At 37.3% G+C, this 72,089-nt stretch overlaps 4 protein-coding genes and 1 long non-coding RNA gene across 7 annotated transcripts in view; 3 read left to right on the plus strand and 2 right to left on the minus strand.

The window, feature by feature from the left end:
- LOC124297780 (uncharacterized) overlaps positions 1 to 1,329 on the minus strand; it is a 3,707-nt gene extending 2,378 nt beyond the window's left edge. Inside the window, exons 1-3 of the mRNA XM_046749093.1 lie at positions 1,085 to 1,329; positions 784 to 881; positions 566 to 692 (exon numbers count right to left, since the gene is read on the minus strand). Coding sequence (XP_046605049.1) covers positions 566 to 692; positions 784 to 881; positions 1,085 to 1,111 — 252 coding nt within the window. The 5' untranslated portion in view covers positions 1,112 to 1,329. The remainder of the gene's footprint in view (positions 1 to 565; positions 693 to 783; positions 882 to 1,084) is intronic.
- Positions 1,330 to 6,809: 5,480 nt separating this feature from the next.
- Positions 6,810 to 18,954, minus strand: LOC124299380 (1-phosphatidylinositol 3-phosphate 5-kinase). Of its 2 annotated transcripts, XM_046752581.1 has the most exons (14): positions 18,392 to 18,942; positions 17,797 to 18,011; positions 17,319 to 17,508; positions 16,491 to 16,728; positions 16,095 to 16,301; positions 15,791 to 16,008; positions 15,367 to 15,709; positions 14,918 to 15,278; positions 13,867 to 14,137; positions 10,863 to 13,611; positions 9,603 to 10,153; positions 8,865 to 9,197; positions 8,472 to 8,633; positions 6,810 to 8,180 (listed from the first exon to the last, which is right to left on the minus strand). In XM_046752581.1, the coding sequence occupies exons 1-14, from the start codon at positions 18,504 to 18,506 to the stop codon at positions 7,981 to 7,983; spliced, it is 6,153 nt and encodes a 2,050-aa protein (XP_046608537.1). In that variant the 5' UTR covers positions 18,507 to 18,942; the 3' UTR covers positions 6,810 to 7,980. The 2 variants fall into 2 exon arrangements, with proteins under 2 accessions (XP_046608537.1, XP_046608538.1); XM_046752582.1 differs by lacking the exons at positions 6,810 to 8,180; positions 8,472 to 8,633; positions 8,865 to 9,197 and having other exon boundaries at positions 9,691 to 9,863; positions 9,944 to 10,153; positions 18,392 to 18,954.
- A 10,251-nt stretch (positions 18,955 to 29,205) lies between these two features.
- Positions 29,206 to 36,404, plus strand: LOC124299383 (chymotrypsin-like elastase family member 2A). Its single transcript, XM_046752585.1, has 5 exons — positions 29,206 to 29,802; positions 30,149 to 30,389; positions 32,595 to 32,740; positions 33,269 to 33,543; positions 35,506 to 36,404. Exons 1-5 carry the CDS (start codon positions 29,709 to 29,711, stop codon positions 35,677 to 35,679), a joined length of 930 nt encoding a protein of 309 aa, XP_046608541.1. The 5' UTR covers positions 29,206 to 29,708; the 3' UTR covers positions 35,680 to 36,404.
- A 7,178-nt stretch (positions 36,405 to 43,582) lies between these two features.
- LOC124299384 (uncharacterized) lies at positions 43,583 to 44,764 on the plus strand. The gene is made up of 2 exons (XR_006906985.1): positions 43,583 to 43,652; positions 43,741 to 44,764. It is a non-coding gene; the product is annotated as an uncharacterized LOC124299384 (long non-coding RNA).
- Positions 44,765 to 45,085: 321 nt separating this feature from the next.
- On the plus strand, positions 45,086 to 53,704 carry LOC124299382 (oocyte zinc finger protein XlCOF6-like). 2 transcript variants are annotated; one of them, XM_046752583.1, is made up of 3 exons: positions 45,086 to 45,403; positions 48,499 to 49,070; positions 50,263 to 53,704. In XM_046752583.1, exons 2-3 carry the CDS (start codon positions 48,513 to 48,515, stop codon positions 50,896 to 50,898), a joined length of 1,194 nt encoding a protein of 397 aa, XP_046608539.1. In that variant the 5' UTR covers positions 45,086 to 45,403; positions 48,499 to 48,512; the 3' UTR covers positions 50,899 to 53,704. The 2 variants fall into 2 exon arrangements, with proteins under 2 accessions (XP_046608539.1, XP_046608540.1); XM_046752584.1 differs by lacking the exon at positions 45,086 to 45,403 and adding an exon at positions 47,495 to 47,934.
- Positions 53,705 to 72,089: the final 18,385 nt, after the last annotated feature.

The raw sequence follows: 72,089 nt of genomic DNA on the forward strand, positions 1-72,089 counted from the left end.
GACTAGCGCTCGTAGAAATAAGATACCAGCTAGATTTAATCAGAATTGCGATTAGCGCGTCGAGTATGATCTAGCTTACGTTTTGTTTAGCGGTTTATAATTAAGTGACGAGTAGCGTCGTAGTTGAGGCCGATCGCGAGCAGCGCTTATTTCTTTTGGATAAAATTTAAACCTTTGTATTTGGAATCGCGAAGGACGACCTGCGCAGTCGTATGATCATTTTTATTTTTATTTTTAATTTTTTTTTGTAATATCGCTGTCGAGAAATATATTATTGGAATTTTATAGTGAATTGGCCAAACCACGCGTTGGCTTACTTGTGTTACATCTCTCTCTACCCAAGAATTACCCCTCCCCTCTCCGCGGTACTGAGCTATCGAGTATATGGTCGCGGTATCTCGCATTACCGATTTCGAGGCGTGTTAATCACGCCAGGCGCCCAACAAATTTCGCGATATTGTTTCAGCTCCAGGATACCTCTCGGACGCCAAATTATTGTGCACGCGGTAAGTTCCCGGTTATTTGCTCCGAGTGACCGAGGCGCAGAAAAATCCACGTCACAATCCATAGGTTCACGTCCACTATTATTGACAACGTTGTTGGGGTCGTTATTAACTTGATTTCCAGTATCACAATTCACTCCGATGTTACGCTTGTGAAGAGTCTTTCTTCGGTTCATGAGTCGATTGTACCTATAATTAATAGATACATAGGTTATTATATAAATATCGATGTATATATTATTCAATTTTATAATTATTTTTTTACTTCTCATACATTTACCTGCTCAAAACAGCTTTTTCATTTACTTGCTTTGCATGATAAACTGGAGGGAATAGATTTGGCGCGTAGCTTGGACTCGCAGGATCATCTGATTTTTTCTTGCCAATCAAATGAGCATTACATATTACATGATGAGTTTTTGAACTCCACTTTGAACCATCAGGACAGTAAAAAACAATAATACTTATGTATTCATATAGTGTTTCATGCAGATAGCATAACAGTTCACCTATTGATATAGTTGGCTTGATTTTAAAAATATAGAAAACTAAGGCATCGAAAGTAAAGTTATGTTACTTACTTTTTTCTTTTCACAGCAGCAATCCATTTTTGCCTTTGAACTATTTTATGTGATGCAGTTGGAAACTTGTAAAATATACAATCACTAGTTTTACCGTTATTTTTGCAGTTAACAACACAACAAGTGTAATTCCACATACCGTCTATTGTTTCTCATACAAAATGCTATCACACATAACACACGCTGGCTCAACTCACTACTCGCCACCCCGCGCGCTGCGATCGTTTCGCAGCTCCCCTCCAAGCGGCGGCTCACAGCGAGCCTGATGGGTGAAACATCCAAAGGCTATATCTCTTAGAATATGACTCGGATCGTTTTAAAATTTTAAAGGAATATTCTCAACATATTCAATTATAAAATGAGCAGAAAAAAAATTCGATTTTGTGAAATTTTGTCACCCACCTAACCCTTTAGGCCGCTTGTTTACTCATACGGACGATGCAATACAGTATCGATGTATGTGATTTAAGTATCAATTACTCGAAATTTATCAAACTTAAAAATATTTTGAATAAGACTATGAATTATTAAAATATCTCATCTGATATTAAGACTACACGCAGAAATTTACTAAATCGATTAATTTTTACCAATTCAATCGAGCCGTGTCCGATTATTTTGTTGAAATAGATAAATCGATACATCGATTATTCTCAGATAAGTGGCCATCACTAGCATTGATCTCAACAATTTCAACGCAATTTCAACGTTACATGCCACTCCAGACCCGCATTGAATCGACGAGGAAATAACTGGGAATTTGAATGTTACCAAATTTTTTTGAGTTGAAGTAATTGAATTTATTCATGTAATTCGACTTCATTTTTCTATTCCAAATAATAATAATTATTTTTCCTCAAATTCAGATGGATTTATTAAATTGAAATTGCTTCATTTGAATTCAGATATTTGGGAATTTTCTTCTTCTTCAGTTAAAATTACTTTCTCATTCGAATTTAATTATTTTTCTCTCTAAACATAAAATTTTGGCACGAATCGAGAGTAATTCAAAGTAACTTGACTTATTACAACTCTTCCTAATTCAGTTATATCTGAAATAATTCTCATGATTTCAGTTACCATTTTTAGTGATTCAGTGAATTCTCATTTATTCAGTTATTTTGTGTTAACTCAGGTGAATCGTAATTGATTTACAAAACTATTGACACGTCAATTCAGCGAGTTATTTTTCCCTCGCATTATTGAAAAATCGGATGTCAATGATGAATTTAAAACTAATAGAAAAATTGTGTTGCAAAGACACAAAAAATGTTCGGAAAGCATAATTCTGAAGATCTCAAGCCAGATTGATTGAATGAGTAATTGTGAACCCTAACGGCATATTAATCATCTAAAATCTCTAGTTTTATGCATACATCAATGATTGGAAGTGTTTTATAACATTAAATCTTAAATCGGCTGATTTATTTGGAGATTTATTTTTATCTTCACTTGTAAATGTGTGTTTCATAGTATTGTGTAGCTGGGCATTCGCTTATGTTTCACACACACGAGTGTGCGTCCGTGGGTGTGCGGCCGGCAGCGTGTGCCGCGGCAACAATACCGAGGTCAGCGCTCGAGATGGGGTACAACAGGGAGAGAGGGGAGGTGTCGATATTTAATTCGTAAACGATTAATAATAATTCACCCAGACGAACAAAACAGCAACATCCGTGGCGGCAAATCCAGATAAAATGGTGCACTCTGATTGGCCTAGCGCTATCGCTTATGGGTGCGTTCAGGGAGTCGCTATCAACACTAAAAACCCAAACGCTACTAATGCTGTTCGGAGAGCCAATTGCGTGTCAGCGATTGCACGCTCCACGAACGCTATTTGCGTTGCGATCGCATTCGGCCATCTTAACACATTTGCGCGGGACTTTGCACCGTGCTTGAGTGAAACATGGAGGATCGTAGTGATTTCTTGCGAATATTAACGATAATAACGCAAGAAATTATCGACGTATCATCTAGTGACAGTGACGACATTGCCGAAGTCTTGACTTCGACGGAATTGTTCATTTTGCTGTCGGAATGCTGGTTGCTCGATGAACGAAGGAGGTTAGGATCACGATGAGTAGAGATAGCGTTCGAGTTCACAGAGTTCGCAAACACTAACGCTGTCATTACACCACCTCGGAAAAAATAGCATTGACAGTGAATTTTTATGACGTCACACGCCACTATTGATGACGTCACGAACCATTTGATAGCACCACCGTCAGGCTCCGTGAACAAATTTTAGCGCTAGATAGCGCGGATAGCGACTCCCTGTGGGGTATAGATACTCTGTCTCTCTCTAAGCGCTAGAGTGGGAGTAGCGGCGAAGTAGGAGAAAGCCAAGAAGGCGAGAGGGGAACATGGTGACTCTCGCGCGGCAGTCACGTGTCGACCCTCAAGCTTTACACAGCTCTTGTACTCTTTATATCTTTAATAAATTCCGTTGTTACTATTAATCAAAGTGTTAATTATTTGAGTACACCTTCTCATTGAACACAGCCGGAGTGGGCCTGCTATCAACTAAGTGGACAACTTCACGACCTTCCAACCCCACATCCCCGAATACACCCTATAACTCTCGAACTATGCGTCGGACGAACTCCCGGTAATGAAGATCCTCGGTTGGATTTCAGTCAGGTATCACGCTGGGTGGTCAGTGTCCCACAATTTAAGGACATCCGGTGTATATATCATTAGCTTGAGCTGAATCGCAGTATTTACCTTAACACCGGCCGAGCATGTTCGTGTCACGGGCAACAGCTTCTGCCAGACTTTACCTAGCGTCACGACGCTGTACTAATCTGTTCCGAGCCTTTTCTCCTAAAAATTTTTTTGTGCGCATGCGTTAGCATCAGCCATCTTTTTCGTACTGCTTTTTGTGAACAATCATGTTAAAGTGCCCGCATATGACAATTAAAAATAAAACATTATTAATTTAAGCATATTTAGTGTAAAATAATTGAAAAAAAAGTAAAGTAATAAGTCACATAATTGGGAAAAAATGTTTTGCCACTCATTATAATTATGTTGTTTGTAAAAAAAGGAACAACGAAACGGTGTTGTTATGGAGTATGTAAAAGTGATACACGGTACAGAGAACCTCACGGTACAAGTCATTTAAAGGCAATAATATTATTTTATAAATTTTCCAAAGCCTTGTCTGGAATATCGCAAAAAGATAATCAAATCCTCAAGCAAATTACACATAAATTCATGTGCAAAATGTGAGAAATATGAATTATGGGTGAAAAAATGCGGCAGAAGTGACCGAGGTTTTAGATCTATTGATGATATTACCAAGGATACTTATATTTGCTCACTATACATTTTCTTGGAGAAAGTGGTCCAACTGAACAAAATCCTGATCCTTTAAGCTGTCAAGAATTTAAAAATAGTGATGAATCAATCAATAAGGTAAGGTATACAATAATTTATACATAAATATCATTTACGGAGTTATAACCTCAAACCTGTTTATAGCTGATTAAAGAAAGAACCAGCTTATTTGAAAAATATGAAAGAGTTGACATGGAAGAAGCAAATGGATCTGATCATACAAAAAAAGATAATATTTTAGCAGCTGCACAGGTAGAGTATGATTAATATAAAATAATAAAAATGTATTAATCTTAATTAAAAATTTAATAACTCTTTCATATACTATCTCGTATTAAAGATATTATGTATAAGAAAGACTACTAAAAATATTCAATTTAGTATAACATTTACATTTGGCTTATTAATTATGCCATGTATAGCCGCAAAATATAAATGACTTATTTTATAAATTATTACCATTAGTAATACTCATCTTAACTACAATGTTTTTTCAACTACAACAAATTAATTGACATTATTAATTAGAATAAAAATGTAAAAATTAATTTTTTTTATAAGTTTTCACATAGTAAACAAATATCGATGCCTAACCTCTCAATCAGCTCACTTTTTTTCCCCTTTTGCGGACGTCCATGACATTTTATCCACCTCAATTGTTCACAATTATGAGCTTCAACTGAATCATAAATAAGTGAAGCACCATCGATGGTTTCTTCCAATAATTTATTTTATTGATGACATAATATTCTATTCCCAGCCATTGTTGATCATAATAGTTGTTGAGTTGTTAATTGTGAAAATACAGGCAGAAATAGTCAGTGTAAATTTTACACATTTCCCAGAGCTAGTTGGAAAGTAGAGCAAAGAAAAAAGTGGATAAACGCAATTAAGAGAATAAAGTAAGTAATGTATAACCTATTTCTGTAGCATCCTCACTCAACTAGTGTGTGTTTCACTCTACAAGTAATAAGTATTTTGTAAATATAAATACATTAAAAAAAAAATATATATATATACACTTATATGTATAAGTCCTGAAAACTGCCCGGACCGTAAAGTATATATATATTTTTATATAATCTTAAATAAATTTTTTTATAGCAGCTTGTTATTTTTTACGCATATCTTGCGACTTTCGAGCATGATTCAATTTAAACATCAGATGTAGCTTGAGTCGCGTTCCTTGCCAATACGGGCACTTACATCAAATATCCTCAGTCAACACTGTACGGGCACTGAATTCTGCTTGCTCACAATATTACGACGCGTACCAAGCGACCGCCAAATTTGTACTTCGTCCGATTCTCGAGCAGCCGCTAGTTCTGAAATTCATTAAATTCTCGAGTATTCGAAATATTTTTGGGTAGTTATTCGAAATTTCCAAAAACTAATGTTTGAAAATTTCTTGATATTCGAAATGCGTGGGAGATACGCGGAAACATTGTTGACCTGATGGACGATTGATTAATTTTAAATATACAGAGAAATCCAAAAATACATTGCTAGAGAAACAACAGGAAATTCTTTTATTACAATGAATGTATGTTGTATGAATGGCAAAACTAGATAATGCGAATAACTAATCCTAGTTCGATTGTTACCAGGGCAAGAGCAAAATTTGACTTTAGAGCGGGATAATGGAAACAAACAATGTGCAGAATTACAGAAACAACAGGAGGAATCACGTAACCAAATACATCAGTTTTGATCACAACAAGAGTTGGTAAATCAAATTGGAAGGTCAAAAAATGAAAAACAACCTCAGATTCTAGAATTTGATCAAGTACGCTGCAGTAAAAAAGTTTGACCAATCGGTTAATATGAAAAAACATTTAATTGGAAGTTTAGTTAACTATGTTCAATGTTTGAAATTGGATATTAAAACTCCAAAAATTAACGACGTGGATAGTTAAAACTTAGTCGAATTTTTAGCTGAATTAGAAAGTTATTTTATTATTAGTAATGTATCTAGGCGCAGCTCTTATTGATTTTAGGTAGTATTTTATCAGATAGACTGATACTAATTATAGAATGTTCAACATGATTGAACTCTGGTACTTTTACTTGTTCCTAATGTTCCGAGCTCATTTTCCTCACCGAATAGATCCTAACTAATTATCTCAAGAATATTTGAGAAATTTCATATTACAGTATAGTGATAACGCATAAATGTAATTCTTTACAAACAACCATTGTAACATTCTTACCTAAATGCATTTCTAATCATTTTGAAAATAACTATTTATTAGTAAAAAAAAAAAATCTTGTAATTTTTGGAGACCTTCGTGTTAAATCAAATAAGTCCAAAAACATTAGAATTGGATTAAAGGAAAAAACACCCAAGTTTGACAATTAGTACGTTCTCATCGTAAAAATGGTCTGTGCAGAATGTTTTTCCAATTTTTGGCATTGTCTTAAGTAATATCTGGATACTTGTGGAACACAATCGAATAAAACCAGGCAAAAACTAATTTTTTATGAAATTTTACTATGACAACAAATTTTAAATGAATCGAAATATTATAGTTTCACTGATGAGATTGATTGCATCACATAATATAGTGTAAAGTCGAATTCATTCTTGGGAACAACGATAACCACAATATAATACAATTTACATCACCTTCCAATTAGAACCACATGATTACAATAAATGTATTTAGAATATGATGCGATTGAGTATGATATCGCTTACTCACTTGAAGTAGATATCAAAATCTAATTTATAATACAACTTATCGATCGTACAAATAATATTATATATATTATTTTTCATAGAAAGTTTGATAACTAATAATTTTATCAATTTATGGATTATCTTGCTGAATAAATATCAAGCTCAAAATAATGACCTCATTTGCCACTGATTCATGTCAAGTATAATTACATACGCATTATATTTATTGGTATCTTATACTAGCTCATTTTCATTAACAATGAAAAAAAAATTGAGCTAAAAATTGATGTGAAGACTAATCTCTCTGCATTACAATTACTAGTGGAACAGTAAAGTCTTGCTTATTCGAGCCCGCTTCATTCGAGTTCTTGTCTGGTTTGCGACAGTAAAAATATCTGCATTTTTAGGACTTCTAATACGTACGTCTATGACAGTTTAACTTTGCTTTTGTAACATCTTTTCGTGAATTAGTGTGTATAATTCTATTTATAATCTTTATAAGTCTGTTTTCTTCATAGTCGAATATACATGTTTTTTACTCGTTATCACTCAAAAATGTATTGTTTTCTTTGTTCCCTGTTATCAACGTTTTTCAATTATGTGAGCCAGGCTGGGTCAACATTCGCTCGGATTAGCAAGGTTATCCTAAATTGTAAAATGATGATAATTCAAATAGGTATATAATTGAGATATTGCGTTTTGTCTTACAAGACTCATTGTATGCCATTTCGCGATATTCTTATGCCGAGAAAACTCTACGAAACTTGATGATAATTGTATAAAACTAAATATTCAGTAGACAATCTCTGAATGATAGCAACATAGATTTTCCATAAAAACGGATTCATGATTATAACTATGTTCTAGGATTACATCTATTTTATGAGAATTCTACTCCGTGACCTAATCCCGTCCACCTGTCTGGCACTGGTAGAAAGTAACGATGCATTGCTGCTATGAATCTGGCTCTGTATTCCTCTGGCGATACTATAGTTGGCAGTTTTCCTTGACCACCCAAGATGCCCGACCTCTTTACAATTGTTTCCAGCTTCTTATCCCATGTAAAAGTACGTATGTAATCTATGGAAAAGTAAACAATGGATCATTTATGTTGTCTCAAATAGGTATTTTCTGGAAGCAGAACTATTTTATTTATTCTACTTATTTTTGCTAAACACCAGCATGGGGCGGGCTAGATGTTTCAGAGAACTATTGTAAATTAATAAAAATATATATACAGTATAAAATCCTCTATCTTGAAGATGTCCTCACTCAAGAATATAGTGAGTTATGTTATTTAGAAATTATATGAATTTATCTATGCCATCACACTAATGCGTCATTTGTTGCCATATTTGCGAACAAACTTACCAATAATCCCTAGTACCAGTTCATCGGTGGTTGGTTCCAAACCTACCAGCAATGAGTAGTCCATCACAGAATTATCAGCTAGAAATTTTGTATCCATTTCTATAGCTTTATTTAGTACTGCCTTGGCATGAGGTCTTATGTATAACGGAGAATCACAGCTCACTGAAATAATACAATGCTTATTCAGTTATTGGATCAAATTCATGAAAACTTCACCAATCGCATAATATTCCACTAAACAAATTAATAGTAACTCATAGTAAAATTATGGTTCAGTGAACTTTATTCAATTTTGAGTATGTTTGAATGATCAAGAAAATGAAAACAGATGCGAACCACTTGTAAGTGAAGAGTGTTACATAACAGTTTCGATGACCTTCACCATTTACTTACTGTTCAACAAGTTTTCATCCAGTAAAACAATTTCTCCTTCGTGATCTGTTTCTTCGGGATTAACTAGTCTATTTCTCACGGAACCCTTTAGGTCGAATTTATCCTTAATAATTCTGTTATAAAACAGGTTCTCCATAACTAACAAACTAGTTCGTAGAGCAGCGTTAGTAGTATTGTTTTTGAACGATACTCTGTATACTCCAATAATTTTTCCAAGTAGCGTCGGCTGCTTCGTTTGCTGACATTTTTCCATGTACGCAAAATAGTTAGGTGCAAAGTCAAGGAATATTTGCATTTCTAACCGAGACATTTCCTTCAAAATAAAACGGTCATCTGAAACATTACCAAAATTCATGAATAATAGGGAGATTTTTTTTAAATAGAAATATAAAACTTCAGAATCACATCAAGAACAAACATTTGTTTTGCAGCTGGGCACCATATGTACTTATCTTTAATGCAAGCTTACCAAATACACAGATAATTGTTTCTTTTGCTCCAATTTCAACTTAGACCACATTGAAATGAAACATCAAGTAAAACTGGCTAATGTTATGCATATTTATTACCAAAAAGGCTCATTGAACACAGCTCTTTACGGATTGATAAGAAATTTCACCGTAGAATTCCAAAAATACCACTATTCCATAATCGAGTTAGAAACCTAGTGTTTTCACTGGTGATTTTTTATATTACCCGTTGTTGAACTTTACAATAGTATACTCGGAAATGATTTACCTCTAGTCTTGCAAAATGCACTGCCGCTCTTTCCACCTTTAGCAACCCACTGAACGCTTCGACTCAAACTCCGGGTGAATCCATCCTCGCCGCAAAGTAAAACATTTTCTCTCAAAGCAGCAAACTGTGAAGCGAAATGAATTCTGCAGAAGAAATTCGTTGTTGTGTCATTAAACTGGACTTCTATATAATTCTGATGTTTAAGTGCTTTTTTGTCTTCTTCACAATCAAGAGTTGCGACGGTAGTTTGTGGCAAATTGTCTGTTGACAGTAAATTTTTTTCAGTTTCAACTGGACTGGCAAGATTGGGACTGCTGCCACGTAAGAAAGAAAGAACTGACGGCCGTTTTGATTCTATTGATTGTGTCAATTCAGATGCGTTTTCCTTGTTATCGGAGAATTTCCGCTTGTAAAGTGGACTCGGATTTAACTCAGAGCCTTTTGTAGATCGTAACAGTTCTTGCAGTTTATGTTTATAGTCAAGAGAATCAAGTGCGTAGGCTATTATGGACGAAGGTTCCGACTCATATACAACGATCGGTACGACTGACCTGCAATTAATAAGTCTACTTAATACAGTAACTTATACTGTAAGTTGTATGTCATATATGTACAAATTTAGTTCTCTATGATATTTTACAAATTTCAGTAGCATTGCTGTTGTACATTAAGATTCAATTAATTTTCATTTATAAATAAAACTTCAACTGATTGCAAATTACAAAGTACTTAATAATGGAATTTAAACCTTGTGAAAAGGAATTCAAAAGTCAAATTTTATTTAATCGCAATGTAGATGCTGCAAATTCTGAATATGCATGAACAAAAGGTACAAAACTGTTATCGATAAATCTCAATTTTTTTACTCGCACAAATTATTTTGTATATGACTGACATATTCTAGTTGATTAGACTTTTCAAATATCATCAATGCACCAAACTGTTGCAAATTATCTCTTCCATTAAAAATTCTAATAACACAGCAATAATGTTGTTTGTCGATGAAATGTATTTTTAATTTTTCTATTTAATCTCTGTGTTCTATTCAAATATCTGTGGATACCATTGCACAAAATCTTCCACATTTAAAGCACACCGTACGTATTTGTACTATGTGACATATGAGAGTGTGTCACATTTTAAATTTTCCAATTTTTTTACAGATGTATGCAAAAAATGCTTGCATCTCGTCTAGAACAAAGCCTCAAAAAGACTAAGCACTGTAGCAAAAGCGCTCTACTATACACATATTGAACCTACCCTAATGAAAGTAAATGATGTTCAAGAGAACCCAACGGACACTGTATAGGGTTGATGATGGGGACCGACGGCAGTAATTGTGATAATATTGTTTTCTTCTTTTTCTTCTTGTCCGGTATATCGTCCGACGCCAATGGCAGCACGTCGGAATACGACCTATGATGAGTTTTAGGGGATTCATGAATCACTACAATGTCCTCGGGATTGCTGTTTTCTACTACCTCATTATCTGAATTATCAACAAAATCGCTTTGCAAATCAGTTTGAACTGCGGTAACTGCATCGACAGCGTTATAGTCAGCTGACATTGGACTCTCAAGTTGTGTCTCAGGTGCTGCATCATCTATAACGAATCCTTCCGATTCAATGAAATTGCTACTCCCAGTCGTCATTGCTCGTTCCGCGAACCTCCTTTGCTTATCATCCTTTTTCTTGGCAGTGATCTCTAGGATCCTGTTATTCCAGCCAAAAACTGCCTCGGATATTAGCCTTTTTAAAATCACAATACCATCTTCAATCCTAAACATCAATGACTGTACAATTTTCTCAGCATTTCTGCCCTCCATTTTCTTATTCTCTAATGTTGGTGATGTTAGCTTCAACTGAATTTCTTCAATTTTATTTTTGAAGTACTGCTGGTCTTTCGATAGCTGCTGTTTCATGGCATTCAAACTTTCAGGGTCGATAGCCAAGGTAACAAGCTTATCCCGAATGCTAGAAAAGACCTCGTCTCCTTTGAGTGCCACATTTTTCATTTCTTCTATGACGTTGCTGTGTTGCTTTGGATCGTAATTGATTGTTATTAGCGGTGGCGGTAAAGATATTTCCCATTGAGATACTCGTGCGTATTTGAATATTGCCAGCATATTATTTCTGCTGAAGTATTGACAATGATCGTGATGAAGTGAATGTTGACAAGAATCACTTCCCCGCCTGATGTAAATGCTTCCATGAAACCTTAGTTCCAAATACTTGGCAAACGACAATGACCATGTGTCATCTGACATGGGAACAACAGGCGACACACTCTTACACTTGTTACATTTACTCCACATTAATATTCTATTGGTGTTTTCCTGGCCAAACGGCTCGTTCCCTAATTTGCTTAAACCGATATGAACACAGCCTCCTTCGTGAGTGAATCTTCGAGCATGCTGAGCTATTTGTGCCCTGCATGCTTGTGCTGGACACATGTATTCGGTTGTTAAACAGTAACGTTCGAGGAAAAGCCCCAAAGCAATGTCGTTTCTACCATACAAATCCATGTTCACTACCCAAGGGTTTACGCAAAATGCTGGAGTAGTGTTGCTGCTGTGAGAAAAACTGCAAAACAGAACGGATAACCTCTGATGTGTCAAGGGATCCAGGCAGTCGAGCCGTTTGGCAATGTGATCATTTCTGTCGTTCGGCACCACAGTTGGTTTCATATCCATTATAACATTATTTGTAGGATATATTCGACTTCCGCATGCTCGGAAGTTAGCCAAAAGTGTTTGAACTTCCCGGCTGTCCGCACTGTTAGTTATATTAGTCCCAACAAAAGCATGAGGCGGTTTCAATCTCAAATTCATCATTTGATTATCTTGATGCCCACATTCCGCAGATATACTGTTTGACCTAACGCCTTCGACTTTATCTGTGAATTGCATGGAATGATATATTTCTTTGGGAAAAAATTGTCTGAGTGTACAATTCCGTCCTGGTTCCGTTTCTAGGTAGGGTATGGAAAATGTTAAATATGGAGATACGCTGAGTATTGTATCGTCTAATGCTTTTTTGAACTTATTGGATAATGGTAAATCAGCAACGCTCAATTGCTGAACGGTTAAGTTAGCTTCATTGAAAACATCGTTCTCTTCATTTAAATACTGATGCAGTGGATCGCTGTGATCACTGACAGATTTACTATAAGTACGTTTTTCTTCGCACGCCGCTTTATCTTTTAATTTGACTTTTTCACTCATTTCATCGTCAGATTTAGGATAATTCATTTCCATTGCAACATCATCAGTTTTATATTCTTTGTTTATCAGATTTATTTCGCTAGCATTATGAGGTTTGGTATTGCTTTTGATCGGCTCTGTAGCTATATTTTGTTCACTTGCTGTGGCAAACTGTTCAGAATCTCTTATAATTTGTTCAATAGAATTGCTTCCATACCTGCTGGAAGTTTCATTATTTTTATCACGAGATGCAACTGATTTCGATTTAGATTTGAATAATTTCAGAGTATCGTATGGATCTGAATCTTGTTTTAGTATTGTGGAACCTTGTTTGAAAGTATCGGGACTAAATAATGGATTGTCAATATCTTGAGTCTCACTTTCATCATTTTTTCTACTGACTTCAAATGGTAGATCTCTGTCTTTATCGAAGACAAAGTCGCCTTTTGAAAATTCGTTTTTGCTAATATCATTTGCAGTAGCATAGTTCTCTGGGAACATGTTTATTTGGATACTGTCAACATTTCTTTCTATACTCAACACATCTTCCGGTTCGTCAGCATTATCGACTGAATTCTTAGGTGAATTTTCGTCCAGAAATGCATCAGCTTTCGGCGATGGAGGTCTGGCAAATTCGTCCATGAGGAATGATTTTTCCATTCGCCACGAGTAAGCAGAAAAGATCATCATCAATGTTACCTTTTTAACTTTTTTCAATTCGTTCTGAGATCCTCCGCGCAATAATATAGTAGACCCTAAATGCGAATTTGCACACCCTTCAAAAAACATTAACGTTTTCACTCCATCTGAAAAAACAGTACAATTTATTGCAAAAATATGTATACCAAGTCAATTAAATTTTTACTGCTTATTCCAAACATTGAATTGGCAAATAGATCATCTCAAAGAAATAAGGATCCCAACATGCACCAATTCAGTTGTTGCCCAAAGACTATTCTTAGAGTACTTTGTCCTAATTAAATTTATTTGAATGGTGTGTGAAATTGTCGTCACAGGGAAATATCTGCAAGTCATCAAATACTGAGACTATATTCACTCACTGTTTTCGTTTGGGAAATTCCTAAGGTAGAACTTTTGGCACGTGCCAAGACGATACCGCCCTGCTATATGGGCATCCACGCTATTAACAATATTTGCTCCGGTACATCGCGCCACTCTCTCAAGGATACTCAGCTTCACGTTCAAGACCAAAGTAACACCACAGTCTTTCAGTCGATCTTGAGCTAATCTAGATACGGATCGATGGACCAACACAATGTCTGGGCCAAGTGCTGTTATTCGTGCAACCGTGTGACCTAGGTATTCATTTTCCTGCAATTTTTACATGAAACTTATAATAGGACCAAGTTGGGCCTGAACGATTTTTCCATCTATTGGAGTCATTTTTCCCTCCAAATGAAGGATATATGTGACGTACAGTTAGCTGGAAAATGTGATGAAACAAAAACATGACGTAACAAAGATTTGAAAAGTGTAACTCAACCACATTGAATTGAATAAAGCCAAAAAAGTTCTTGTGACCTAGAAGCAGATGCTTCAACGCGGAATTTCAACTACAGACACCTTGTTATCAACAACGACAGAGAAATCACATTAGTTTAGCATTTGAAAAATTCATGCACAAAAAATTGTTGAGACTGTTTCTTTCTTTATCTCATCAGTTAGTAAAATAAAAATCCGATATGTACAATTTTGATAATTTACACCTGATAGACTTGTGTTTTGATAATAAATACATTATTGTTACCCAAAGTCTAATTCGAACCATCTATGGAACATGCATTCACGAATATAAGGAACCATTGTACATTAGAATCAGTCAAGCTATGTGTTTTCTTCCATTAAAAATAACAGACCAATGTAATTTCTCTACAGTTGTCAACCGACGACGGTATTTACATGGAAAATTCGCATTTAAAATTTTGAGCCAGGTCATCGTAAATTATTTAGATATAATATATCTAACTAGATTAGCTTTAGTAATGTTTTATGTTTCTTTGTCTTGTTTTTTTTTTCATCACTTTGTTATCCTGACTGTAGTCCCATACATCCTTGAACATCTTGATTGACTTAAAAATTTTCTGTATCCACCTGTAACATAACTGGCTCTAAGCTCAGTAATTTTCCTTCGACACGTTGGTATGTCAAACCACATTGTAGCAGTAGAATTTTCGGATGGGCTATCATCGCGTTCATGCCTCGATGAGCAACATTCTTACTACAAATCAAGCCAGATATGATGCCGCACTCATTTCTGTTGCCACCAGGTACCTTTTTTATTTGAATGTACTGTCTGATATCCATGTCGTCGGCGTCATGGTTGAGATTTGGCCTAACTTGATCAACAATTTGATGCGCTATAGGAAGGATTGTTTCTGACCAGCTTTGAGCCAAGCCTTCTTTGTTCAAAAGTTGTTTGAGTAACGAATCTTCGTGTTGTTTGTAAGCAGTTCTGGAAACAAGTAATGAAAGTTCGTACTGGTTGAATACATCATCCTTCTGAACAGGTTAAAAGTTAAATCGGCACTATTGTTACTTACTCCAATCTATTGTAAGCATTGCTTTCACCGAAAGCAGTTTTCAAGTTATTTGATTTATGCCAACTATTTTTTTCTTTGTAGTCCTGAACATGAAGTGTATCCTTTAATAATTCGTCTGGAACACCGGAGTTACATTCATGTGCTGTAAAATTGACTTCTTTTTTTTCAACCAAGTTGTCAATACTATCAACTGAAAGTACACTTAATTCTTCAGACGTCGGACGTTTCAATGTCACCGTCGAAGCTTCCAGATTTAAATCCAAGTAAAAACTTGAACTGGATGATGGCATACGGCCAATTGTAGAAAACATTGAGTTCGGTTGCTTAGTTTCGCTTTCGGAATCTGTAAGTATAACGATCTCAAATTCTGTGATTGATGTAAATTCAATGCTAGCAGAACGTCAGTAAAAATTTTTATTCGTACCTGTAGTTGAATCGTGTTGAGGAATAGTTTTCACCCAGGCAGGCTCTTGTGCGTCGCAAGTTGTTCGCTTGTCTGCTGAGAAATCTGAATTCGTTTGGACTCTGGCTGGTTTCAATGGTTTGAATATTGTTGGACCATCCGTGAACACATTTTCCGTTAGCACACACTCTATAAATCCTGCTTCTAGCATCGCTTGACCGATCGCTGTTGCCTGGACACTGTGAAATAAGATTGATGGAAACATTACACAAATTTATTATTCAATCACTACGTTTGACAAATCCAAATAAACAGTGGATTTTACCGAGTTGCAGCTTTATTTTGAGCTATCATCCAATCAACTAGCTCGCTACCCAGACAGCAATTAGGGTAACTCCGCAGCCTGAGTCGGTGAGTTTGTAATATGATAGCCTGACTAGAACGGAATATTTCTTCGTAAATCATTCTCAGAGACGCTGAGTTTTGTAAAGCCATAGTTCGTTCTTCGGACGACAAGTATCCTGTTGAAGCGCTAGAAAGTTAAAAAGATTATAATTAACTGTAAAACTTCGATCATCAAAGTGAAAGAGATTTAGCAGAAGAATTTCAACTGGAACATCATATCGAAATGGCATAATAATCATATTGTTAATGGTACTAATGAGAATGGCGATGGTGATAATAATGCAAATTAAAAAAACAATGTGGCATATTCAAGTACCATCCCAAAGCATATTTTTCTTCCATGTATCCAACGCTGGTCTTTCTTCTGACTTGGATCTCAGGGTCTGTATCATCGTTGACATTTCTCTGAGCTGCCTGTGGTATATCATTTCCATACTTAACTTGTAAGTCTTCTTGTAACGCTTTGAGATCTGCTGTCAGGTCAGCACCCATGTCGGAAGATTGTAAATAGGACAAAACAACTTTGCAACAGTAAGTGCATACTCGCAAGTCACCTACAGAAAAAAAAATGTAACATTTATAATTGTAATTCAATAATATATTATGAGATCTAGAAACAATGTGGAAATATAATAAGGGATTTTACCCTATGTCTGGGATTTATATGAGTTCATACGATTTAGAGAAGACTCAGGCAATACGCAGCAATAACAACAACACTAAGATACCTAATATTGAGTTCTATTACTTCAAAACGTGCTCTCAGCAATTAAGTAGTCAGTACTTAACATATTTCAAAGTGATATGCAATTCAATCCAGAGTTGTATAAAAATTTTCAATTAAATATGTGAGACTGAAGTTTCGAAGACTCTTACATTTTCACAAAGCCAGTCTTATTTCACTTATTTGGTTTTTTAAGTCTTGAAATAGTATGGAATCCCTTGTTAAAACCTAACTGCATATATCTTGCAATTCCATAATAAACTTTGACTAACCAAATTAAGTAAAGAAGAATGGCTAAACAGAAAATAAAATCTCACAGAATCTCAAATACATAATCTGTGGAATGATAATCTATGTAGAATGGTTCATTCGTTGGTGCAATTATCCTGTTTAAACAGTAAGTTTATTTCGTTAACTGACCAGTACAACCCATGATCTTTCCAGGAATCACTTCAGAACAACATCTTGAACAAAAGATTTGGCCACATACGCGGCAATGATGTCTTCTACGAAAAGTTGTGAAGCGTTCGCCGCACTCGTAACATTGTTTACTGACGCTATCTGGCATCCAGTAACTCCTGAGTTGCGTATCCTTGTAAGATTGTAAATTCTGTGAAACAATTTTATAATTAATACATCATACGTAATTTCACCTTTATGTACCAAACTCACAATTTTTACCTTATGTAGAATATAAAATATATACATATATAAAAATACTGATTGCTCATACTCTGATTTTCACTGAAGACAAATAAGCGAAAGTTTAGTAAGTTTGGAATAAAAGTGGCATCCATTCTGTAGAGTAACGTAAATGACTTATTTGGAAACATTTGTAGAAAAGTGCAAAGTTGATCTCTGTAGAACAAAAAACATTACTTGATAACAAATTTCATACACTGCTTTTTAGCGCTACAATGTTACTGATACGCTTTAGAACATTAGGCAGGCTACGTCCTTCAATAGTGTCCAGTGGCAAATTCATAACGCTCGAGGTATCTTCATCTGGAGTTTTTTCCACACTATCAGATTGTTTCCATGATTCTGATTCTCCGGAAGAGCTTTGTTCATCATTGTTAGGAGAGGTTGCCGAGCCATCATTGGACAACGACCCTGAGTATTAAAACTAAGCTGAATATTATATGTCATACTTCGTAATTGCTAATATTATGTATATTTCATCAATAATATATTATTATGAGAAATTTCTGATGTTCTTTAGTCAAAATGTAAAATCAGTCAGATTGAAATGAGTAAGAGAAAATTTTTTCTTTAACGCGACTGGCCAGTTATCATATTCACAAACAAGAGAGTTAATCTCTCACAAACGTTCATTTGCAGTTACGAAATGGTAATCTCTTTTGGGAGGCATCGCCTCATGTTACAAATGTAGCTATTAATAAAAGTTTAGTATAAAGCGTGTGATGCGAAGTTGATATTAATTATTCTCCGATGATTGTGAAATACCTTCAAACATTCAAGACGTGACTTACCTTTGGTAAAGTTGAACAACTTAGAGAAGAGAGATGCAACGACTGGCTGATTCTCTTCTGGACTCAGTGGAGCAAATTCCGTCAATTTTGACGGGGAATTCATATTTTTGTTCATTTTACCAATCTACGAAGCTCAGCGTTAGTTATCTTTTGATTATATTCATGGTAACTGTCAGGTTTTCTTCTACACAGCCTATCACAACTTAAAACAGTACAAGTAGTCCTGACCAACGTCTCACGTCCAAGAAGATGTTCGAAGTGATCTTAATTAAGCAATCTCAAGTTTGCATTTGGTTTTGACAGCAATCTGTCTGAAACAGCTGATTCAAGTCACATGTCGCAGCACGGATACATTTTCGGAGTTCTCGACGCCGCTGTAAAAGAGACGCATTCTCATTGGTGTTTGCCACTGTGTCGTGAACTGTGATTGGCCCAGAAAAGTAGGAATAAGTCATTGAAATAACCCAAAGAACCAGTCAAAAAGCAACGAAAACACTGAATCGAAACGTTTTGGTCGAACATTCTCTCCAATTACTTTGCAAGTTACGAAAATCTGAAGAAACTAAACTAATATCTGTCTGATAACTAAAGTTGAGAGTTTCAAACGCGTAGTACAAAAAAAAAAGATAACCGACAAGTATATGATTCCTATATGACAAGTACGTGAAAACAATTTTGACAAATTAAACGATAAATTTTAGCACGCAAACACAACTCTTAATATTTCCGTTTGAATATTTACACGATTGGCCGAAGCATAATCGACCGCCTCGCAGAATGAAAAACTTACCAATAGGTAGCAGCAGTATTCGAAACGCGACAAACTAGCGACTCTAGCGACAAACAAGTCTTCCAAGAAAACTATTCAGATTTAAAACGAAAAATTGAAACATGGGTTAATAAAAGTTGATGCTCAAGCAAGTTGAAGAAGATATCTAAATAATTTTGGAGACCACCCAGTGCCCAATGAAAAAAAATAGAGAAAAAACCTTAAAGAAATGTTTAGCCAGACGAAATGTTGTTCATTCGTAATTTTAATGAAAATTCGTGATTAAAAACTTAAACACCACATATTTCATCTTTACATGCTACCGATGGTATGATATTTACAAAACAATTAATTTAACTGCGATTATTAATTCACCTTTCCAATGAATATACTTCATGCATATCGATTTGAAATCCATTAGACTCTTAAAAAACCCAAGTAAATTTCAACCTACTGTAGTTTGATGTTATTTGAGGATCTGCATGTTGCCAGGATACATAGAAATGATGCACTGTTCCTTCTCTAAATCTAAGAATTTTCCAAGGCACCGGAATTCGAACATCAAGGCTTAACTTCAGTGTTCAACAACTGAATTAGTGTAGATTTGATAATTAAGCATATTGCGCATACGACTAAATTCAGTTTACAAAAGTGCTCGTCTAACCTTAATTCACGATCACTTTGCTTAATTCGACTGTGTAACTAGCTATCTGCTATTCTGTTAGGGCTTTGACTTCACGGGCAAAGATGTTACACTAGAGCAAAACTATTGAGTACTCTTATTCAACGTCAATACGTGTGACGGAACATGAGGACATTTATATTTAGTGAAGCAGTATAAAATCACATATAACAAGTGATTTATTCTATAACTCTTCAGTTTTATAGTATATAGTTAGTTATAGTATCCGAACTTTTTCGGATCAAGCTCGATCACTTTTCTATTTACAATTTCCTATGATCGAAAAACTCTAGTACCAGAAAAATATTTTTGCCGAAATCATTTGACAAGCGCAAAAGTGCTTTCAAAACTTGGCGGTCATTAAAAACGTAATTCCTGAGTTGACAAGACCGATGGATTTGATTTAAAAATGGACCTCGTATTTAGCGTTATTCAAGGGTCTGCAATTTTTTGTTGCAATTGATCGAACTGCAACACAGATGTACATAAATATTAATAGAAATGAGTGTAAGACGTGAGATTGAGAAATTTATCAAAGTATGTTTTATATTTCAAGCAGGAAGTTGCCAGTGATCACATGTGATTAGGTGACGACTATTGCCGAAAGTCATGTGATCAATTAACTATACGTTGCGAGATCTACCAGGAACCTGTTACAGTCTGGAAGTGTAAGCCCGAGAATGTAGGGCGCAACATTGACCACACTTGGGTCTTTTAGCTTCAGTGGCGCTGAGTCGTTTATTAGACGGTCAGACTAGATGGGCGAAGCCATCGATGTTTCTCTATTGAAAGAGTACACTGTTGGTGCACCTGGCAATCACACTTTTGTCAGAACATGAACCTTAGGAGTACACGGATCAAAGGGCATAGCCGGATAAGCAGGTCGAATCGGCCCCCGCTGAATTTTTTGTCGGTACTTCAGGGATCAATTTGGACCCAAATGAAAATAATTCAGTGAAAATTTCAGCTATTAATCTTAAACGGTTTCCGAGTAATTGAAAAAAAACCTATTTTTTAGTATTTATTTTTTTTTAATAGTAAAATTAAAAATTTTTTCTTGCTGATTTTTTTTTAAATACTTACGAGTAAAAGCTGTGAAAAAATTTTTTTTTTATGATTTCTAGACTAATAACCGATTTTTAAACTAAAAAACAAAATTACAATTATTTTTTTTTATGCCTATTTTAAAACATGCAATCACCAAATTTGGACAGAATACGTCTTTTATACCCCTCTGTACTCAGGAATTTTTTCAATTTTTTTGGTTTGGTGCAACGTCATGAAAAAAATTAAAAACCAATTTTTTGTTAATTATTTTATATTTCAACTGCTTAGAACACTACTTACAACTAATTATAAAATGTATTTATTCATAAAAATATTCATCAAAAACGTAAGTGGTCATCAAAATATTTGTTAATATTTTCGTCAATCTTCATCACTGTCTTCATTAATAACTACACAGCGCCCGGTATTATTGAAAATGCGACTTAATTGCATATTTTACTGACAGGATCATACCAGCTTTCTCAAGCAGTGTCATACTTAGCTGAGATGATGGATGAAGATAATAATATAAGCCTTCAGTACGTAAGATCGGCTGAAAACATTCTTAGATTTCAAGTAAGATCTCGGCATATTAATGCAAAAACATATCGCTGCTTCATTGAGTATCATCGTGGCATAAATGGAGTTGACGGAATTTCTCGATATTGCTGTGATTGTGCCAACGGTCGGCGTACAGTTGGTTGTTGTTCGCATGTAGCAGCTATTATTTATTACCTATCACATGCTAGATAATTATCGAGAATTGTAAGACCAGCGGAAATTTTAAGTCGCATTTTCAATAATACCGGGCGCTGTGTAGTTATTAATGAAGACAGTGATGAAGATTGACGAAAATATTAACAAATATTTTGATGACCACTTACGTTTTTGATGAATATTTTTATGAATAAATACATTTTATAATTAGTTGTAAGTAGTCTTCTAAGCAGTTGAAATATAAAATAATTAACAAAAAATTGGTTCTTAATTTTTTTCATGACGTTGCACCAAACCAAAAAAATTGAAAAAATTCCTGAGTACAGAGGGGTATAAAAGACGTATTCTGTCCAAATTTGGTGATTGCATGTTTTAAAATAGGCATAAAAAAAAATAATTGTAATTTTGTTTTTTAGTTTAAAAATCGGCTATTAGTCTAGAAATCATAAAAAAAAAATTTTTCACAGCTTTTACTCGTAAGTATTTAAAAAAAAATCAGCAAAAAAAAAATTTTTAATTTTACTATTAAAAAAAAAATAAATACTAAAAAATAGGTTTTTTTTCAATTACTCGGAAACCGTTTAAGATTAATAGCTGAAATTTTCACTGAATTATTTTCATTTGGGTCCAAATTGATCCCTGAAGTACCGACAAAAAATTCAGCGGGGGCCGATTCGACCTGCTTATCCGGCTATGCCCTTTAACCGAAAATTATTCAAATAACGCACCCAGTTATGTTAAATTATATTAATTTCACCGGTTACCAACTTGTCTCAGAGTCTTGCATATTTGTATTATTGTATTGTATTTATTACTAGTATTTGAATTAACTGATTTACATCACATTTGTTTTCAGACTATTAAAATAGAGTATTTCAATTCTTACACGGGCAAAAAAAGTCGTATAGAAATTCTACCACTAATTTTTAGGTTATGATATTATATGCCTCGAAAGAAAACTTGAACCTCCTCCGATAAAAATGTATATGCAAGAAACCTTTCGGAGAAGATTTTACCCCACCGCTGTAGAAAATTTCTTGCGCATATACTTACATCACAGGAGGCTGAAAGTTTGTTTTAAGGCCGATATTATAATAATCTAAAAGTTTTTATCAGGATATTTTCATTCATCTTCTAGTAACGATTTTTTAAATGTCACCGACATCTCCCCATAATCTTTAATTTTTTTTTACCGAAAATAACATCTTAATTATAAAGTGTTTCGTCCTGAAGCAACTGTTTTGTTGCTCTAATCTGAAAAACGTTTTATATTTAACACAAAGAATCTACGCGAAAAGATATATCTGAAAGTAGATTTTAAAAGGGTGTTCTTGGAATTTGAAGTTTTACCATTTAAATAACATTAGGGATGTATTAATATTTTTTTACAATTGCTACCATGCAACCGTATGACACAGATTTGATCCTGAAAGCATTTGTAGAGAATTCGCTACAAAAGTGTCATTTGAGATATGTTGTAAATTCAAAAGTTTACCCACAATTAAGGGATCGTCTCAGTGTAACCCTTCGACAAATCACTGATTTTCGCGATTTTTTTTTTATGTTGTAATAAACTAATCGGTCTGGTTTTATTTTTATAAATAAATACATTCATGCCGAATACAAAATGATTTTTTTTACGTTCATATATTTAGTATATAATAAATAAAGAAATTGTTGAAATGACATGTTAAAAAAAAAGGTCCTGTACGGTGTCCACGATTGCGGCCGTAATTTTGATCTGAAACAAAAATTTTAAAAAGATTATTAATCTGTAGGAAAGTCGCTATCGCGCTATGGAGGTTTTTTTTCGAAATTTGACAAAATGGCGGCGGTTTGAACAAAAAGTATCGAATTTGGCCCTTTTTTCGACAGTTTTTCGTAAAAAAAAAATTGGAAGATTTCAAAAAAAAAGCTTCCATAGTGCGATAGAGAATGACGTTGAGAATGTTCTCTCAAAATTAGAAATAGATATCTTCAAAACTCTTCCTTTGAGAGTGGACACCGTTTTGAAAAACACCATTCCGAGAAAAACGCGTTTAAAGATTGAAGTTAGAAAATTTTAGATAAATCGTTTACTTACGATCAATCAGCGATGCCAGATCTTGATTTTTTTCTTGGGGGTTTCACTCGTATGTCTATCCGTAGTGGATGTCAAAAACGAAGTGAAATGCTTGGACAGTTTATTCTGCAAGGTTATAGAACCTAAGCACCTTAGTACACGCGCAGGTAGAAAAACCGTTCCCTTTCTACAAGAAACGCTTTAGCGACCGTAATAATTTGAATTTCGATTTAAAAATTTGAGAGAATGTTGGGAACAGTGTATACTATACGATAATCCAAAAAAAAACAAACGATTTTTCGAAAATTTCACCCTGAGACAATCCCTTAAAGACTTTTTGCAATGAATTTTCACATCACATTGATTTGCAAGACTTACAACTTGCGAACCGTTGATACTACAGATTTCGCCACTGACACATTTTTGCAGACAATTGCCTATAAATTTCTAATATGAATTTTGTTGCAAGGTCCATAATTAGTCGCTAAAGATAATTAAACAGGAATTTCTAAATGAAATTAACTTTCCACCCAAGGCTTATGAAGACTTTTTTGAGAGAATTCAACTCTCCACAAAATACGGCCAATTAATGTGGTAGCAATTAAAAAAAAAATTTGACATGTTCCCCATATTATTCACATAGGAAAACATTGAACTCCGAGAACAGCGTTTCAAAATTGGATTCAAGAGATATCGCATCGTCAGGATTTTCGTTTTAGCGGAGTACAACAGTTTATTAGGTGCGAGGAAAAAAATGTTGGTTCGAAATGAAACATCGTGCTATGTTGTTATTTCAATTGTCCTAATCGTAAATTCGTAACTTCCCTGACAATTCGAGGGAAAATTATTTGAACATTGCCTGTTAAAATTAGCCTGGCCATAAAATTTGAATTTTGGCTAAAGTTGCGTATAAAATTTTTTCAATATTTTAAAACAGTTTGCACTCGAACACAGTGATTGAAGAATGGGGAAATTTCAACGACGATGAGATAAGATGAGGATTTGAAAATACTGGACAATAGAAGAATTAGTGAAATACTATACACATGATCAGAGATAAGATTCGAGTGAGTTATTTTTCAATATGCCGCAATTATACAGTTCATGAGAAAATTTCTAAAATTTCAAAGCATACCACAAGATACCGAAAAACAAAACGTGACAAATTATTTTCAGATTATTTGAAGAAAAGTCGGGTTATGCAAATAGATCCAATACATTGCATAAACTACAGGGGGTAACGAATGGAAGCCCGAAGATACAAGAACTTTATCATGATAAGAAGTAGTCTTAGCGTATTCAGTCGGTGTTAATAATATCAGCGTTTCTTGAAGACACGCTGAAGGATATGAACCGCGTCGCTCTTCCTTGTGCAGATTCTTTCTGCACGAGACGTGCGTGTTTTCACTTTCCTGGCAGGTATATAAGTCAGCCGTTGCTCTGGATTCAATACGTGATGCTATCACGTAAACTCTATGACCGTCGCGATTTACGACGCATTTGATCCGTGGCGTGTAATAGTTCTATAAAAAGTGCGAACCAGGTTGAAAGAATTCTAGAAATTAATCGAAAACTTACATATTGAACTACGTGGCACTAAAAATCCATCGCACTTGACCCAGATGCTTATAACATGGTTGCCACAATTTGAAACGATGATTTTTTCAGCCCTCGTCAAATCGATACCAACGTTCCTCACTTTACAATGAGTGAGCTAGCGTGACGCTATCGAGTCGATTCCGCCGTAGAAGAAAGCATCCTCGTAGTCATGAGTATAATCGGTGTAATTATGCATGCTAGACTTTAAACAGTTTCGCAGGCCAAACGGTACCTTAAACTACTATTCACCTTATTCCCATCGCCGATCGAGCCAACTTATACACAGTCATAGGGGGCATGCATAGTCGCTACGAGCCTCTGAATTGCACAAAGAGGGCTTTCTCCTTGGTACAAGGTCAATTTATCTTTGCGCTAACACGATCCTGAACCATTACCGAGTCTCTCTGAGTGCGCATCTCATCCACCATCCATTATAGACGTACATACATAAGTACGTTGAATTCTGAGGAGGAAAAAACCTCAATTCGGTCACTGATTCCAATACAAAGATTTTCGTTGTGTTCCGAGACATCTCAGGTTCAACGATATAATATATCCGGCAATTTCGACACTTTTCAGTCGATGTTGTTTTCGATGCTTAAACGTTGACATATATTATCTGCACTTTTACAAAACGAAGGAAACAAAAATCTGTCGCATCAATAGCGCTATTGGATTTATTATAAAAATATACCGGCTCACCTACTCTCTGAGCGCGGTGAAAAAACAGGAGCAACGCAAATTACTATGCTCCGGTACTAAAAGACGTAAAAGTTACGGATCAAACTAGGCTGCGCAGCAACGCGGTGAAAATTCTCCAGTTCACTCTCCAATAGCGCGTGTAACGAGGGGAAATTAAAAGTATATAAATGTCATTCATTCAAGTCAATTTTAACTTTAAGTTATCGGCGGTGCATCATGACACATGCGTAGATTGTCGTAAAAACACACAGTAATTAATAGCATCATTTCTGATTATCGTCTATCCTATTTTTGTTATCTCGGTATTTGATTTTGGGAAGTCTATAAGGTTGAAAATTGTATTTTTGAAAGAAGGAAATTACACCCTCGGTTGAGACTACTCGGTAGAGACTGACGTCAACAGAAAATGGCGTTAACAACAGTGAATAGGAAATTGAGAGCCTGGATAACTGTGGCACAGTCTATTAATTTCATTACCGTGGAGAGTTGGAATTTTTTTCATACAGCATGGTAATCAACAATTATTCATGCTTATCTTCGGGGTTTCACCAGTCGAAGGCTGCCTAAAAATAAACCTAATCGGCAACTCCCACTATCTTTATTTTCCTGTTATTAATGAGTGCGACTCATTGTAATATACAAATTTTATAAGGTAAAAGGCTTTAAAATAAAATATAAATTAAATCAATTGTCTTTTCTTCATTGTAACATTAATTCCTTGGGGATTTAAATACTAAAATTCTGAAATTTGACGCGCCAATAAAATTGATTCAAAAAGTGTTGAGCAAATTAATCGTGTAATAAAATTGGCAAAGCTGAACATCGCTTTTTTTACTACAATTTCAACCATTAATTTTTAAAGGAATAGCCTTTAGGAGACCTCGAAGGTTCCTAAATAAAGCATTCTTTTCGGAAAATCGTCAATAGTCTCCAAAAATCGTGGAACAGTGACGCCCACTGTCAGCAACGCTTATCAAGTAACAACATTTAGGAACTACAGATAAAAAAAAAAAACACGTATGCGTTGACATTACTGCAATTTTACCTCATCCACTGTTTGGAAATGTACTATACGTGAACTATCTGTATTAAAGTTGTTGAATAGCGTAACAGAAGCTAATGGCAACTTGCCAACATTGAATTTCACTCTGGAAAATACCGTTGCTTGAAGGAAAGACACTAGCAGGTTATTGACTGCTATAAGAATAGCAGAAAAGTATCGTTTTTTTTTTTTAAATAAAGTATACGTTAATAAAAAACATCTAATCACGTCTGAATTTACCACTGTTTTTTTTTTTTTAACCGCGGTCAAATAAAATTTAATAGTATTTAGCTAATGAGATAAGGATACAAAAATTGTCCTCATAAGAAGCGCGATTTCTGTTACTGCCGTCAAAAATATATTTCCATTGTCAATATGAATTCTACTAAAAACTTTCACCTTGATCTTTGCAGATTCAATGCAAAAAAAAAAACGAACCCCGGAACAATCTTATTCGAATTGGCTTTTAGTAAAATCGTCTGGTTTTTTTATATGTTGTACATCTTGGCATTCCCAACAAAAGTCTCCACGGACACGACCCTACCCTATGACTAGTTTCGGCACTAGAAAATTCTTCATCCTATATCCAGTATTCCTTTGTGCAAGACAAACTATTATTTGAAAAAAAAATTTATTTCTAATAAATAAAACTTAAGCACGTAATCGGACATGGTGACTTCAAGTCTGTGGACTCATCCCCTCCTTCAACCTCAATGATTTCACCTGTAGATGACGTTACCTGGTGGGATCTTGTGCAAGCAGGTGCTTTTGGTTCACCGATGGGAAAATTGAGACTAGAGAGAGATATACATATGTGTATACATACGAATGTATGTGTATATAAGGCACTCTCTAATCTTCATTTTCCCATCGGACAACCAAAAACGCCTATTTGCACCAGGTCTCACCAGGTAACCGCATCTACAGGTAAAATCATTGAAATTGGAGGAGGGGATGAGTCCATAAACTTGAAGTGGCCATGTCCGGTTACAGGCCTACGTTTTATTTATTAGCAATAATTTTTTTTTCCGTATAATATTTTGTCTAGCGCAAAGGAATACTGGATATAAGATGAATATTTTTCTAACGCGCAAACTAGTCATAGGGGAGGATAGTGCCCGTGGACACTTTTTTTCGGAATGCCAAGATCTACAACGTATAAAATATCCAGACGATTTCACTAAAATTCAATTCGCATAAGATTATTGTGGGGTTCTTTGTCATTTTCAAAAATATTGTACAGCATTGATAACGTTGCGCGGAATCGTAGGTACAAATTTTTTTTGTCGCAATGATTGATTGAGTAAGTATCTGTAATCAAATTGTGCCGTGTATCTTCCAATATGATATTCAGTATCAATATTTTATCAAGTAAAGTGCAGTGCTTTATTTCACTTACGGAAGAAAAAAAGAAATGATTTGAGCGGATAATTTCACCGACGAACTTGAGAGCCCACCTGAAAAGATATATGTACAATTGCGAAAAATACCAGCTTGTTTCGTTGAAATGTCATACGGATAGCTCAACATAGGGTTACTTCGGCTACATTTATACAATGCGAGGTACATTTTGCCGAAATCTATCTTTTCTCGACTAACCGAAAGTACGTTTTACCGATCGTCATTTGTCTCAGTGTTTACAATTGGCTGACTTCGCAATTTCTCCAATCTTGGGCCACGAGGCATGTGCCGATCGGAAAACTGTAGCCTGAATGATGCCAATTCAGACTGATTTACCTACCTTACGTTTAAAAGCTTATGGCACACTTTCACAAAATAGGCCATGTACCATAGGCCAAAATACATGAGCAAATACTTTTTTTCACAAATTACATGATCCTTATAACAAATTAATGATAGCTAGGTACATTCGTGCCTGAAATTGCACGTCGACACTAAAATTTGAGTGAGAGTTGTCTAATCAAAAACAGAATATTTCTATTTTTCATGTTTGAGATTTATTTCAGAAATCAGAGATTGAAAACGGGCGATGAGAAAAAATTAAAAATTTCTGCGGAGAGTTTTCACGAGTTGTATACTGTCACAGGGAAAATCTTTGGTAAAGGTAAAAAATGTCATGATCAAACCTTTGCTGAGGCACATATTTATAGTTGTGCGGGAGTGAAAGTTAGTCATGACGTTAAGAAATTTTTGCCGGGCAAAAATGCAGGCCCAACGAATGAAGATCCCGCATTCTCAGGGGCGAGATTTCCTAGACAGCGTCCCGTTTCCATTCTCGCAGGCTACAGCTCAAGATGAGTCCCCTCCTTCCTCGGCGGTGTCTGCTCATTGTCAGCGAAGCACTTTCCTCGTGGAGTGCGGGCCTCATAGACCAAAGATACGAACGACGAGGACTACTAGCAGACGAGACCAGAACTGGTCTAGTTCCTTGCCGATCGCTAGCGTCAAAGCGTCGTTGACAACGTCCGCAGATTTTCTGCGAGCAATTGGTCTTGACGCGAGAGAGTCAGTCGTTACACTAAAAATCGAAAGTGTGGTTGGCGTGTGGAGTCTGCTGTCACTTCCAGGTTCTCTTGTGAAGAACGCGACCATCCCGCCCCAGTTAATTGGTCCGAAAATTATATCCCGCCAACGAACCAGTGCTCGTTCTAGCATGCGTGAGACCAGAACCGACCCTTCCAGTCTGTGAGATTGGCTCTGTCTCCAAAAGGTGCCTATCGAACTCCGTCAAGGGCGATGAATTTACGCGCATTTGTAGCGACCGCTCATCTCGTCGCCCTCTTGCATAATGGACTGGGCATGATGAAACTGGATAAGCACGAGCACGAAAGTGAGTACACAGTTATGTAAAATTCTGTTTCTCTTGATTTGACTTTGACTCTCTTCAATTACACGGTTCCCGACTAGATTCCAATGCTTTTCAAATTTTGCACAAGCGTTTGTATACTTGGCACTCTTCATTATTTGAAAAATTAGTATACGTCGGTAGAGATCGAAGCACCCCTGTACCACTTGTGGGTATAACTTATTTCGATCATACGTACTGTCGTCAGTACGGCCAGAATTGGTACATCCATTCTATTCCACGTTCCCTTTTTCCGCGTCAGATTGGAATGAGGGATGAAGCGAATTGCCAATTCATCCAGGGATTAATCAAAACTCTTTGAGTTGCTTAGAATGCGGGCGAGTCGCTCCTACGCAGAGGCAGTCACGGGCTGCGAACGACTCGAGGACGGCTACCGCTACGCCATCCACCACGGGGCGAATCTTCAACGGGAAGCCGAGCAAGAGGGGCGCTTGGCCTTGGCAAGTTTCGCTCCAACTTCTTCACCCGAAAATGGGCTTCATCGGACACTGGTGCGGCGGAGTTCTCGTCGATCCGATGTGGGTGCTGACCGCAGCCCACTGCATCCACAAGTAAGATGAACATGACCCCGGTTCGTTTTGAGTAACATGTGCAAAACACTGGTCGGTTATGAATAAAACTTTGAGGGAATGATTTTGAAGATCAGAATTCGCAGTGAGTTTGGTTGTTTTGATTATCCGATACGAGGAATGAGTTTTGAATCTTTATTATCGGAAAATTCAACGATATTACAGGGTGGTAAACCTGACTTTGTTTGATACGAAATGCAAAGAAATTTCCTTTCGTTATTACTCTGAAAACTTATTTCCGTATTTAATGTCTCTGAAAACGTATAATATGATAGGTCTAAACGATTTCTTGAAAAGTGCAATGTAATGGTGCATGTTTTTTTTATGCATTGTCGCAATTGACAATTTGTGCAAATTCTATGAAATTGCCAAAAGTTACGAATATTCATGGAAAAAACTTCTCTGACAGACTACAACGACTATAAAATTGACCTACAAACTTATGTTGTACACAGTTGATTTACTTATATGTGATTTTTTTAAATCGCTGAAAACTTTCTGCGTACGTTGTTCGAGACACAGAATTCGTTAATGGTCACCTTGGAGCGCTTTGTCGGATCAGAAAATTCACGTCGAATTCACGAATTGGTAAAAGGGTCAACTCGATGCGAAATTTCAATTAAATCGCGAAATGCTCGGCAGGCTTTAGTTGCCGCTTCGTTTGTCGCGTCGACAGCTATTTCCTCGCGCTGTTTCCAAGGAATTGGAAGCAGCTCATAGAGGAGTGAAAAGTTTCTGAACTGCGACTTTGGTATTCGCTCTTCTTAACTCGATAACAAACGCGAAACTAAGTTCGTCAACGAGTATAAATGATGTGCACATATACGTATACGTATACATATACAAGTTCTCCCCTCGTAGATCGGAATCATATACGCAAAGGCACACCATGCAGACGCATGAAATCAGAGGATTATAAGACATTTTCAATGCTGTTAGTACACTCACTATCTGTTAATTAGGCAGAGAGAACTCTTCGTCTACTTCGATGACTCTCTCCTCGCGATGCCGTCTTGCCATCGGGTTATATTGCAGTTTTTTCCTTCCCACTCGTTCTCGTTCGAGTGAAAATGAAATGAAGAGATATTTCATTCTCTCTACGCGTAAATAGTTCACTCAACAGTCCGTTAACTCACAGCAATCAGCGATAACTAGGACAACACTTTTACCACGAACTAAGCACAGCTCTACGTGATTCACTTGCTGTACAGATTTCTAATAATTTCAATTTATTCGGTCCACAAAACGCTGCAGTCAATTCACGGATGAGCCGGCAGAAGGTAAAAAAAAAGTAGAGTAAAACAATGATATCTTGTGACCACGGAATTTTTCAAGTTACCTACGATTTTAGCAATAACATTGTCACATTCTCACTACAATTAAATACGTGATAAACTGACTCGCAAGTTAGTCAGTGATTAATCCTGCACGTATATTTTTCACAACTGATTAAGTCAAATCAATAATTTCGACATTTTCAAAATCTCGAAATCATTGTGTACTAGAATCATGATTTACAGAAATACAGAAAAACCGTCGTGGCTAAATAGGAATAGTAGCCTTATAATGTAACAACTCTATACAGGCCACTGTAACCATTGCAGGATTTTATGGGTTTGCAAAAAAAACTAAAAAAACCAGATCATAAAATGTGTCACTTGTGTGAATAAATTAAAACTTTTTGCCGTTCCACAATATTAAGCTCTATTAGTGAGAATAACTGAAACTTACGCTCATATTTCATTCTGTAGAAAATAGTAATTTATTTTTTGCGAACAAAATTAAAATTACGACAGATCATCGATGAAAATTCTCTATGTATGTTCTTCACAATATCTGAACCTATCCTGGTTGCATGAGTCAAAAAAAAATTATAATAATATCTGACAATCAGTGCTATGTAAAAAATGTCAACATGTGTTCTTTCGAATCCCCCCGTCTTGATTGGAATCTTAAAATTCAGTGTACCCAGAAGCATACATTACTAGTCTTTTATCTAAGAATTCTGTTAGGGTCCAGAAACTCAGAACTTTGATTATAATGTGTTATAGTTTTTCACAAAAGTATTTTGACAAAGCATCCTATAACCCTTACTGATCTGCATTACGACGACCCACGAGATCTTGTTGTTGGGCATAATACTGATTTATCGATTATCAGTGAAAAAACAATTTTCTTTGATTCCAGCGAACTCTTCAATTTGCCCGTTGGCGCCTTATGGACAGCGGTGGTTGGTGAATGGGAGCTGGACTCTAGGCGACGAGGATCTGCTCGGCTTCCGGTGGAAAGGGTCATCCAACACGAACGTTTCAACAACTACGTCCACGATATAGGTAAGTAAATAATCAGCCATGAGCCCATCACCTATAATTATACCATCCGTGTGCACAGTGAGAGAAATTCCTATAGTTGTGATTACGCTACAGTCCTTGACTATTTTCATTTTTAACCACTAATCCTGGGTAAAAAATAAAAATGAGTTTTGTAGCTGGAATCAGAGAATTCCGTATGCATGTCACTATTTTTGTTGATTTTGGTCACTCGTGGTAGATTTTCTTGTAAATATTGCGATGATTTGATTCTGGTGAACCAATAAATTGATGATAAGACCTTACTTGACTGAAAAGATGTAGTTAACTCAAACACGATAGATTTAATATTGCCACACAATCATAAGATGTGGTACATAGCGACAACTAGAGTCCCACCAAATGGCTGTACCACATATACCACATTTTCTTGTAATTCCAGCAATATGTAAGCCGTCACTGTAACGTGATACCCATTCAGCTATAATTTTATCGTAATGATAACAAATATACATTTTGTGCAATTTTTCTAAATTTACTTTGGTTATACAGCTCTCTTAAAGTTGGTCAGACCAGCCCCACTGTCATCCATGGTGCGGACAATCTGTCTGCCTGACAAGGACGTGAGGCTACAGGAGCAAGCTCACTGCGTTGCATCTGGCTGGGGTCGATCCGGTCCTTCACCAGCTCTTTCTACAGCTCTTCTGGAGGCCAGCGTCCCTCTGCTGGAGCTTGAAGACTGCGAAATAGCCTACGGACAGACCGTGCCAATCCGTGGTGGGCATCTTTGTGCTGGACATACCGATGGTTCGACTGGAAGTTGCGTGGTAATGGGGTTATTACTTACAATTAGCTCAGCTGTAAAAACTTGCCTATCTAAAATGAATAAGATCTTCACGAATTTGTACAGACTTTGAAGATTAGCAACAGTACAGTTGTTCGAATGTATTAAAAGTTAAATCAAACAAAGTGAGTAGCCCACGTAAATTATACGAGCTTGACTCATTAAGAGTTTGGTTCGCATCATGCAGCGTAAACTGACATTCTAGTGTGTCTGAAACTTGCTTTACCAATATTTAAATCCTCAAAGATGTGTAAGGTGTACAATCGAGCCATGGCAATTTCCAAACAAAAGAATTACGAAATGAAGACGGGACAAGTGCAACCGACAATGAGTTTAATCCATGTAAATGAGGTCAGGGTATTGTCTCCTACATACGAGGAAACAACAAAATAACAAATTTAAACGCAAGAGCTCAGTTATCAATACCTTTCAATACCTTTGAACATTCGTTCGAGCATCATCAACCATAGCCTTGATTGAAATTTAAAAAAATTTTTCTTAGCTCTTTGATCGAATGAAAAGACATGAGGATAAAATCAATACAGATGAGACGTAATAAACTAATGCTTCAATTTCGTGATGACAACAATTCATATCACGTGATTCGTATAAAATTAATTTACAAATAAAATGAGCTATTATTAATTGAAATTGAGTAATCTCTATGAATTTGGCACTAACAATAGGAGATCGATAGTTTAACCTGCCTCAGATCATTAGTTACTGTCACCTATTTCGGTCAATATCCACGATTTTCAATTTTTTCCTGCACCAAAGGAATAGTTTTGTAGTCAAACTTCTCAGAACTTCGTTTAATCTTGATTTTAAATATCGATTGTTACTACCTGAATTTGTATAGAACTTTTATTTTACTGAACTCTACACCTGATACATCGTTAATGGCCAATCTCTCAGCAGGATCACAAAGCATTATGTATAGTGATCGATTTATTCGTACATTTATTACTATACAAGCGACTATGCATTGCCTTTACACCCGTGACTGCACTTCCTTCGCTGCACTGAAGGGGAAAGCTATATCGAATCAATTATTTCCGCTAGCGTTGATCAATTACACTTCGGACATGGTTAATCGAATCAGAACAGATTTCCTTTCTGGACGGTCTCTTGTGTTTTCACTCGAATGTTTATGTACACTAAGTTACAACCGACCATAAATATGTTACGAGCAAGTACTAATCGGCAACACGATTTCCTCTGCTACTGAAATCGATAATAGATTCAATATGATTGCCCAGTATACATAGCACACATAAATCGCTGGTATATATGAGGCATTTCACACCAAACCGACCTACGTATGACCCTTACCATTAGCGATTCCTTAAATTTTGAAATATGAGACAGAGTGTACAAGAAAATCATCTTTTACTGAGCTTCAGAATTTTTGGATCACGCCTTCGATTTTTACTGCTCCCAAAAACACAGCAACTCAATTTTCGAATTACTAGCCCGAATCGATTGGCTATAAATTTTTCTCATGAACCCTTTGTTAATAAACGAAAATTTTGAGACTAAGATGAAGGCGGTCAAGCTTTTGGTTTAGAAACTACAGGCGACACAAATAATCGCAAAATGAGAAAGGTCGAATTAAATATAAATTAAAAAAAATACAAATTCATATTTAATTAGACTTTTTTCGCTTTTGGAGTTTTAGTATAGATGCTACAGGTGAACAAAGTAATTGAATATTCGACCGTGCAACTTTTACTTTCAAGGACTTATCTTCGTGAAATACACTCCAAGTATCTGTAGCAGAACTTGAAATGACGCATTAGGCTTTGAAAACATCGTTGTCACTATTTAAATTATAAATTTAAACTGTGAGTTAGCGTTAAGTTATTTACGAGTGCATGCGATAATCAATCACAATATCTCAAAAACCTGTAAAAATCTGACGAGGTATTTATCCGCCATTTTTCAGGGTGATTCAGGAGGTCCGCTACAGTGTCGGCGCGCAAACGGCGACTGGGAATTAGCCGGTGTCACGTCATTTGGCTCGGGGTGTGCGCAGCCTGGTTACCCGGATGTCTACACCCGTGTGAAGCACTATGTAACATGGATTAGAGACACCATTCGAGCTGACAGAAACTCGTGAAATCACGAATAGGTACTGTCGATACATTTCTCAACACAAACGTTCGCACTTCCTTATATGCGCCATTGCAGACGCAATGTTAGAGTTGATTTGTGGCATTGGGGTGGAGTGCAGTGTCAATTGAGGGAATCGAATGGTTCAGTTCCTGATTATGCTTTGGATGGCTTGATTTGATACTTATTAACTTGTACAATCAGTAAAGTAAGGTCGATGAGTTTCGAGGATGGATCGACCCTCTTGCGAAGTAAAAAAAAGACGAATCCTGATCATCATTAGCAACTTAATGATATTTGAGTACCTGAATGCAAGAACACCCAAAGTAGATTAGTAGTTCAATATAGCACCGAAATATTTGTCTAACGGACAATGCGAGTGACTTTCAGATGGACAAAACTATTTCAATGTATCTGTCGATCTTGAACAAACGCTTGAGGTGCGATTGTGTATTTCTTGCACCTACCAGATATGCGGCACTGTTCCACGTGGAACAAATTACCTGCAAGAGTATCTAGTTCAGTTATGATTTCAACTTCGATAAACTAAAGCTTGAGATCAACTACGTTTTCATAAGCAGCGGGTGAAACCTGCACAACAAATTTATCGAGTGAAATCACCGAGCCGCTCATTGTGATAAATAGTTCCTTGTAGATGTAAGAAGCATGCATTGTCCATTAATGAGTATTGTGAAGTTTTTGTAGCGAAATAAAATGAGTAAAAAGCCGCGATGACGGTACTATTTCAAATTGATGGTAATTATATTGCTGGAAATTTATCTCATTACCAATGTATTTTGTGTTAAATGACGAAGTTGTGAATTTGAGAAATGCTCAAATTAATATACTGAAAAAGTTGACCGTCCAAGTCGTGAAAGTATTACCTCCGTCAATATAAAATGTGATGCTATTTTCGCAATCACAATTTACTCCTTCACTAGGTTCTTGTGGCTTAGAGGTGACTGAAAAACAGGAACCAAGACAAAGTTTTATCTGCAGTTTCTCATTCTTGATTTGAAATTTCATTTTTTTTTCTTCTTATCGCAGAGTCAATATGACAATGAACGCTGAAGTCGACTTATACGATAAGTTCAGTTGATTTGTCCTTACACGCAAATCGCAATTAATCTTGCTTGCGGAAATGAAAGCGCATATGTTGACTCGTTCGGGAGGGGGGGGGATCTCTCCGCGTTATTGTGGATCTACTCATTACTTAACCCCGACATTGTATTTCTGTGCAAACAACCACGTGGCCAGAATCCATAAGTGAGAAGATATGTGGGTAAACAATACGAACCGATAACGGAAAGTGATTTGCTTTTGGCACCGAATTCGTCGGAAGATTGGCCAGACTCGATCAAAGGTACATCGTAGACTTTTGCCTTTTGGCCACGGAAGATATATTTGTAGTTCATGGTGCTTGTAGTGTGAAATCTTTCTTTCCAGTAACCAGATATTTGAAATTGAGCTCAGCTTTGCTCTGTTACGTGAGAAAGCTCTGACCCGTGTTTGACGGCATGTTATTGGAGTAACAAAGTTCCATCCATTTCATACTACAAGGCTTCGTCTTACAAGGCCGCGGAGACTCGGTGGCAAAAGGCTCTCGCTCAAATTTTAGCGCCCCGAGTTTCAGGTTTTGTCAAACTGCCAATCACCCCGGTACAGATGGCGAGAAGGGACGCTATCAACTCCTGGGGCAAGGCGAGGTTGTCTCCGATTGCTTATTCATGAAAATTCGAACGGACGGTACGACGTACGACGCTACTTTGAAAGAAAGCCCATTTCCTCGAGCACCTTCGGTCTGACTATAGGTATAACGGCTGTCTCACGGCGCTCTATCAGAATCAATTTCAAAGCCTATCTCAACTCGTATCATTGTACAAATCTGAACATCTGCATGTCTGCATTTGCATAACATGCTCCATTCTACTATACCCACCCTGCTTCTCTCGCCGTTACGCAACGATTCGATGCACGTGGCAAGGCTCTCACGCTGCAAGGGTGGATGTGGCGCGATGCATGCACCGATAAATATGAGCTTGTTATAAATGTATCCAGGCTTCATGGATCCCTTAACTTGACATGTGGTGAAATTATAGAGATATCGATTTCTCATTGCAATTGGCACGCGCACGGAACGCCACGTTGTCTCGCAAGCTTCGATGTACTATGTTATTAATACGTCGTCTCACGGAGAGCCTACGGATGTATTCTCTATGATTACACCATGCAGTAATAGACGCAGTATAGTCAGATCACTTAGACGGGAGAGTCGGCCGTCTCTGGCTTTTACCCGCAACACCTGCACACACTGTATAACACATTAAAGTACGTACTATTAAACTTGTACTACAGGGAGGTGCGTGTTTTTGCTTCAATAAGAATCTCTGGATTCACACAGATCGAATATGCTGAAAAAAGTTTTGGGTAATAAAATATGGTATAATAGGAATGAAAGAGGTGAGAAGGACTTTCTAATTTCCTTCACAAAACTTCTTGCAAAATGCTACTCACGCCCCTTTCCGTAAGACAATAATATTTTCATACGTATACGTACAAACATAAGTGTAGTTTTAGCTTTTCTCTTCACATACATGTGACTACGGGATAAACCTGCGTTGTTTGTGATGGATGGATCTGACCATTATCATTCTAGGGGAAAAGTGGAGTCAGTTTTAGTAAAATTGGACCAGTGAATTCGAGGAAAATAAAGTTTCACTATTGATATTACAGTCATAAACTTCAGCGATCTACGATACTATTTTTAAATTATGCATACAACCGATATCCTTATAATTGGAGCTCCAGTTGCACCAATATAACACGACAAAAAGATAACAGTTTACTGCTGAGCAATAGTTGCGTCGTTATTACCAATATATTACCTTCAAAACCCTCGCTCGCTATAGCTCGCTCGGAGTCGGTATGCCGAGTATGGCTGATTGTTGTACTCATTCGATCGCTACGTTCGCTCACTCGATTGGATTAGCCTTGCTATCAGTGGTTTACCGGATATTCGTAAAATGGTACAATATAACTGTCTACCTGATAATTGTGCTCGGATGGATCGTAGTGTTTTTTTTTTTTTTTTTTTTTGTGGAAACTCTTTAAGGACTACCAAGACGCACCAAAAATTGAAATTAACAAAGTCGTACAGTGAGGATGTAGATTTTCTGAACGTCGATTATCCTAATCGTTAATTATCGAAATGAATGAAATAACATTAATAATTTTTGGCGGTTACACTCGTATGCAATTACCGTAGTAGATCATTTTCTCAATTTTCATCAGGACCAAAAGATCGTATCTACCAGCACATACGACCTTTTACCTTTAGTCGATTAATTTATACTTCAGCCTAGAAGTGAAAAAAATACATTTTTGGCAGATACGACCTTGTGGAATTAGTCGACGTAGGATTTGATGGTTGAATCAGTAGCAGAAGGTCATATCTATCAGTCCAAACGACCTTTGTCTCAGGATTAAACTGTTATTCAACTTCGCCGTTTCTCATCCTTGTTTCACGTTTTGAGCCGACATACGATCAAAAAAAATATACGCACTTTTGCCTTTTTCAACATCAAAACGTGGTAAGATGGCGCTCATGACCTTACGCCAGTAGACATACAATATAGAGTAATACGTAATTATCCATCGCAAATATTATTCGCGTTTATTTTCCGATTGAAGGCTGTTTTTCAGATAAAACAATCGTATAAGTAATCATGAATTGAGCAGAAACTAATGGAAGGAAGAAATTGCTAAAATTATGCAGGAAAATAGACTTATGTGCGCAACCTACGCTGCGCTAGTCCACGACGTCAAAATCCTCGACGTAAAGAACCTGCAGTGTCAAACCTACTGAGCGCTAATCCTGGACGTTCAGAGTACGACGTCGAGGACGCGAAGCGTCGAAACTACGGAGGGTTTAGTCCTCGATATCGAGATACGCCACGTACAGAACCTGGAGCGTGAGTCGTGGACGTGAAGATCCATCGGGTACAGGACCTGGAGTGCCGAACCTACGGAGCGCTAGTTCTGGACATCGAGGTCCACCACGCAGTGGACCTGAAGCGTTAGTCCTGGACGTCGAGATCCACCTTGTAGAGAACCTGAAGTGCCAAAACTTCGAAGCACTTGTGCTGGACGAGTACCTCCAGTAGGATGTAGTAACATAGAGGATCTGAAGCGCTAGTCCTGGAAAATGAGATCCATCAGGTAGAGAACATGGAGCACCAGATCCAAGAGGTTGAGGACCTGGTGCTCGAAATTTGCGCTTCTCTCTACTGTACGTTTATTTCCGGACTGAGGAATTTGGTCAACTGATTTTCATTGTCGATGATTATCGATCGTTGACGTTAGAAGAGGAAAAATTTTCGGTAACGTCAAAATTCAATTTCTGGACCTCCGGACATCCGAAATTTTCGCCTTTGAACATCCGGTGCATTAAATATGTGACATGGCGTTTATTGTAATTATTCCTTTGTTGAATTTGTTATGTACAAATGTTCCAAAAAAGGGGTTGTCCGAACTATTTTGAAAGAAATCCAAAAAATTTCATTTGGTACATTTCCATGCATGAAAATGTGAGGAAATATATGAACACAGTATTACTAAAGCGGCAGTATAATGCCGTCACACAAGCACTGAAAATCTAATAAACAACCTAAATTGGTAAATTCAACCAGGATGTAGGTGATTAGCAGAAATAATTTAATTATCAAAATATTCAACACAAGTGACCACGGGTGCTGACTCTCTCTCTCTCTCTCTCTCTCTCTCTCTCTCTCTCTCTCTCTCTCTCTCTCTCTCTCTCTCTCTCTCTCTCTCTCTCTCTCTCTCTCTCTCTCTCTCTCTCTCTCTCTCTCTCTCTCTCTCTCTCTCTCTCTCTCTCTCTCTCTCTCTCTCTCTCTCTCTCTCTCTCTCTCTCTCTCTCTCTCTCTCTCTATCTATGTATCTCTCGGGTGCCATGCCAACTTCTGATTACTAATTACATTATACGATTAGTCTGCATATCATGATATCACACACCTGTTACCAACCAGGAGCTCGCATAGATATCAACAACAGTACAAATACGGTACAGCTTAAGCTTGTGCGCATAAAAAAGAACGCAGATTAGCCGCTCGCTTACGCTGGGCTATTTTAATCTCGCTTCGTTGGTTGAGTGGATGATAATTCGTTTCAGCTTCATTTAACTGTTATGTTTGCTATTTGAGGAAATGGATCTCATCGTACAAACACCATGGGCGCAAGTAGGTACACAAGCGTTGTCATCCTCCAGAGTGCGGAAGCGCAGTTTGGGCCGTGACATTGCCGATTATTTGAATTTTTACATCAGACTAATGAAAAGTTCAGGGTGCTAAATTTTGTGATGGAACGAAATGAAAACAAGAATTGTTGAAGATGTACTAAATACCTGCAGGGTATGCACCGTTCAAATGGACAAGGCTGTAAGTTTTGCATGAGGCTGGAAGAAAGGTTTACATTTCAAGGAAATGGAATAGGGCTTATGACGGACGCGGGAATTTAAAAACTCGGGACAATAGCGTATGGGTAGGTAGAAAGAAATAAAATAGAATTGAGTTGGTAAACAAATGGGGGGATGAAGAGACAGCTATTAATGACAGCAAAGAAGCCATTGACACTGTCGAAGTCACCATATAAAGTGGTATCGTCGACATTAATACATTAATACTGTTTAATAATGCAATCTCAATGTTCGATCATTGTAAATTTATGCCTCGTACTGCATCTCAAGATTTCTTTTTAAATTTCCAGCCATCTACAGATTTGTGGTGAGAAATCCTTGCTATGAATCATAAACATCGGAGTCCCTGCAGAAACAATCAAGAATTTAATTCAAATTATACGTTGTGCCGGTTTGATGTAAAAAGCAGCGCGGAAAAAAGTTGACACATTATAACATCATTGACTTTGTTGATAATAATGGAGTAATTAGTTTTAAAACAGTAATACATTTACGATAAAATGACACTAATTGAGAATAATATAAGAATTAAAAGGTGACTTTGTGAAAATTCGGAATATTGATTTAAGAGTTGTATGAAATTTTTGAAACAAGCACTCCATGTAACCACGTATTATGGTTAAGAAGTTTCTTTACGCTTTACTTGTTTGTAAACGAATTTTCGAAATAGCTCAAAATAGTAGAAATAATTTTTCTTACACAAAGTGAGTTGACAAAAGTTCATCAGAAATTTCAAATTATTTTGAGCTCAGAAACCAACTCCTGCAACCCCCTTTGTGACAGGAATTTAGTTATTATAAACCGATCTCAAAAATGATAGCCACGCACAGGCATCCAGCCCTAAATGGTATAGTGAAATGCAAACGGGAAAATATTGTGAAACACGTATTTCATTTCAGTAAATGGCATAATTTTTACTACAACGCCATTAATCAGTTCAGTGTTATAATTGTAACGATTTCTGATATCTCAACTATGCCTCGTAATATCTCCGCATGACGATTTTGGAGCTACAAAAATAGGACAGAATTTTGAACATAGTACGGTTGTGCTATATATGTTGTTTTGCATCTAATGCTATCTACAAGACGAAGATCAAAGATTCAATCGCCGCGTACAGTAGTTTGACAAATATACTCACAACAATTTGTAAAGTAGTTTCATAAGTACTTTGCCTTTACATTCTGTACGCTGATATTTGAAGAATTGTATTTCACAGTTTCATGAAATCAATCTCACGCAGTTGCAGTAGTTATTGCATGAAATGCGGCTGACCCGCAAGAATATTGGTTCGGACGTTGCATATACCGCGCATTTCAATTTAATTAGCACTCCGGCGGTACGGCCGTATTTTATTTTAAGCTCTTGGCTAGTATTCGGTGCGTAATCCTCACCATTACTTGATTGAAGAACTCAACCAGCTCCGAGAAATTGAGTAGACCACTCATACATGCATATGGCTCGAAGCCCGGAGGGAGGATTCCTCGCTAGTTGCGTAATCAAATTGTATGTCACTACATTTGTGTTCATGTTTTGCAATTCCAATAATGACGTGTTCGGCATCACTTACCTCGTTTAAGTAAATGCGAATCTCAAGCGATTCTCTTGTTTTCTATTGAACACTTAAAGACGAGAAGTAGGTTTACCCGATTTGACATCCTACTGCTGAAATCAGTCTTAATATGTAACTATATTTAACGTGAAATAACTTTCAAAGATTTGAGAATTCGCCGACATCGAGGAAAATATCGTTTTCCAGATATCGTACGTATTTCGAAAGCTGTTTCAAACTGGCGCAGAATCAATGCGATCATCGTTACATTTCTAATTTTACCATAATTTTTTGACATTTGTTGACAATAAGGTACTATTTTACGTCGAACGGAATGACAGCTAAACAACTGAAGTACGATTCCATCATTGTCATAGCGAATTTCAAAACTGCACGCAGAACAGTGGTCTCTTGATTCTCGGCAGATATTTTGGTTGGAAAAAAAGATAATAACGAAATATATGTCATGGAATAGAAATGAAAATACGATAAGGAGTGTGCATACCGCAACATGTTGTGCGTGAAGTAACTGGCACAATTAATCAACGACACCTGCCAGGTACAGAAACGAAAACATTTACGTATTCGTATAATAATTTCATAAAGATCTCGCTCTTTGCGCATCGTATCAATTACGTGAGTAGAACAGTAGAAAATTTGTAAGTTTTATTATTAGTAGCAGTGTGCGGCAATAATATACGTGTCGTACGGGTGTTTCACCCTTCCAGCGTATCTATTATCCGTACTCATTTAATTAACACGCATTATAGGTAGGTCCAAACGAATCACGCATGTGCACGCCTCCCGACGTAGAGTTGTTCGCCATTTGGCCATCGCTTTTTAGGGCGCCCTAGTGCCGCTAGACTTGCGCATTGAACTCGAAAGGGCGTACAACTATTTGGTTCTTAGCACCTGGGAGCTTCAGTTTCAATTAATTGTAAGTTATAGAATATGCTAAAGCTGCGTAAAATCACATCAATTTTATTTGTTTGAACGTTTAAAAGCGACGTCCGAATTTATTGCAGATAATCCGCACTCCGTGGTCGAAAAAATTTGGTGTTCCAGTCATTGCGATGTCACAGATCGAAATATCTTCGAAAGAAGATCAAAGCGTCGCCAGTGTTTAAAAGTATCCTTACCATTCATTACCTTCAGTTGATAATTGTTCAAACTCGAACAATATTTGTTTCGAGATATTGCTCAAGCAACACTTTCATTCTGCATTCTGCACTGACAAAGGCCATAGGAGACATCCTTTACTGACGATATGTTTTCGTCTCGAAATTTTCAGTGATCAGGCTCTTGTCGAACATGAAATTGTAACTCGTCTAGTTTTGGTAAACGTGGAATACCGCTCAATAAGGGATAAGAGCTATGAAGCCATTGGAAAGCAGAAACATGATATTAAGCGTATGTCAACGGTCATCGTATCGATTTTGTAACACTGTACGAGTTCATGGTGTAGAAATTTCACAGTTTTCAATCTCGATTTCAATCTATAAGCTTTCAACTGATCACCGTTAATTGATGATGAGCTATCGGGTTAGAGAAACAAATAGCCTTTTTCAAATTCATCCACATTATTATTCATCCAGTTTCCGCAGTATAAATAGAAGTGAGAATTAGAATTCTGTCCAAAACCTGAATACATAAGCCCAGATAATCAAGAAAAATGTTGTCATCTTCGGACATCTTCAATACGTCTTGAAGATGTCTTATGCGCCGATCTAGTTCAAAACAACTTCAGGACGTTGATATCTAAATAAAAATGAGGTCGTATATACGCGCATGCTGTGGTAATATCAAGGAACATGGCTTCCAAAAACGAGACAGGAGCTGGATGTTATCCTCAATTCCGACTAATGTCAGCAAACAATATGCTGCATCCTAGTAACAATGATAGTTGTCAAAGTTTTTTCTCTCTTTGATACATTCCTTTTATTAGTTTGAATTTATACCACCAGTAGATAGATTACTCAATGGTCAGAGCAAAACTGGTGCTAATGACTCACCCATCTATAAGTTACTGCCGTACACGTAGCGCAGACTTAAGATCACTGAAAGCTGTCACATAACATGGTGAAGAAATGACGTTATATGAATGTTAAAATAAAAATCTTATACTTCTAGAAACATCTCCTTTGTCTACACTTAACGATTCTCGTCCAATTATTATTATAAAGTATTGGAGACAAAGAATGGATTCAAATTCCTTAAGCCTGCGGTTAATGTGAGGTGATTGTGAGACCCCGGATTTTCCAATCACTTCTGACGGTTTTTTTTCCAACAAAGTAAACATGGGGGGATTTCGAGAGTTGGTCGGGGTTCGGTGCCGAGTGCTCACGGCCCTGGGTAGAGTTTCGGTTCGGACGATCGCCGCCGTTCGAGTTGACTTGTGTGTTGGATACCTAGCGGCACGGCGCAGCGCACAGCGCAGTAGCACACTTTCTTCGGGCGGCAGAAAGTGAGTGACGGGTGGTAGTAGGCAAACGGTAGACTCTCTCCCTCGCCGCCGCATCCCGAGGTCTCCCGTGGTATTCACCCGTGGTCGTTTAACAATCCCCGGAACCGTCCTGTCGCAAAGCTCGTTTACTCCTCGTTTGCACCTGGGGCTGGCCCGGCTGGCCTGCTCCCCTCGATCAGACCGAAACCATCGCAGCTGGCAGCGGGAGCGGCCAGAGAATAACGGTGAGTCACGTAGACTATACATATAGGCGCGCGTCTGGAGGATGCGTTAGACCGTTGACCACGGCTCTTGCGGCTTATGTAGTGAGGCTGTGGATTTCTCCTACTTCTCGCTGCCTACCGTACCACCGATATTCAACTTCTCCTACACTCAGGGTCGTCCGAGTGTTGCGTGCGTACGCGGGCTTCTCCATGTACATACATACATACGTATTAAACATTTCAAGGCCTCCTGAGACACCTCATCCTTTTCGATGATTCGCTGATACTGACAACGATCGCTGATTTGCCACCGTGATGCACGTGTGACCAGAACGTGGTGTACATGGGACTTTATTTGATTTGGAGCGCCCTGCTTTCAGACCTTGCTCTTCCATTTTATGTCGACTACGTCTTCGTCGCGCCTTAAATCTAATATTCAGACTCCCGAAGCGACTTTTGTGTTGGTTTACGATCTTGGGTAAGACAGTTGCGATTGGTTATCATTTTCGTAATGTCAGACGGAGACGTGGTCTTTATAGCTATTTTCGCTGAGCATAGACTGTTTGCTTTATCCAATGGCGCCAAGCACTATTTCACCGTTACGGAGGCAGTTGTACGTATTTAGAACAACTGATCATCCGCTTCCCTGCCTATTGAAATCCGTCATCGAGTGCGATATTGACTAAACTTTAGTGCGGATATTCTACTTATGATACTATATTTTCACTGCAATTCTGTCACCGATTTTACACAGCATAATCCGGTGCCGCTAGAATTCTATCGATATTCCACAGAAACTCGTAGCAAATCATCATCAGACGGTATGTTTAGATTTTAATCGATAATGCTTTCTTTCGCGTGAAATACAACTCGTCATTGAAGTCTTGTGCCACTACATAAACACTTAGTTGCGTCATCTTCCATTTGAAATTGAAATACAACAGCACATACTTGACAGGATTTATATCATAACTTCAGTATTTGTAGAATCCTAATGTTATCTATACAGCACTAAAGTAATATTGTTATGAGTTTGATCATCCATGTTCTGTGATAACAACCTGCGAGATTGACAGTCACATTTAATACATGTAGAGGTACATTTCATCGTTCGCAAATCTTTTTCAAATATTTTCTATTTTCAACATAATCTTGGATATAAGTTTCTTTGTAACGCTTTTCAATAATTATAATGTCAATAGTCTTTTTGTATCACGTAAGCAGGATCTTGCGACCACCTGTAGTTGTATACAGGTGGCGTTACGTAGCTTTTCAAAATAAATTTGACATTCATCTCTCCATGTGTACGAATATCTGTATGCTAGCAAGAACGACTCATCGCCATCATATCGATGCTGTATGAAAATTATATTCTGTCGATGAATCGTATGTTTTAAAAATATTCACACCATTCAACATCCGTCAAGCAAATAAATATTGAATTATCTTTAGAGTGATTTAACTTCCAATTGTTTGACATTTGTTCAAGCGACGATAGTTCATATTGGACTTCATATGTATTTTAGTATTATTTACGAGTAGTCGCGGAAAAAAGACAGTAATTTTTTTAATGAAATTGGAATCCACTACATAAAACTGTTAGTTATGTTATTCGAACTATTATTCCTGATAATTTTTAATTAACTTTTAAATGATGTAGTTCATCACCTAATTCAATGGTCGCTATTTGTCATACCGTATAACATACCAGTTTTTAGCAACCAAGGAAAATTACACGTATTTAGACTCATACACGCTTAAGCATCACTGAAGCAAAGAGCTGTACGTAGCGCCATTCTACATGCAATGTCAAATAAAAATATCCAAAAACTTTATGTTTTACTCAAGAATAATGGCAGAATATTCATTCCAGTGATAAGTGTTATTCAATTACAATAATACATTTCTTGGCTTTATTTTAAACGTCATTTCATGTACAACGGCTCTATTTACAGCTTTTTCGCTTCAGTGATGCGTAAGCGTGAATAATATGGTCAAAATTAGTGAAATTTTACTCGGTCAGTAAAGACTAACTATGACATCCACTTCATGTAGGTTAAAGTTGTGATCCATGCCCATAAAATATGTGAAAATGCGACCTGTATGTTTCTTACCTGCGCAGAAACAAATTTCGTCATGGATAATTCATATACAACTAAAAAACAGGTTTAATAATTAGAAGTCATTGGGGGCGTCGCGTCGCGCCGATGGAAAGTGAGGATCGGGAATTAAGTTACAGAATAGAAGAAGAAAATGGGTAAAGATTTTCTTCTCAGATGTACCCCCTGGTCATAAAGTTTATCTTATATATCTTCGCCGCCTACTTTCGTTTTTATCAACAAATTGCAATGGGTAACCACACGCGCTTCCGAAAGGTGTAGACATGAGTTGCTTTCCAACGAATCTAATTCCACAAGCTGTTGGTAAGCGTTTTTTGCCGATCGGTTAACACGAACCTTAAGAATCTCGATTTAGGACAATATGGACATCATTCGCAGTTCAAATATTACTGGAACAGGACGGCCACTCGTCTAGAAAAATTGGAAAACCGGGTAATGTCAAGAAAACGTTTGCGATGGGAAAGTCAAAAAAATGTATTGGAATTTTAGCTTCATTTTGGCCAGAGAAACAGGGAAAAGTCGAGGAATTATGGAAACCTAATTCAGTTAGGATGGTATAAAACCCAATAACCCATGTTGTTGTTTGAGGGAGTTTTTTGGTTCTCTCCGGCATTCCGAATGTACGACACAATTATCAATGATTTTCATCAATAAACTGATTCTGGTACTCTATACCTCTTTAAGGTATGTTTTGCTGAATATCGAGTAGAAATAGACCAAAATTGGCTATTTTATATAGCACATACCTGTATCAATTGTTTCAATTCCTTTTATGCTACGAGGATGAAATGGTACTCATTAATACGGGTTTTCGTATTACATGTCGATAATGAAAATGTAGTGAGTAAAAATCGATACGGATATTTCTACAGTATCCTTATATTTTACTTGAGTTTTCCCGTTGTTTTTTCTCTTATTGCAAAAAATTGAGTGGGTTAATTGACTCAGGAAAAATTGTGGCCACCCTTCAATTTATCTGCACCATTTATTTTACAGTCGAGAAGAAGAAGATGACGATGAGCGCGACGGATTCGGAGAAGATAAAACTCGGCGGCTCTTCCGCCATCCACGTCGGTCCGATCGTGACGAGTGGATCCAACGAGACGATCTCGATCGTGATTCCGCTGTCGGCTCAGGTCTCGACGTTGGCCAGCCAAGTGACAACGGAGGAGGCGCGTTCCAGTGCCTGCAACGATTGTGGCAAGGATTATCCGGCCACTGCAACTGCCCCAGGACGATCCCGACCAGCCGACAACTCGAAGGGATGCCCTTTTCCCACCTGCAGTCGCTACGGCAGGGCCTTCTCCAGGGCGCACGACCTCAAGCGACACATAGCTCGGCATGAGGCGAAGAAAGAGAGGCTTTCGGACACCGTCAACGTCCGCGTTCATCGCTGTTCCACCTGCGGCGAACATTTTCTCAGCGACGCTGTACTGCAGAAACACTCACAGATCCACGACAGAACGAATCAACGCGAGGAGGAATCGCAGAATTTTCTTTGTCATATTTGCAAGAAGAGATATGGCCACGAAAAGAAACTCAAGGTTCATCTGGCAACGCATGATAAGGTATTGCAATTAAGTGTAGATTCTGGATTAAAAATATGTCTGTTAAAAATATGAGGCTCAACTGAGTCTTTTCATTAGAAACGAAAGCAGGCAGGATATGTATTTTGCAATTGGGCTTGATTAAATTTTAAGAAACGTTCTTTATGTGTCGTTGAACTGTCGGCATCGGTCATGGAATTTTAAAATAATCCAAATGCTTCGTGTCTGCATGATGTCATGATTGAAAATAATCTCTAGTAACATTAGCGTGGTCTTGATTTGCGGATTATACATTTTTCCATTGCGACTTACCAAAACCTATTGCAAGTAATTGAAAACATTTTTCTTTAAAATTAAAATTTGAACTTATATTAGTGGTTAAAACATTTTTCCTCCGGATGGCCGACTTCTGTATTTTACACTGAATACAGAATGTCGCAAGAAATTGAAATGAAAATTACGTTGAATCTGTCGGTCTTAAACACACAAGCTCACAGGAAGATGATTGACGGACGATTTAATATCTGTACATATATTGTCGATATTAACGAGAAATTTAGGTTCAATAATTTCCATAAAGTGATTACAATTCAAATTGTATTACCATTTCATCCACGAGTCGCCTGATACGATTAACACTTTCAACTGATGCCGATTGGATGTGTACTTTGAAACTTGTATATTGATGCAAAGATTTTAAACGCGCATGGGGGCTTTATAAATATCGTGAAGTTTATGTACGATTCGCTTTTAATATCGAAGCTTCATACATCCAGATGGGGTGATGACACACAAAAATAGATTTGATGGATGTACAAGGGATTTATTTGACTGGAAAAAAAAAATTGGTCATGATTCATGTTTCGGAACAATCTTTATTTCGCAATTACAGAATTATATGAAATGCATTAAATTATAATAACGCGAAACATATTCATATTTTAAAAACTTGACTATTTCAAAATCAATGATTTATTCATAATGATGAACCTACAGAATAGTGATTTTCACCCCGCAATGTTTCAAACCACTGATCCACTTGTTTCTATCAGAATATGATACATATTGTCAAATACTCTTTAGGTTAAATTCGAACTTTTAATCTTGACGAAGAACTTACAAAGAAAGTAATTAATAGTTTGTGATTTAAACAACGAGAACATGATTATGGTGGGTATCTAATAAGTGAGAAATGATCATACTTTTATTCTAGAAATCAATTTCCACGATGTGCGCTCTATGCGGTCTGAGGTTTGAAGACGACGGTCAATTGCAGACGCACATGAAGGAGCACACAAGCTGCGGCCTCCTTGGAGCACAGACTTCTTTGGGAAGCATCAGGTCACTACCGCAGATCGATAATACGGAGGAGGAGTTTTTCACAAATGAGGAACACCTTGACAAGGTTCAAGGGAAGACGTTCGCGGCTTCGGAGCAGCCCGCGATCGCGGACGTTGACAAAAACGCGAACAACAACGCACCTGACAAAATCCGTTGCGACTATTGCTGGAAGACGTTCAAGTCAAAATGGACGTTGAACTCGCATGTCGCTGCCCACGAGGGCAGGTTCCAATTCGATTGCGATCAATGCGGCAAAAGGTTTGTCCGTAAGAGCCACTTCGAGGGTCACAGGCGGTCACACGAAGCCGCACGACCGTATGCCTGCGAGATATGCGGGAGCACCTTCAAGCAGGCGAAGCATCGCAGGGAGCACATCAAGAGGAAACATCCTGGAACTCGGAATGCCGTCCAGAATCTCTTGGACAGTATCAGCGCTTGCGTTTCTGAGGAGTCCTCGATCGACCAACCCAAGTTCACTCTTCTCGTTCCTGTAGAGTTCAACCCATGAGTTCTGCAATCTTGTTACACCATTCGTTTGCCAAAAGATTGCCGAAGCGTGTAGTGGAAAATTTATGCCAACATTAATTGTTGATACCATTGTTCCGATTTCGGTATGTGGAGACGTGGTACCATCAATTTTTTGTTAATAGGTCGAGGAATAGTATACAGTGCTACAAATGCGGAAAGTGGGCTATTTTCGTTGAATTTGAGGTCTGCAGCGTGGGCTGAAGGCGTGCTGCTATCGCACGAGTATTGTATGAACGCAGCATGAGCCTAGGTGTGCGCTGCCAGTAATCACACGAATCAGATATCGTCTACCCGTATTCGTGACACACGCTATTTATTGTATATATATAATTTCCGTGAAGGAAAGTTTCATTTGAGAAGCACTGAAGGCGCAACTCACAGCGCGTCAAATTGAGGCTAATTAACTTATGCTCAAGATACAGTGCGGAAAATTCAGTTACTGCAATTACGCATGCGCAAAAACTAGTCTAGTGTGGACAATAGAACATTTCAGCTCTGCGCGCGCGCCAAAGCTGTTTTTCCGAATTGTTTGAGAATGGGGCACTTTACGCACGCTCCTTAGATTTCGAAAATTGAACTTTCCGAGCACGTTTCAAAGTAATATTTATAAGTACAAAACAGTATCTAGACAGGTTGTAATACCTTTTTTTCTACCACCTTGTTTACGATTTTTCAAATCGTTCTCATCATGACTAGATATGGTAGATGTCATAGTGAATAGCAATTTCAATACACTCATTGTAGTACCTACCTACACGGTAATTAAATGTTGTTTTTGTCTACTTTAACCGGTTGCTTACTGGCTCCATTACTCTACTTTAAACATAACAATACACATTGGAAAGGAATATTTAAAACGAACTGACGTGCCTTTAGGATTTTTTTAATCATCGTCTTTCACCTCGGTAGTTGCATATTCTTTCGATGGACGATCACCTTTCCTGCTGCTGCCTGTTATTCTTAGTAGTCAGAGTATAGACAATTCCAAGGAATCTAATTATATGCTAGTTCAGTTTGAAGTTATCTACTTGACAATTGTTTTCAACAAAGGAAATTTAAACAGAAAATAAACAGGAGTATCATATATTACTATTGAAAATGAAAATTGAATATACCTGTAAAACTATAATCGAAAAATGCCTTTAGGACACGATAGTTCTTTATAATATACCATGTGTCAAGATTTTGTACATAACCATATTACAGAAAATTTCTAACGACAGAAGAATGTATGATCAATGCTGTTAATGTTATAAATCAGTTATTCTCGCAGTGTAGAAAATGTATTGTGGTTACAATTTATGCCTATATAAACCAAAAACGTCGGTGATTGTACAATTACTTGAATACAGTAATTAAAAAGATCACAGGTACATGTGGATTGATTATGCTATGAATTATGAAGCATGGTCGTTGATGTTGCACTGAAGGTTTTGGGAATGTGACAATTGTCTGATGTATTGTTCGATTGTGTGTTTTACTGCACATATTTGAGAATTCGTATAGTTAAGGGTTTGCGACATAAATCGAGATACTTGTACTCACAGAGCGAGACAAGTACCGTTTCCAAATGCCGACTACGAGTGAGAGTTACTTGGCAATACCAAGAGATCAGTGAATTCAAGTCGACATTGTGTTGTTTTATCGGCAGAGATAAATTCTATCGTGTTGATCTGTGGAAACTGCGTATCTGTGACAAGGGACGCTAATAATAATAAGGAAGTGTCGATTTGTTGTCTAATGCACTTTTTAGAAAATGATCAAAGGCTTGTATGATCGAAAGTATTTATCATGAATGGGGATATCCCAGTCTGGAAGCACACTTTAAGGGTTAGAATCATGATTCTTTTCATGAATCAACTAGCCGCCGGCTTGTATTTGCGGTCAGCTTTGTTTTTCCAGCTAGTGCAAGCCTGGCAGTAAAAAGGTATGATAACAATAATAAGCACCTTCTTAGAATAATAACAAATAACACTTGTCACACCGCACAGAGTTGGGAAGCCTCTCTTTTTCCATGTTTCGTCGCTGAAAACAATATGACCAATCGGTTCTGCACACTTCTGAGCTGCTGCTGTTGACTTTTTCATGACACAGAATCTTCGCCGCACACCAGATATTTTTATTTGTACTTGAATATGCGGTCTTAGTAATTAATTTAAATGAATCTGATACCACAAAACTTTTTAATACCAGCTAAGCCATGTCCTAACAATTTCAGGATGAAATCAATACGACCGTTTATATCATAAGCGTGACCTCCGATAAGCGGGCTCAAAGGATCTCTTGTGTCGCAGGATTCACAGTTTACAAGAATTTTAAAACGCATCCCACGAATACTCAATGCAAAAAACTCTACGTTGCCATCACAAACTTTGCTCTTTACTTAATCACTGATAGCCGAAAATGCAGCAACAAAATGTAAAATTCTTTATCCGAATTTGGCATTGATTTCTGTTCCTCGATATATTTTTCAGTTTTTCAGTCGATGTGCTCGTGCTCGCTGTTTCCATCGCTTCATATTACTGTATTTACCGGTAGCTACTTTTTTCTAGATTTGCACAGTCTACCGGGACTTATTTTCGAACCTTTGTGATCGACACAAAAACATCTTGGCTTTTTCTTTGTTAGAAAGTGTCCCGACTGACCGTCACGCCGATTCCCCGGATCTCCGAAAAGTCACGACGAGCACCGTTTCCTATAAACAACTGTAATTTCGTCTTATTCTTGAATTTTTTTCTATCATATTGGCTCAAGATGAGCGTGAAGGATTCGACTTCAAAGATATAAAGATATACGAAAAAAATAAATATATGTTTCGAAATTTCCAGACTGAAATACCCCCTTGATTGTTCACTGTTGATTACGTATTATAAAGTGATGAACCTTATTTATTTACATTTGTCCGTTGCTCAGTCAATTCATAGTAAATTAAAAATTATTATTATTACGTACGAATAGGTACATGGGCTCGGACTACAATAAAATATTAGAAAATGAGCAAATTATAGCAAACTATGCGTGGGACGAAAAGCGTTATATGTTTTAGAGTATATAAATCAACGTAATACTTACATGGTAATAAATTGCTTTGTCGTAATTTGCGGCGTTGCCTTGATTTCTTACGTTAACTCCATAGAACAGCACATTGAGTCATTTTTGAGTAGGCGTAACGTACAACATATCGTTTAATTCTTTCTCCAAAAATAGCACGATCGAAGAATTCTGATGTCATTTTTCCGACTAGACGAAACTTGAATGTTACAGTAGAAACTTTAAACTGTAATCTCAAGTTTTTTTCAAATTTTTTCAACCGTATCGCCGTAAACTCATATGCTGCACAATTAGACCTAAGTAGCGCTCAAAAGTATTATGACAAAGATAGTAATTGGGTTAGTTACAAACAAATATAAAATACAAATATAATATAATTGTTGATTGAAAAAATTAGATGTTCTACATGACTGTAGGAAACGAACTCTTGTTTGCTAAAAAATAAAGATAAAATAAAGAAAATAATAGATCAATATAACAACGGATTTCATATCGTTGTAAGACTTTTGAGCGCCACTGTAGTACCGACTTCTCGTTGTAAGAGTTTCGAATCGTCTATTACAAATGTATGTACGTATGTCATATATCTTACCGAAGCGATCTGATGCACATTTTGAATCTTGCCACGGCCATTTCTAGGCAAATGGCCGCCCGAGTTTAACAGCATTAATAGCTGCCCCCCGCCCCTTCATCTTTCTCAAGTCCCTAGATTTAAATGTCACCTGAGTACGTGTTCAGATTCATTTCAAAATCCATAGTGGTCGACCTGTTCTGCGAACCTTCATTATCTTCTAAATTCTAAGTACGAGTTCACTTTGAAATCAGTGGGAATGTAGATTTTAATGGCATTGGAGTCATATTTTTAATTTGAAGCCGATCTCGCCAACCATTTGATAGATATCGAGGCCTCAAGCTACTCTATGCAAAACTGGAGCGGTGAAAGCATAGAAGAAACCGAAAAAAAGATTTAAAAAATTGTGTTTATCATCAATTTTGACAGGTAATATCTTCGGAATCACTCAATAGACTGTAATCAAAGGACCCGGCAGAATCCTTGTAGGAATTGGTTCGCGGTCTAATTGGCTAAAATTTTAGTATGTTGTCGTACATATATTATACTCTCTGGATCAAGAATTCTCACGGGAGCAAGTGTCGAAAATCATTAGTTTCCGAGATACAAGCCTCGGAAGAGGGTCACGAAGACTTTTTGGTATCTCTGGATCACGCGATTTCAACGAATTACAGAGCTTTAATGGGACTTGAAATCAAACAACTGACTTAAAAAACTGCACGGTCGATTCGTGAGGATAGGCAGAAAGAAATTCCATCAATGCATTTATTCTATCTGTGAACTCGCTGATTTACTGGAAGGAGGAGCAACGTTAGATTTCGCGTGAAGCACGAGACCCTCCGACTCTTGCAATAATCGGCTTGTCCTGTTTTTCACACGCGTGCGGAGTCTGTATCAATGGGCTGTGCTGTTTTTGAGTGATACATTGAAATTTAATTCCAACTTGAAGCTTTGTAATTCGTAAAAATCGCATGATCCGGAGAAAACAAAAAATTCGCACACTCCCACCTCCGAGGCCCGTATCTTGGATACTACGGATTTTTGACACTTGTGATCTATCCAGAGCAGTTTTGATCGGGAGCGTATGTAGGTACTACAACATACTAAAATTTCAGATTATTCGATCGAAAGTCAATTCCCATAAGGATTCTGCGGGGTCATTTATTTAGTGAGGTCACGTGGGCATTACCCCTTGATCCTGTAAATTTCATCAAAAATATTTATTACTTCCGAGATATAAAATCGTAAAACCACAGTCCCCGAAAATTAAAAAACGAGGGTTACGCCCATCTGGCTGAAAGGAGGTGATCAAAATCTGGAAAAATTCGACCGGCGATATGCCAGAAGGGCGTAACGCTTGTATTTTCTGGCGGTTGCGCCTTTCTGACGGTATTGCGACGAAAATGTATATGACTTACACTCATCGGGCTGCTTAATTTTCCGTTTATGGAACTTTCATATTAAAATTGAGGATATGCCCCTCGGCAGTAAGATCATCGGAAGCTAGAAAATAGTAGCTTACGCCCTTATGGTTTTTAGCCCTCGATATCACACGCTTCCTAAAAAGTGCTTTTGACCACACGTTAGGCTGACATATGAGGGATTCTCCGTCAATCCGGCCACTTTTTTTTCGACCATCTCAGATCTGCCCCATAATTGCTTATTTCATAGTACTACTAAAAGGTACTCTATGTGAATTTTTTCAGATTTTTTAATTCATTATTTGAGAAATTGGCGTTTTGTTTCAAATGAATATATCTTGAAGTAAGGGGCCGTTCAAGTATTACGTAAGCAGATTTATTGCAATTATTTACCCCCCCATCCCCCTTGTCAGCAAAAGTAAGCAAAGCTCTTACCCCCTCCCCCCATGCTTACGTAAACATTTGTCAATTAATGTATTGTTTTTTTAATTTTATAATATTATAATTATAATTTGAAAAATAAGAAAATAGATTTAGGATAGAGATTATATTTTACTGAAACGGTATTCAACATAGAGTAAAGGACAAAAATATTATATCTTACTAACATAACAAACTTATTTTAAATTTTTGGTACATATATTAAATTCAAATTAACAGTCTTCAGTCCATGAAACCCGAATCCATGATTCTAAGTTTTCGATGACATTGGATTGCTTCGATTGCTGCTCAGTGTTGTGAGTCTGCTTGCTTTCATCCGATTTTGGAATGTCTACGTCATTCTCATCGAGCCATTCAACATCATGGTGCTCTAAATTTTGAATAATGCACATCAGTTCATTAGCACGACGAGCAGCGACTCTTACAGGTCTAACTTTCCTATCAGTGTGCGTGTTTACTTTCTTATGGATCTTTTCGATGTGACGATTTAGTGACTTGACGGAAGCATGATAAAGACCACACGTTTTGCATGTTCGACTTGATAGCCTCAATTGTACCGTCGGACAAAAATAATCGTAGGGCATTTGCAGGAAATCTTTGAGTGAAGCACTTAAGCGTAGAGCTAAATTGACTGGAAGATTAAGAAATTGCCCTCCTTCATCTAAAACCAAGTCATCAACTGTTTGTTTTACTTTTACAGGTGGTGGAAGAAACCTGTTGTCTAGTAATCTAAATAGTCCACTTCTTGGACGACAGCATTCTGTATTTCTACATTTTACAATTTGGAGCAAGTATTGGCTTTCACGCACATGTTCTGAATACCATTTAATGTCTGGAAAATCAGGAAGATCTTGTTCACCTGCCCCAACATATTTTGCATTAACATTATAGCCATCAATTTCCATTGAACTCCATACTTCAGCTAATACTTTTCCTGCAAATTCGAAATTAGATCTTTCTAAATGTTCATCAATTGTAACGCCACGTTCATCCAAATGAGACCCAAAATGGTCATGAGGCAATATTAAACCAGCCAGTTCCCGACTAAGAGGAGCCATTCTGCGCTCTACTCTGTTATACGCACTTCTTCCGGGAGCATTGGTAGCTAAAAACAATGCATCGAGATCATGTCGCTTAAAGTGTTGTATAGCAAACCCTATGACTTTTTGATAACGCGGATTTTCATCTGGCCCTCCGTCAACCGTCATGATTACCACTGGTTTTACTAGTCCATGGTCAGTTTTAGCTAATGGTCGAAACTCTTCAAGTTCGAGAAGCGTCTCGAAATCCTGAGCATGAGTATTAGCAGTAGATGAACTATGCTTTCCACTTCGAATAGCGATGTATGTTGGTCCAGAATATCCAACGGCTTGCGGTTGTCCTAGCATATTGGAAGTGATTTTGATACCAGCATAAACAGATGGTATTAATTTATGACGCTCAGCGATTACCCAATCGTGATCAGGCAATTTGATTCTATATTCCATGTGCATTAGAAGAGGTGCTTGCTTATTTGCCGCAGTTACGCCAATAGGGACTCGAGCTTTATCATCTTGAGATATGAAAAATACTTGATCTGGTCCTAGTATGGATGCTATGTTCTCTAAATAATGGATTGATGTTTCAGCGAACTTGCTATCTAAGTGGCTCTTGTGGTGATCAGTTTGAGCCCGAATGAGCTTAACAGGGACTGTCGATACATGTCTTCGTCCCTCTGCAGAATTAGATTTTCTGGGAATCAAACGAAGATATGTCCCACTGCGACTAATGTCAAATCCCATTTTACGTAATTCTTGTGTGAGTTCATCAAGAGTTTTTACGCTGCGAATTGATTCCGTTCGTCTTCTATCATCTGCTGCACTCCCAAATAAAGCTATATCCGCGATTGTTTTCAATAGTAAAGGTTGATTGCTTTCAAGATTAGGACGTCCCACTGAATCCTTCAGAGATAGTCTTTTTTTCATTTCTGGATTTTCATGACAAATATCTTCTAACTTTCTTTTCATACCATCCCTGTGTTTCTTCTGGGCAACTGCGTTTTGAACCTTCCTGTTTAAAGACTGTTTTGCTGTTTTTATTTCCTCGCGCAACTTAATGATCTGTTTATCAACTTCAGCACGGATTGACATAGTATCTCTGGCAGAATACAAAGCATTCAAATTTTTTTCGAGTAGAGCAATCTTATTTTTCATAGCTTCCTGAGAAGGTTTTGGTCTCTGTTTATCTGTATTTTTATTAATTTCGCATTGCTGTTGTGATTCATTACCGGTTTTTATTTTATCTTCTTCCTGTTTTTTAATATTTGAAGCTGGCTGTGTAATTTGTGTTTTTTCTGCAGGTTTACAGGTTGCCTAAAAATAAAAACTTTCTATGGGTTCTGCTAAAGATTCTCTTATTAAGCTACATAAATACAAAGTATGGCAATAAATATGGTAAATACAAAACCCTATGGCTTTAAATCTAATATCTTTAAACGAGCAAATCGTTCCGGTCACAAAATACAGGATGTTATAGTCTATTCAAGTAGGTATTTAAAAGAATATAAACAATCTTGATATGTCTTTTTATTGAAATATGCAATTATAAAATCAGATATCTGTAAAGGTGCGTACAGACATCGCGAGGCTTGCGCCGCGAATGGTTCGTCTCGCATACATCAACCTGAGGCATGCTACGGCACATGTATACGTGCGAACCATTCGCGGCGCACGCCTCACGATGTTTGTACGTACCTTTATGTACTTACAGAAAAGCAATTTTTTAATATTGGTTGAGTTTTTAAATGAATCACAACAGATTTTACACAGTTTACAATTTTAAACCACATATTTCAATAAAAAGACATATAAAGATTGTTTACATTCTGTTAAATACCTATTTGAATAGAGTATAGTTTTCTGTAGGTATATATATATATATATATATGTATAAAACTGACATCCTGTATTTTGTGACCAATTGACGGAATCAATTATAAGAAATAAATCTATATAATGAATATTACCTCTATACTTTAAGATAGGCCATAATATTTTCTAATTAGCAAAGAGAAACTTTTTGGCGATTTCTAATATTTCTAGTAGGTACTCATAGGTACCTAAAATGATTTCGTCACTCACCTTAGAAAAAAAATGTAGTAAATTGGATTTATTCTTAGTCGCTGCTTGCAATTCTTCTTCGATTCTCTTAGATACAATAATATCTAGTTCCTTGTCGGATTTTGCTTGTAATTTATAATTTCGCCACACTTCGTTAACTAACTTTTGTACATTTTGTACTTTCGTACTTGTATGAGATTTTTTAAAACTTTCGAACAATTTTTGGTATAACTTGGATTTGTCTATTTGAAATGACATCTTATTTAAACATTAAACTTTGGATAATGGAATGAATGGTAACACAAATGTTAACTTGCTTTACTATGCTTACAATACGTCTACTCGCTATAGCAGCCAAACGAAACAATACACTGATAGAGGAAATTTAGACAAGTGAACAGCGCGCGGTAATTCCCTTACTCGGTTCTAAAGCGAGTAGGGGAATTACCGCGCACTGTTCACTAAATGTATGTATTACTTGCGGGAATCCCCGAAAATGCTTTTCGTTTTCAAGCAAAGACAATGTGTGGGTTGCCATTCGTGTAAAAAAGAAAATAACTACCGATGACGTAATCATCATCTAGACTCCCCTACCCCCCATGTCATCCAAAATAAGCAAAGCAAAGACCCCCCCGCCCCCCCATAGTGCTTACGTAATAATTGAACGGCCCCTAACCCAAAAAAATGACTCTGCATAAAAGTTGTAGTTTTTTGTTAACTTTCGAGAGGAATTTTTGAAAAAATTTTTACGTTCCGGTAACGCTGATTTTTTACCAAAAAAGGAAGAAATTATTTTTTTTATTCAAAAAGGACCTTTTTTTTTGCTGATAAAATTACAGAGTCTTCCAATATGTGTGACAATATCGCCGAAAAATCGCCAGAGTAGCACGGATCGAGGTTCTAGGGTAATAAAAATGAAGCCACACAGATTCGGTCGACGTTCCCGTATAAAAAAATTAATTTGTGTGGCTTCATTTTTTTTTACTCTAGAACCTCGATCCGTGCCACTCTGGCGATTTTTTGGCGATATTCTCACATATATTGGAAGACTCTGTAATTTTTTCAGCAAAAATAAAAGGGTCCTTTTTGAATAAAAAAAATAATTTCTTCCTTTTTTGGTAAAAAATCAGCGTTACCGGAACGTAAAAATTTTTTCAAAACTCCTCTCGGACGCTAACAAAAAACTAAAACTTTTATGCAGTCATTTTTTTTCAGTTACTTCAAGTTTCCGAGATATATTCATTTGAAAAAAAAAACGGCAATTTCTCAAATAATGAATTAAAAAATCTGAAAAAACTCACATAGAGTACCTTTCAGTAGTACTTTGATATAACCAATTATGGGGCAGATCTGAGATGGTCGAAAAAAAAGTGGCCGAGTTGACGTAGAATCCCTCATAAAAGGGTGTAACTCAAAACGTATAGTAGCATATTTTGACGAATTATCATTAATAATCGCAATAATAGTAATCACCATCAACACCCTCCATATCAGATAGTATATGATCCCTATGAGCCGTTAGGCTTGTGACAAGAGAGAGGATGGATAAGTGACCATCATTATGCGTCTACAGCCCGTAAATTTTCAATAGAAATACCCGCATTCGTACAAGGAGAAAGAACTGCCATGCAGAAAACCTCGTTTAGGTGTAGCCGAACCAAGTTCAAGCTAAACTATCCAACAAATTACCCGGATCATCAATTCTAGAAGAATTGAGTTATGATTTAAAGTAATACAAATTTGAGTACTTTTGTTGATTTTTCAAGAATCAAGCTGATGCACTCAGCGGTGGCACGGCCTCAAAGAATTTTGTAGATGATGTTATCTTGAGATACGAGGATGTTGAACCAAATTCTGAGGTGCGACGGTCTTTGATCAATTTCTGAGATACAATGGTTCTGAACAAAATTCTGAGATACGTTGGTGTTCTGCTTGTTAGCCGTCGATATAAGTGTATTTTACTCTGAACTTTCAATGCTATCTATTTGTCATCTAAATTATAATTTTATGCATTATTACCCGTCAGACCGCTTGCTAACCTACGGGGATAGTTCAGGTTCACAGTATATTGCTGCACTCGGCATCGGCTCGTCCCACAAACTTCGCATACATCAGGGCACGATCATTTTTGTAACACCTGTAATGGGAAATTCGAATCGAGAAAATTTTAAACATGGTAGCCTAACCCGGATGTAGTTGCTCTACTGCCACACAGCGGACGCGATCCTAGTCACGAGTTATCATATCAAGTGGCGCTACTTGCACTGGTTTAGCTCAGAAAACTCTTAGGAAAATGTAATTTTCTTAATTGAAAAAAAATTACCAAATCGCCCCTCGATATGCCTTACTTTGTAGGGTGGTTTTATCTCCTCAGTGTTTAATGGGAGTTAAAAAAGTACGTGTCGCTTAGTTTTTAGTCTACTACAAAATATTACAAAAGAAATCAAATCGAGGAGATCGGCCTGGGATACCTTTTTTGTCAGGGCCACGAAATACATTTTTAATAAAAAATAATTACAGAAAGAAAATACACATTACCTGAACGGAATACTCGGCTAATCAGTATTTGGTAGATGGGAACATGAGCCGGGAAGTGTAAGTTATGACACACACGATATGCCAAAAGAAATCTAATAAAATAACAATTTATTGGGGGATGGATAAGACAATACTCACGTCAATTGTCTTTTACAAGTGACCGCTACGAAAGGCATTCACAAGAATCATACGACGCGACATTCAGGTACGCAATAAACTAACAGTAACACCAACTACAATAATTCAAGAAACGAGCAAGAATAAAGATTAGGACATCGGCGTACGGAAATGCAAGTATTAATCTGTAAATTTGAGAACAATACAGGGAACGATACCTCAGTGAGAGAATCAATAACGTGATCACAAGCTAAGCTTACAATAATACAAAGACTAAGCGGTGAACTCAATACGATACAGAGAAATAATAATTACCGAGAAATCAATAAATCGATTATAACATACGCTTACAAGGTAACATTAAATGTGCAAAAGATTACAACGGACTTGGTATAAATGAAGAAAAATTAATCGTACGTCGCTAGGCCATCCAAAAATGTATTCTACATCAGTCTCGTTATACTTTGACTTACGCTACTACTGAGTGGGCGATTACGAAATCTGACTATACATTCACAGCGAAACAAAGTGAGACGCAACAAGAGACCATATCGCATGCTTGGTGTGATTACCTTCATACTTAACTTAAAAACTACAATAAGAATTGAGCCTATGGGTCAAATAACGGCTTAAGTCGACTTAAGTTTTGGCATAAAAAAGGCAAGTAAAGATTCAACAGTCGATATTTCAATTTTGACAAGGCATTTTACAAGGAACTTTTATTTTTTTACATAGGTGGGGTACCCAAAAATGATATACAAACGTAATAACAATTATTAAATATTGTCCAATACAGTGCTATCACGGAAATTCGGAGTAAGACTTAAGTCGTTTTTTTGTAGAACGACTTTTAATCTGTACAAACACGTTTTTGGATTAAAATAATATGATGACGATAATAGTCAAACCAGTTTCTACTGTAATGGGTGTTTCATGGTCGCGGTGAACACATATAAAAAAAGCTAAACTAGGAATTGACATTTAAAAAACGGCATGTATCAGGTTCAATCAGAGTCCATTTCGTCTGTTTCAGCCGAATCATTGTCGTTGCAGGTACCCCGCAGCACATTTTTATACCATTCCCTATTAACCGGTTTTACAAAAGGCATTAAAGATAGCACGTCATTTTTTTTAGCTGTCTTAATTCCAACAGGAGCCGGGTTTGCTAATGCTAGTTCGGTATCTTTACTTACAAAAGCGTTTAATTTGAACAGGTTGAAATTTTGCGGAGCGCCATTATAGTCCGCGTAAACGGACATGGTGCCTGTTGGCTTGTATGATAACTTCACATACTTTTGGATCGTGAATTTCTTTCCCTTAGCTTTTGGAACCTTTAGAAAAAATGAATCCAAAGTTTTATCCCATTCTTTTAATAAGTGGGCACTCATCTCTGCTTCGAAAGCTTTTGGTTTGTGCCTTACGGTCCTCATTATTTCGAGATACTCGATAGGATTTTCGACGGTCTCTACTTTTTTTAAAACAGTTCCGTAAACACCGAAATTTCTATCGCATTGGCAGTATGAATGACCTCGCACCGGAAAGATGTGATTTATTTCAACTCCCATTTTGACCGACAACCAAGCACAATATCGTACGAGAGTCTTGTTTTTATTTTGCCCCCCACAGGAGTCAGACAAAAGAACTACTTTTTTTAATTCTGGATTTTCAGTCAATTTTTTTACCAGAAAATCGTTCAAAAAACTACACACAGAGTTACCGTTCTTGCCACCATCACATTCTAAGAAGCAAAAAAATTTGCTGTCACCGTCATTAAAACAGTGTGTGTTGAAAACATACAGCCACAATAATCGCTTGTAAAATTGTGCGCTAACGTTCAGTTTTGGAAGCGGAAGATTTTGTGCGTAGTCGAACTCAACAGTTAGAGTATCATCGTTAATATTCTTTGTGCACTGTTGCCGCAAAACCTTGTATTCCGCAACTTTTACTTCATGTAGACGGAACGATTCCTTACACGGATCTGATGAATTTGCCGATAGTTTGATTTTACATTCGGTGCAAAAATCACAGACGTCTGTTTTACGTTGCCTAAACGAGTAATCACTATTTTCCCGAAAATATCTATGGTACGTTGGGTACTTTAGTGAGAGCTGCTTCCCTGTTTTATCAAAGTAATATTCTTGGAATGCGTGAAACATTTTTTTTACGTTTAAGTCTGGATTCTCGAAGTACTTTCTTTCAGTTTTGGAGCTTCCATAATGCGATTTTTTGTTCGGGAAAGTCGACCAATGCTCCTTCACTAAACTCCATACCACATTCGAAATTTTGGCAGGGTTGGGTTGCTTACCCCTTTTTTCTGTAGCAACTGTCGTACCTGAAACAATCAGTATTTTCATATTTTAATCCAGACCTGACTTGTTTTGTTATAAGACGCCAATAAACGAGTCAAGCATTCGTAAATATTGATTTATTTAGAAAGAAAATAATATAAACATTTACCTGATTTACAAAATCGGAGCACCGTTTTCATTCTGGATTCAGTTATTTGGAGAAGAGACAGAAAAAATCCTTTACAGACAGTTTTATCCTGGCCATCTACTTTGAAAGAATATTTCCAAGACCAAGATCTGTTCTTCCGTTTTGTTACGGTTTTGACGTATTTGATTTCTTCACGTTGTATACAACTGATTAAAAAAGTGTCCTGACTCGGTTTCTCAGCCATTGCCCAGAAAGTCTTGAAAATTTCACGCTGACGTTTATAATCGAAAGAAGACGAACAGTTTTTCTTGCAGCAGTCGGTAGTGTGCCTGAATTTTTTTCGAGGTATTTTATTCCCACTTTGAGAAGCGTAACTTTTACCACTGTTACGCTTAAGCTTCTTTCTATTTTGTTCCCATCTATCTTGTCGAATTTTTCTCTTTTTCCCCGTAACTGTAGCAGTAGGGCTAGTCGATGCTGTTGTAGTTGTTGTAGATTCGTTCATTATTTCGCGCAGAAAATATTGCAGCTTTACACGAAATCTAACAGACAGGCAGATAAACACGTGCGTCTGTTTAGCGGAGGCGCGTGGATTAGCCTACTTCGCTTCGCTGCTACTGCCGGCTAACTCAATGGCGGTGCGCGCACCGCTTGTTATGGTTACTACAGCATTAAAAGTTGACGAAAACATCCAAGATTCACAGGGTTTATAGCGAAGATTATACAGAACACCGAGATCAGCTTCTTTGAAAAAGTGACTTAAGTCGACTTAAGTCGTTATTTGACCCATAGGCTCAATTCGTACAACGGGTACGGGAGATTACAGGGTACATTCAATTCGCTAAGAGGTTGAGGTCAGATACATTGAACTGGGAACGCTCGGGCGCGCGAGCGAATTGTGCACGAAATTCAAAAAGAGTCGCCACCAAGATGGCGGACACTATTACTATTACACAATTGAAATTATATTATAAAGAAAAAGGGGTCGTATTAATCGGGAATCGAACGGTGAGCTCGAGTTTGTTATATTACACACATATATATAGCAATAAGGAAAATCAGGAAAATGAGCTATGGCTCAATTTCTGTTTGTTGAATTGTAGCAAGTGTAGCCGAATGCATTCTCAGATGGAATACCCTGAGGGAACGTTGTGCGAGAGAGAAGAGGATACCAGAAGCAGTGACAAGAAGTGGAGTTGGGGCTTTTATGAAAACGGAGTGGCTACATTGGAGCGCAATAAGCTTTTTGAGCTCTCACGTGCGCTTGAGAAAGTGAGTTTTTCTATCTAGAAATTATTTATAAAGTACTACAAATTTTTACTACAAGATCAATATGTACCTAGTATTGTTTTTTTTTCACATGTTATGTATTCAATATGGAAATTTACCGTCAGGTTCTAATTCTTTTAAATATCTATATACAGATCCATCGATAACTTTCAGCAACCGGCTTGCAACTCTGGTAGTTCTTCGTCTATCACGTTAACATTGACATTTCGAATCGATCTAATTGATCGCCTACGGAAGATGACTCGTAACCATCACTGCCTGTAGACATTACGGCAGAATCATCGACGTGCTTGAATCATACAAACCCCGCCTCACAGTTGTCAGAGATTTCTAACATCCGGATACTCATCTCATGCTCTCCGAAAATGCAATCAACGTCTAGTAGACTAAGTATCGCGAACACGAAATCTGCGGCGTCCTCCTTGCCCTATTTTGGATCCGCTGGTCGATGTAAAATGTAAAAGCCTAATGAAACCATGGAGACGTTCAAGGACAGCTTAGTGATCTTGAGAGAAGCTATGAATGCACCAGCTGCTCAAATATCGCCAAGTGATCCTGATGATCTGATCAGGCAAAGCGTCACACACAGTCTGCTTGAAAAAGAATGCGATACAAAAAAATGTTCAGAGACCTTATTCAGAATTGCGAGGAGGCCAACTTGGACGATTAGTTTATCAATACTGTAACATGTCGAGGCATCAATTCCTCACCAGATAAAATGAATACATTAAATTAGAAATTAGAAATTTAATCACATTGCAACTGGTTCGTTATTCGGCAAAAATGAGCCTCTGCCGTAATTGGACGACATAATTTTACCACTGTATCCACTGATCCATTCACGAAATCTCTGAGGATATTTTATTGTCAGTTGCTTCAGCTGTTGCATTACTTGCCCTCAATCTCGGACCTGCGATAATAGCGCCATTTTTATCAGCGACCACACGTCGCTATTCATCAACCACGATGTTGCCGTTAATAATTCACTATCAATAAAGTTGGGTGGACAGTACTGTTGAATAAGTGATCGCTCATGGTTTTTCGAATGAAGTTGTGAAGGCAAATTGCGCACTCTATAATTTTCTTCGTATTTTTAACTGAAGTACATATTAAGGAATTAAATATCGCAGTGTCTTGCGAAACATTTCGTTCACCGTATGGTTTCGTCACATATGGCTTGAGGGGCAAATGCTGCATCCCCGACCAGAAAAAGGGGCATTTCAATGTCTGTCCCAGGCAAGAAATTTGAAGGAGGAATTTGTAGAGAGTTTTCTGCTAGGCGTTTTCCCAACTCGGAAATCATAAAAATACCACCATCGCTTTACGATCGTTCCGCTTCAATATACGAGTAGACGATGAAAAAACTGTATATACTTAGCGTCGTGAACAGCCATCAAGACGATACGGAATGTTTTTTTGTAATTAAAAAAGTAGTTTCAAAAGCCACTCGCAATATTTCGCCAATCTTCTTGGGACTATGGTGGATAGCAAGTATGAATAATATTTTACGAATAATATTTTCTTGACCTCGAAAGTGTTAACATAAATTGTTTTCTTGGATATGAAGGTCATTGAACGGAACAACCGAAAAAATTGTTGACGTTTCGGCCTGAGTGGGGATCCTCCTCAGAACGAATATTTATTTAAGAACAACATCTGTGACACTTAAAGAACAAATAGGTAAAAGGAAGGAAAAAACACTTAAATTTAAAATTATAAGGAGAATTATAAGAGTCAAGGCGTATTTGCTATAAGAATGCGGGGGAAGTTACCAGATGATGACGTAGAGTATTATTACATAATTACTGAAAGAAAAAACGGCGACCAATCAAGATAAAACCAAAATAGGCTACAAGCCGCGTTATAAGGTGAAAAAGCGGGATACGTTTCTCCCAAGCGTTCAGCCTAGTATATTTAAAATTAAAAATTAAAAATTATTGTAACCGACGCAGAAGAAAATCATACTCATCATACATAGTATTGAAGTTCGAAACCAAATTTTGGATGTCCGGATGTTCGGATGTTCAGAAAGTGACGTTACCCAAAATATTTTCCCTCTTGACTTCATCGATCTATAGTAATCGTCGACGACGAAAACCAGCTAACCGAACTCCTCAGTCCGGAAACAACCGCGCAGCAGAGAGGACGTATGAGAATCGCGCTCCGCAGATTTCGAGTACTAGGTTCTCTACCTATTGGATCCTGCGCTCCAGGTCCACTACCTGGTCAAACTTGACTTCCGGGACAAGCGCTCCGTAGTTACTGCGCTCGAGGTCCGCTACCTGGTTAAATTCGACTTCCCGGACTAGCGGACTAACATTTATTACCCATTGAACAATCGTCAAGCAGCGAGGGCGTACATCTCGTATCATGAGGTAAAACACTGACAGCGAGCGCACGAGCACCAAAACCAGCTACACTAGGCATCCGACCCCGAGTGAACTTAGTTTGTGAAATACGTTATTATCTTGTGTATGGTAGTAAATTCTTACAGCTTGATGTTTAGTTGAATTAATATTATCTTGCACAGTGTGGTAAATTGATACAGTATTTACGTTTTGTTATTGTTGTTGTTTGAGAAATCCTTGAAAATTCTTGACAGGAAAGGAGAAAGAAGGCGTTCTAATGACCTATGCTTAGGAGTGTAGTGTAGATATAGTTGTGTAATAATTCTTATTGTACGTAGTACGTGATCTATGACCCATCCAGCTCTCCATCATACCATGTTTTCCAAATATCATCAGTTCCAACCTCAGTTGGCCAGTGAACTCTGCAGAGTAGAGCAGAGCTGCTGTACTGACGTTGAGGCAACGGAAATATATGGGGCATTCCATGCCACATCGGACAGTTTGAAAAAGTTTCATTTTTGATTTCTTCATTTTTTTGATATTTCTTAATACCCCTATGAAGAGCCTTTCTGGTAAATTTTGAGAATTTTTGATTACTTGTTGAAAAAATAAACGAAAACGTTCGTTATAATTTTTTATTAACAGACTTAACGTTTACTTATTGATTTTAAACACCTGTTAACAATTAAAAAGTATTACAATTAATTCAAAATATGTAAAAAAAAGTATACATTGGCAAAAATCAGTACGTACGATGAGTCATAGCGAAAAGTTTTTTTTTTTCAATTTTCAAAAATCGAAAACAAATAGTGAGTATGGAGGGCCCACGACCAGTCTTAAAAGTTGTTGCAAGAATAGTAGTTTTAAATATGAAATTTTCAAAAAAGTCAAAAGGGATACTCACTTTCAAAAACACAATTTGAAATTTGAAACTCAAGAATCTTAATCACAAACGCTTGAAATACTTTTCCTTGTATTTTTTTCTGTAAAGGCCATATAAAAACAAAGATTCAAAAAGAAAAGTAACTTTAATTTGGACCATTATTAAGAAAGTTATGAACGAAAAACCAAAAAAGAGCGATTTTTTGGAAAATTTGGTATTTTTTAACAAATAATCAAAAAAATCTCAAAATTTACCAGAAAGGCTCTCATTAGGGGTATTAAAAAATATCAAAAAAATTAGGAAATCAAGGACCAAAATTTTTCATGCCCTCCGCTTTGGCATGTAATGCCCCACATATTCACAAACAGTCAATGAAATCGATCATCAAAATCTTATTCCGTGAATATTGTGTCATAACAAAGCAACATCTACGTTTCATGAACAATCTGTCTGTAAATATGAAAACTGAGACTTATGTTGGTGAGTAGGTAATATATGAGTAGTATAGCTATGAGAGTTCTACACGCAGATTCCTGTTACCGACACTTACCGACATTCTCCCCAGACTCAAACCCTTTTCCGCTCCGCGCACCCCAGAAGCAAACCCTTGAAGGTTACCCCCACTCTCGTCAGATAAAACGTACTCTGCCGTACCGACTTGAGGTCAAAACCATGCAACCTTACCGACAGTTGTATCGGTCGACGGTGAAAATCGCACTGCTTTGCCGGCAATTCTTATCTTTCGAGGGTCAAAATCGTGCTGTTTTACCGACAATCTTACCGACCAAAGGTCAAAGTCTGTAGTGCTCGCCTGCCAACGGTAGAGGGCGCAGCGGGGGCGAGAACTTTTTTACCGCCCGCATTCTTTTCCCACGATAGGACTGCTGATGTGTAACATTAACCACTCCAAATTTCTTTCGCACGGTAGGACTGTTGATATGTAACATCAACCACCCCTACATTCCTTTCCCACGTTATCAACCACGTGACATTCCAAAATTATTAGTGCCGTGAATTGTTTTTTATCCACTCGGATATCGCTGATGTGTAACATCAACCACCTCACATTCCTTTCCCACGTTATCAACCATGCGACATTCCAAAATTAACGGTTCCGAGAATTATTTTTCACTTATTCGGATGTCGGTTTGATATCAACCACGTGACATTTTTTGGCTTGTAACTGTCGTGTGAACTCAACGATGAATTTTGAACGGGTTCAGTCAAGACCGGAGTGCAAGGTCGACCGATAGCCGCGGTACATTCAGAGCCATGGATTTGCGGTGTTGGGTTACTATCGCTCTGGGAATGCTAAAAGGTGCGCGCGCATACACGAACGTAAATCTGTAACATCTGACCAGGTCCGCCGTTCGTATAAAATAGGTTAGCACGTGAAACTTGTACATCAGTCAGACTGCTATTCTTGTGAGACGAAAACCTTAAAATCATCATGATACGTAATAACGAAGAAGTAATTATCGGATTTAGCAACGCGACGTCAGAGTTTTCACTACAAGATCTTCGGTGGCTCGTTGAGTGTGTCCGGAGAGCTCGTGTGCAATCGCACAGACTACACACAGGATATATTTTCAGAACAAAACATTGATCCTGACTTCTCAAAAATGGCAAAACGAAGTAATTGCAGTATTATCGGACATTGAACCGGACGACGATGAAGGCGAAGCCGATTTGATCGAGTGTCGTCAGATCAACGAGGAGTAAGAAAGAAACCGAACCGTACACATCTAATGTTACCCACACAATCAAAGACACATCATTTTGGTAGCTTCTAGAAGTTTTTCGAGGATTCTGTGTGGGAGGAATACGGCTACAAAAGTCTGAATTTCAGGTCAGAAAGACAGTCTTGCATCTTCAGTCTGGCGTTTGATGCGATGTTAAAGTGTACCGACATCGAGCTCGAGCTTCTCACCGACATAGATATAAAGCAGAACTAAAACAGCGTATCGATCTGTTCTTAAAAATATTCACGACTTGAAAACCGTTATTAAGCAGAAGTCAGAACTGAACAAATTGACAAAAAAAGTTAGCAAATCTAAATTTATCAAGAAACACATAACCACTGAACATTAAAAAAAAAAAGAATGGATTTCACAAAACTCAACAAAGTTACAAGCATGAACGAATTTCTGTCGACGATGAAATTGAGGGAGCTGGAAATTTTTCAAAATCTATAAAGTTACCAACATTCGCCGAGTCCAAACGAGGTTCGGGCAGCGTGTCGTCACAGACCTGAACACCGAATTCAGCGTGTTCTTACCGGCACGGATTGTGCGACTGCTGAACGAGGACGAGACCCAATATCAGAAATTGGTGCAGACGATGGAGGAGGAGCGGTTGTTCTTGCAGTATTTGGACGGTCGGTACGGTCAAATTGAATTCAAAGATGCGTCGACTCTCGCTTAATTTGTACACCGTACCTGGGCAACGTGTGCAGCGTCTCCAATTATTCTACGTTGCATAACCTTTAAGAAAATTGTATACATTTTTTGACAAAGCTTTTTATTTTATACCATTTTATTTTATACCATTTAATGGTACGACGTTCTGTATTGAATAAGAAAATACATGTATTTATCACTCAGCGTCAAACTATCCTGTCCACCTTAAACTCAACAAATTGTTGGTAACAGCAATTCGAATCGACTTTTACAATCTGAGAAAGTGCTATTTTGAACACCGATGAGCAAAGACGAAGGTTTTCTAAGCTACGTTTTGAACCTCGTAACTGTAACGTGAACAGTACGATGAGATTTCAGCGGACTCAATCAAGGACAGAGTGCAAGGTCGACCAACATCTGAGTTAGCGTACACTTAAAGCCGCAGGTCCTAAGGAGTTGGGTTACTATCGCTCTTGGAATGCAAAACATGATAACGTTGGTGTACAGATTAGTCCAGAATGAGACGCAAGGTTGAGGCGCAGTTGAGATTTCGTTTGACAAGTTTTTATTAATTTTAT

Source organism: Neodiprion virginianus, chromosome 2 (genome assembly GCF_021901495.1).
Source record: "Neodiprion virginianus isolate iyNeoVirg1 chromosome 2, iyNeoVirg1.1, whole genome shotgun sequence".
NCBI classification, from domain to species: domain Eukaryota; kingdom Metazoa; phylum Arthropoda; class Insecta; order Hymenoptera; family Diprionidae; genus Neodiprion; species Neodiprion virginianus.

Coding starts and splice junctions, on each gene's coding strand:
- LOC124299382 (XM_046752583.1), top strand. CDS start 48,513: ATGACGATGAGCGCGACGGATTCGGAGAAGATAAAACTCGGCGGCTCT. Junction 49,071..50,262: donor ATCTGGCAACGCATGATAAG/GTATTGCAATTA, acceptor CTTTTATTCTAG/AAATCAATTTCCACGATGTG.
- LOC124299383 (XM_046752585.1), top strand. CDS start 29,709: ATGAATTTACGCGCATTTGTAGCGACCGCTCATCTCGTCGCCCTCTTG. Junction 32,741..33,268: donor CAACTACGTCCACGATATAG/GTAAGTAAATAA, acceptor TTGGTTATACAG/CTCTCTTAAAGTTGGTCAGA. Junction 33,544..35,505: donor GTTCGACTGGAAGTTGCGTG/GTAATGGGGTTA, acceptor GCCATTTTTCAG/GGTGATTCAGGAGGTCCGCT.
- LOC124299380 (XM_046752581.1), bottom strand. CDS start 18,506: ATGAACAAAAATATGAATTCCCCGTCAAAATTGACGGAATTTGCTCCA. Junction 17,509..17,796: donor TTGTAGCGCTAAAAAGCAGT/GTATGAAATTTG, acceptor ATTGTTTCACAG/AATTTACAATCTTACAAGGA. Junction 13,612..13,866: donor GAATTTCCCAAACGAAAACA/GTGAGTGAATAT, acceptor CTGTTTTTTCAG/ATGGAGTGAAAACGTTAATG.